The sequence below is a fragment of the Brachypodium distachyon genome, chromosome 1 (genome assembly GCF_000005505.3).
Source record: "Brachypodium distachyon strain Bd21 chromosome 1, Brachypodium_distachyon_v3.0, whole genome shotgun sequence".
Taxonomy (NCBI): Eukaryota; Viridiplantae; Streptophyta; class Magnoliopsida; order Poales; family Poaceae; genus Brachypodium; species Brachypodium distachyon.
The window spans coordinates 44,966,675-45,036,030 of NC_016131.3; the positions used below are offsets into that span (position 1 = coordinate 44,966,675).

The 69,356-nt window shown below is 45.6% G+C and overlaps 8 protein-coding genes and 1 non-coding gene across 12 annotated transcripts; 3 read left to right on the forward strand and 6 right to left on the reverse strand.

Annotated features, from left to right (window-relative positions):
- Window positions 1–1,334: 1,334 nt before the first annotated feature.
- Window positions 1,335–3,452, reverse strand: LOC104581615. Its single transcript, XM_010229573.3, has 3 exons — window positions 3,099–3,452; window positions 2,898–2,968; window positions 1,335–2,303 (listed from the first exon to the last, which is right to left on the reverse strand). Exons 1-3 carry the CDS (start codon window positions 3,345–3,347, stop codon window positions 1,829–1,831), a joined length of 795 nt encoding a protein of 264 aa, XP_010227875.1. The 5' UTR covers window positions 3,348–3,452; the 3' UTR covers window positions 1,335–1,828.
- A 4,656-nt stretch (window positions 3,453–8,108) lies between these two features.
- Window positions 8,109–11,575, reverse strand: LOC100832208 (protein trichome birefringence-like 1). 2 transcript variants are annotated; one of them, XM_024457540.1, is made up of 5 exons: window positions 9,795–11,575; window positions 9,502–9,694; window positions 9,213–9,406; window positions 8,924–9,082; window positions 8,109–8,858 (listed from the first exon to the last, which is right to left on the reverse strand). In XM_024457540.1, exons 1-5 carry the CDS (start codon window positions 11,393–11,395, stop codon window positions 8,483–8,485), a joined length of 2,523 nt encoding a protein of 840 aa, XP_024313308.1. In that variant the 5' UTR covers window positions 11,396–11,575; the 3' UTR covers window positions 8,109–8,482. The 2 variants fall into 2 exon arrangements, with proteins under 2 accessions (XP_024313308.1, XP_003560946.2); XM_003560898.4 differs by having other exon boundaries at window positions 8,109–8,825; window positions 9,795–11,570.
- An 8,806-nt stretch (window positions 11,576–20,381) lies between these two features.
- Window positions 20,382–21,100, reverse strand: LOC100832828. The gene has a single exon (XM_003560900.4). The coding sequence runs from the start codon at window positions 20,870–20,872 to the stop codon at window positions 20,594–20,596; it is 279 nt and encodes a 92-aa protein (XP_003560948.1). The 5' UTR covers window positions 20,873–21,100; the 3' UTR covers window positions 20,382–20,593.
- A 5,328-nt stretch (window positions 21,101–26,428) lies between these two features.
- TRNAS-GCU lies at window positions 26,429–26,510 on the forward strand. Its single transcript has one exon. It is a non-coding gene; the product is annotated as a tRNA-Ser (tRNA).
- Window positions 26,511–27,299: 789 nt separating this feature from the next.
- LOC100831219 (pantothenate kinase 1) lies at window positions 27,300–33,822 on the reverse strand. Of its 2 annotated transcripts, none has more exons than XM_003564077.4 (17): window positions 33,433–33,822; window positions 33,214–33,345; window positions 32,635–32,675; window positions 31,690–31,806; window positions 31,359–31,478; window positions 31,178–31,272; window positions 31,007–31,100; window positions 30,450–30,581; window positions 29,922–30,034; window positions 29,592–29,715; window positions 29,098–29,217; window positions 28,912–29,006; window positions 28,744–28,837; window positions 28,427–28,552; window positions 28,235–28,347; window positions 27,910–28,099; window positions 27,300–27,793 (listed from the first exon to the last, which is right to left on the reverse strand). In XM_003564077.4, the coding sequence occupies exons 1-17, from the start codon at window positions 33,554–33,556 to the stop codon at window positions 27,650–27,652; spliced, it is 1,974 nt and encodes a 657-aa protein (XP_003564125.1). In that variant the 5' UTR covers window positions 33,557–33,822; the 3' UTR covers window positions 27,300–27,649. The 2 variants fall into 2 exon arrangements, with proteins under 2 accessions (XP_003564125.1, XP_010227876.1); XM_010229574.3 differs by having other exon boundaries at window positions 29,098–29,247.
- Window positions 33,823–36,077: 2,255 nt separating this feature from the next.
- Window positions 36,078–37,141, reverse strand: LOC100833139. Its single transcript, XM_003560901.4, has one exon. It carries the CDS (start codon window positions 36,897–36,899, stop codon window positions 36,396–36,398), a length of 504 nt encoding a protein of 167 aa, XP_003560949.1. The 5' UTR covers window positions 36,900–37,141; the 3' UTR covers window positions 36,078–36,395.
- Window positions 37,142–42,031: 4,890 nt separating this feature from the next.
- On the forward strand, window positions 42,032–50,103 carry LOC100831519 (pyrophosphate-energized membrane proton pump 3). 2 transcript variants are annotated; one of them, XM_003564078.4, is made up of 15 exons: window positions 42,032–42,250; window positions 43,360–43,635; window positions 43,779–43,982; window positions 44,955–45,106; window positions 45,185–45,332; window positions 45,417–45,549; window positions 46,485–46,657; window positions 47,048–47,168; window positions 47,456–47,643; window positions 47,997–48,434; window positions 48,691–48,855; window positions 48,939–49,094; window positions 49,172–49,283; window positions 49,362–49,581; window positions 49,711–50,103. In XM_003564078.4, exons 2-15 carry the CDS (start codon window positions 43,546–43,548, stop codon window positions 49,808–49,810), a joined length of 2,400 nt encoding a protein of 799 aa, XP_003564126.1. In that variant the 5' UTR covers window positions 42,032–42,250; window positions 43,360–43,545; the 3' UTR covers window positions 49,811–50,103. The 2 variants fall into 2 exon arrangements, with proteins under 2 accessions (XP_003564126.1, XP_014752126.1); XM_014896640.2 differs by having other exon boundaries at window positions 43,462–43,635; window positions 49,711–50,028.
- A 1,767-nt stretch (window positions 50,104–51,870) lies between these two features.
- LOC104582218 (vegetative cell wall protein gp1-like) lies at window positions 51,871–52,461 on the forward strand. Its single transcript, XM_010231606.1, has one exon. It carries the CDS (start codon window positions 51,871–51,873, stop codon window positions 52,459–52,461), a length of 591 nt encoding a protein of 196 aa, XP_010229908.1.
- An 8,697-nt stretch (window positions 52,462–61,158) lies between these two features.
- LOC104582219 (zinc finger protein 8) lies at window positions 61,159–62,320 on the reverse strand. Its single transcript, XM_014896641.2, has one exon. It carries the CDS (start codon window positions 62,109–62,111, stop codon window positions 61,383–61,385), a length of 729 nt encoding a protein of 242 aa, XP_014752127.1. The 5' UTR covers window positions 62,112–62,320; the 3' UTR covers window positions 61,159–61,382.
- Window positions 62,321–69,356: the final 7,036 nt, after the last annotated feature.

The following is a 69,356-nucleotide window of genomic DNA, read 5'->3' on the forward strand; positions in this document are numbered from 1 at the left end:
TGAAATTTTTGCAAAAAAATATAACTTAATAACACAAATTGTGATTCCCACAAAAAAAAAGTACTCCTAATACATCATATGTAGTAATATCTATCTAGACCAATATAAAAAGAAAGAACGCATTCTTGAAAATATAAAAAGAAAGAATTAGATGGAGTAATTTACTTTTCTTAGCAGACGTCCAAAATCTCACAATTATACGTCAGACTGTTATAGACAAATGTTACACGTGGTCTATCCTGATCACCCATTCACTTTATACTTATAACCTCTTAATTATACTTATTACTCCTATCTTTTATTACTCCGTACCTTCTATTTTCATCTTGTATGTATGAGAACTTTGGCTTTATTTTACACACATATATAGGCTTCACAGTTCGTATAAGGAGTATTAGACATGTTTTTTTATATGGTGACGTATCCAGTAAAAACCTTCATTCGATACGTACTTTACATGTGGACCATCGAATCCCACGTTTTCTTAACATTGATTTCCGCCTCATATGGACCACATGTTTTAAATCAGATTGCATGCCCAGAATGAAAATTTGCATCAAATGAGTTGGATATGCATGTTTCCAAGTAAACATTGTGTTATAGATGTTTGATTAGCATATACTCCACATTTCTTAGAAGATGTCCTAACTTTGTATTAATAAAGTCAAATTTCTCAAAAATTTACCGGGTTTATGGAATCTACCTACATATTCGACTCCAAACAGCTTTGCTAAACCCGTCATGATATCTCTCTCCATAGTGTATTTATAGTTGACATTGTAGATATTAGTACATTTTTTTATAACCTTGATCAAATTTTCTTTAAAATAACTTAGTATATAAAGATAACACATCTTATCAATTTAAACGGAGGAAGTATTATTCCGAACAACCTGCTATAAGTTGGCACGGGAGAATTAGTATATAAATCACTACTGGATCCGCTTGCTATGGGTGTGTTTGTAATTAGCACCTTAAAGTAAGTTTGATCTGGGGTACAAATACTTTAAACCTAACACACTTGGAAGTCAACCAATTACCCACCCCGCGAAAACAATTCTCCAAATTCCAGTTATTTTTCCATGGTTGCTCAACTCTCAAGAGTTTCATGCGCTAGCCAACGCAACCAAAAGACCAATCTGATGAAAGGGGCTAGGCAATCCACTTATACTTAAACACTCCTCCTCACTTGTGGCTTCCGCAGGCCTAAACGTGGATCGAAAGTGGATTGCACTTTAATTACAGCAACCGGGTCTCGAACTCGAGACCTCTTGGCTCTGATACCATGAAGAACTTCATACAGTAGCGAACGCAATCAAAAGACCGATCTGATGGAAGGGGCTAGGCAATCCACTTATACTTAAACACTCCCCCTCACGTGTGGCTCCCTCAAAACGGGTTTCGAACTCAAGACCTCTTGGCTCTGATAGCATGAAGAGATTCATACGCTAGCCAACGCAACCAAAAGACCGATCTGATGGAAGGGGTTAGGAAATACACATATATTTCGACAAACTCTATCTTCCTCGGACGTTAAGGACAGAATGTATGTGCTTTTACCCTCAAAGTTGCACCAACCACAGGAACGAGATCTACAATGATGGTATACCGTTCTTACAGGCGCGTGTGCACAGTCGCGATACTCGGAAATCTGGGCGCAGATGATGCGCACAGATTGATTAATCACTTGCACCTGCATGCCACCGCCGACATTGATAGCGCCCCACAGAAAATGCAGCAAGAATTCACGTCTCCCCACCGAAAATGTACCCCAAAAGGCACGCGGAAGAAGTCCTTCGGCCCTGGCAGGCCGCTTGGATGCGCCTAGCTAGTAGCGCCGCAGGTCCGGCTCCTCGGCCTTGGCCACGACTGGCATCGCCGCTCTGTGCTCCGTGCGGCCGAGCTGGCCCACGCCTCCGCGTCCACCAGCGGCGCCAGCGCCGGCAGCGGACGCGCTCCGCGTCCGGCCCTTGCCGAGGTGATGCTCGCAGAGCGAGTAGCCGACGAGCGTCGGCTGGCTGCAGCGCCAACCACGGCCGTTTACGCGGCTGCACCGTGACCCTTCCAACAGCACGGCCGGGCCGCGCCGTTTCTTGGCCCCGCCGCCCGCACTGGCACCGGCACCACCGCCATTATTCTTTTCATCCTTCAGAGCCAACATCACAGCCACCGCCGTGCCATTATTCCTCACGGGTACTCCTCCGTCCCGGCCTTTCACCGCCCGCTCGGCGCCACTGACGCTGCCGGTCCACGTCACGTCGTCCTTCCGGTCTGCGCCGCGATGGCCGTTCATCACCTGCAGGCTGTGAGTGCAAAAAAAAAATTGCATCATATTTCCTTGCACAAATCAACCAAGAATACTGACACCGATCGATTAAAATGTGATAAAAGTAGGTAGGTGGCGAGGCATGGCAATGTGCATCGGTTCTGGGCCTGAGCCGAGCACTAGAGGCCAAGGCTAGATGTAGTAGATCGCACAAGAAAACAACAACCAAACGAACAGGCTGTTGACTACTGATCGATCAGCTAGAGACGAGATCAAACAAATCCGCCACGACAGGAGGGAGCTTAGCGCACACACAACTACACAAGGCAGGAAGAACTTAAGGTGGCATGGCAACAAGAAACGCCTATGTATGGAATTATGGGCGGATGGATGGGAGAACATGCCTACAGGGCCGTTTTGTCTGACAGGTAACGTATGCACTAAAATAATTGGATCCATCCGTCACCCCATGGGTCACGCTGGCAAGGCATCGTCCACTATGAAACAGTAGAACACAGAAGGCAAGATATTAACAGAAAATTAATCTATTCCCCAAGTCAGAATTCACAAAAGCTGGCACCACCATCTTCTCTACCAGTATCTTTTCTTGCACCTCTTTAATAATCCATACCTCCTCTGAAATTCATCAGCTCCGCGTTCTGCACCCTGCCTGCTCTCGACGGAACCGCCCGCATTGTCCTCCTGGAAGATCAGTCGAACCGAACAGAGGAAACAACGGGGATTCAGCTTAGATCTAGGCACCCGCGCGCGGCCCCACGGGTGCAAGAACGGGCATGCACGAACAGATCGAATCAAGAGGAAACACGCGTACCTGCGGCAATGCCAGGCGCCTCGCCACCGCGGATTTCTGCCCGAGATCCGCGCTTGCATGCAGATGCGGCGGCTTGCCGTAGTCCTCCCCTCCCTCGAGGCGTTCTTGGTTCGTCGCCGCCGGTGCTGCATTCCCTGGGGTTTGGGGCGCGGCGGAGGTGGACGGATCTGAGGGCTGCTGCTGCAAGAAGGAAGGGGATGGGGAAGGGGAGGGGGAGAAGGAGGGCTGAGGCCTCCTCCTGATCCTCATGGGTGACGAGAGAGAGAGGAGGGGAGGGGAGGGGAGGGGCGACGGAGGAGGAGATTTGGGGAGGGTGCAAATTAAAGAAGGGGGGGGCTTTTGGTTTTGGCTTGCTTTTTATGCCTCATCATGCCTGCATTTATTTATGGGGAAACCAGTGAATATAGATATAGAATAGTGGTAGACGGTGCAGTTTTCAGCACTGCCTGCTGTCTCGCTTTGGCTGGGCATGCAAAGCTGCACGTGCCTCCGATGGCGCTCCGGACGCGGAAGGGCCGTCGGATCCGGAGACTGACGGATCGGATCGACCGTTTGTCCAGGCATGGCCTGATCTGGTTTGATCCGTGGTGGATGGCCTATTGGCCTGGGTGGTGCAACTGGTTTGCAAATGGCACGCCTAGGAGGGCTGTATAAGGATTTGGGGCCGGTTTGCAAATGGGATGCCACGATGCCCAGCACGTCGATTTAATTTGACTACTGATGATGAATACTGTATTTTTATTTATTTATTTATTTATTTTGCCTCTCGGTATCTGTTTACAACCAGATGATGTGTTTACTTGCATGGGCTTACTTACATATGCATGAATTTCCCAAAAGATATTCAACCAAGTGTCTTTTGTAAAAACGCATGAATTTCAAAAAAAAATTGATGTGATTGTCGAACACCACTTGGTACACGGGGTACCTCAACCATGATGTTTATAGAACATAAAAGTAGGTGTGTATGCCAGTCTTATGGCGAAGGTCGTCGTACACCTGCGCATTGTCGACACAACAATGGTTTTAGAAGGTTCGGTCTACCTAAAGGGACGTGACCTAGTCCTACGTTATGAGAGTCACAAGAGAATAGTTAGCCGAGTGTTTTGGACCGAGCAGGTCTTCCCAAACACACTTGGCGAGAGAATTGCGAGCCGAGAATTTGAGCTCGAGCCGAACAAATCTTTCCGAGCAATGAGGTAAGGATACCCTCTGGACTCTAACCTAATTCCTTCGCTCGTTAGGCACAAGCAACTCGTCACTCGGTCCTTAGGACTCAGGACTAGAGCTCCTGGCCTCTCAAAGCTTTTAGGGCTCTCCCCTTGAGTTTATTCAAGTTAAGACTGCATTATACATGATCCTTGGAAAGATTATTTATAGGCCAGGGTTTCACGGCAAGCTCTAGACTTCCAGCCATTCCGACTCATAGCTTTATGGTGCACCAAGTGAGAGGGTGGATGATCCATGGACCATATGCCTTTTCTTTCGCACTCTTACTTCTAGCCCCCTCTTCTCTATTTCCTTCATCCTCCCGAGCTCTTTCACCATTTTGATCACAGCATGATGAGCTTGACTTGTTGATTTGGCTTGACTTTTGTTCACTGCAGCCTTATAGGCTTGGCTATGTCATGTAGGCACCTTGCCCGGTGTTAAATATTGTTGACTTTGGTCTTCCCCGTGTAGGATTCGTGGCCCGGTCCATATAAGGGATTTATTTTGACCACAACAGAATTCAACTAAGCATGTATCGGTGAATATGAATATCATAGAGACAAATAGGAGAGAAGAGAACTATTTTTTAATGAGAAGTCGGACTCTTAGCCAAGAGTTGACTAAGAGTCGATCGCTTTACTACTGTGCACCATCGAATTGTCTACAACGGTAATCATATCGACTTTTAAATGACTCTTAGTAAGCCAAGAGTCAACCCTTGTGAATACTCTTAAGACAACATGTAGATTTAATTTGATTACCAACGGAATGTTGTTACTCCCTTCGAAGTTTTGTTTAGATACGCATGTATCTAAACATGTTTCATTGTGTACGTGCATGCAAGTGGCCTCCCACTTCTAATTCATTTGGTATTTGATAGTTCAAAATCTTGGCTCAAAATTTGAACTAAAATTGAAAAATTGAACTAGAAGTGGGACTTAAGTGGGAGCCCACTTGCAACCCTAATATGGAGCGACAGGAGTATTTTTTTTTCTATTTTTGTGCCTCTCAAATATCACCGGGATGTATTTATTCCAAAGGACATGTTTAGAGATGTATGGATGAATTACACAAAAACAAGCCAACTCCCATGAATTTCATAGAAAACGATTCCATAGGCTATCGTCCCGGAGAAAAAAGACAACGTAAAGGCTGGATGACCACCCCGGATCTGGTCAGACAGATCCAAAGACCTAGCCTCACTAGCTCCGCGACTAATTAGCTGAAGCTGGTCGAGCCTCGCCGATCAGAGAAGTACCAAGACACAAAGATAGACCAAATTTCACTCTAGAAGAGCAGTGACCAGAAGATTTTTCGCCTTCCTCTACCCCACCAACAAGGTGGATCCGGAGTTGAGAAGACCTTATTCTTCTACTGCATTGCGTCGCCACATCCACCATAGCTCTCTTGACGAGGAACCAAACCCTAACTCTATTGTCGTGTCACAATGCAGTTTGTGGTCCCCACCTCCTCCCGCCACCGAAACAGCAGGCGGAGGAGGAGCAGACCCGTGATCTTGATGATGGGTTTGTGCTTTTTGAGAGAGACTGGAGACACAAGACGGCGGCTAGTTCTCGACTTCTAGTCTCTTCTCGTCTGAGGGCAGCTTAAATTCTGGCTTTCTTTGTAGGTGTTATTCGAGTCAATTTCTTGCTAACACATAACAGATGTAACTACCAAACTAGCCTTGCTCGATCAAATTTATAGTAAATTCATAGTTGTCTCCGATAAATCATAATTATTACTCCCAGGTAAAAACAAGAACAACTAATTTCCACATTCTGAAAAAATCAGAAAAAACATAGATGTGTAGATATTCAAAACACATGTGTAAAATCACTAGCTTAATCTTTTTTATGAAAAACTTTGCATTTTGTGGCTTGTGATGATTGGCGAAAGCAATTTTTGGGGGAGACGTGGCTACTTTAGCCATTCAATTTGTTTTCACTTTTGTACAGGCAACAAAGATCGAGGACATGAGCTCGGGGACCGTGTTGATGCTGACAGACACCCACCTCTGTTTAGACTTGTCACGCAGTTGCTTTCTTTCGCAACCCAATTTTGTTACCAAAGGCTGAACTTGTTATAGTGTGGTCGCCAGAGAGAACCAACACAAGGATTACCAGCTCTACGATATGCATCGTGCGTTAGTTGCCCTAGAGCTTGGCACACCTCCCTCTCGGCACCGGCACCGGCGCCGACGCTGGTAACAGCCTTATTAATCAGAAGGACGAAAGAAAGGAGGAGCAATTGCACTGTGTAGAAGGGGGGCAAGGGACGAGGTTGGACGAGAGGAAAGCTCCAAGACACAATGGCCGGTGCCCTGATTAGATATGGATCGTGCATGGGAACGAACAGTCAGATCAAGTGGGGGCAGTGATTAGTCAGATTTAGCAGTGGGGGAACCGGGAAACCAACAGGGATGTAAAGCGCAATCGGGTTTTGTCAGGGGGATCCGACATGTTGTGTCTAAGCGTCCAGCTTTTAGCTAGCATGGGGTGGGGGACTTCGTGACCGCCCCTGATTAAGCTGATATATAGGCGTCTCCATGCCAGGGTCGACCCTAGGCCTAATGCTTAATCAGGATGGTTTTCAGTTAAGGAGCTGCTGGATGCACTACAAAATCAGGACCAGCAATCAATGCGATCACCGCGGAGCTAGAGCTGCAGTACGGTTGCATTCCTCTGCACAAGTGCAAATGGACCAATGCAAATTAGCAGTAGTACTAGTTCTGATTTCTGTGGCAAATGTCGTATATGTGCGTCCTAAAAACTCCCAAGCTGGGAGAGTTCTCTCTCCTGTCAATAAAAAGAAGCTATCTCTCCTTCTCTGTAGATAACCTGTGAAGAAATCGAGAAATCAAAATAAATGGAGAAGAGGACAGAATGAGTAGACATTGGCCAGACACAAGGCTCTTCATGGGTTTCGAAACCAGAGAAGGCTGTATATCTTGTGCTCCGAGTTTCTGGCCCAGTAATCTTGCACTCCCAAGAACCTGGACTTGTTCCCCTAAAAAGACCTGGACTTCACTTGTCGATTACTTCCGCTGCTGTAGCGCAGTCTGATGCTCAAGCTTAGAATAGACATGTAAGAAAACAGAAGAGTTAGTTCATCTCTTCAGATTATGCCGATCATATTGATGAAGTCCTAATGTTGTGTGGTTTCTTGTTTATAAGCAAGTGTAGTTTGCTGCCAACAGAACCGACAACACAGGTTTCAAAAAGGAAGAGTTAGACCTGACAACACGAGCACAGTTGCTAGCTTAGGAACTCAGAAAATGACCTGCAGGTTTGCTACAAAAATGGGCTCCTGCCGCGGCCAGCAAACAGGCCACACAGCGGACGACGAGCCATGGCAACTTAATTTCAGGCCTCACCTCAGTGCCTCACAATCTACAGGTGCGAGCTGGACCACTTCCCTGCTGACTCGCACATGGATTCCATCACAGTGGAAAAACTGTCGGCAAGCTCACCCATTCGTTCACCAGTATCCAACCTCGTAAAGCCGGAGGATCAAACGGCCAGGCTCATTAACAGCAGCTGCAAATGCCAATGCGCCTAACTGTCTCCAGCGGGTGTATTCCAATTTTCAACACGCATCATGAAAATTCATGCAGGACAGATATATGTGCCCATGCGGGTACTTACGTACTACTCCACTGCTCCCTCCGTTCCTAAATACTTGTCGCTTTGCACTAAACAGCAACAATTATTTAGTAACGGAGGGAGTACAAGAGAAGACAATGCTCCAGTGTTCATTAGGTAAAAAAATGAGCAACCAAAATGCGAGGGCGTTGCATTTTCGGATTGGACAAAAATGCCATCTTACGTGAGATGGTCCAACTCAGGCGGTTAACCCAACCAATAAAACGCCCAACAAGAATATACCATGTAGTATTAGTGTATTACATTAGGCACAAGATAACGGCTAGAACCACGTAAGCACTTCTATAAATTAATATCATCTTATCTATACTACTGTTTATTTCTGATTAGCATTTTGGCATGAACTTTACAATATGAACTTGTCCTTGAAGCCTCTAACCAAAGAATGTATGAGTATTGAGAGATCTCACCAACCGGCAGCTTTACTATCTATGTGGATCATCTTGATGATTATTATCCTTGACTACATTTCATATACAACAGAAATGCTGATCACCGTACCAGCCTTTATTGTTGGAGCATCTGATGCTGCCTGATCAAAAGTTGAGCGTAAACCAGCTCGTTCCAGGAATCCGGTACTCCAGGAAGACACCAGTGGCTGCAGTCCTGGTATCTCTCAGGCGATCTCCGCTCCTCCTCAGTAAGGTGTTGCTTGCGATAGATTGAAGGGTGTGCATCTTTCCTATAGTCAGTCAATCTTGTTATGTTCAAGTAAACAACTGGAGTTTTCATCTTGTGGATTACATCCTCCAAAATGCTCATCTTTGGTGGGTAGGTTGAAAGGTATTGTTCATTTTTTATTGGCTCGGTCTCCTTGTCACAACTCCCACCTGAATTCCATTGCCCTCCACTGCATATGGAGATGCACAGCAATATATTGTATCTGTCAAGGGCTAGTCACATCAAACATAGCATGTAGTAATTCACAAAAAAAGAGTCAATACACACCTGAAATGAGATGCAGAGTAGCCTCTGAACATCACTGTGGTTTTCTTGGGATTCACATTGGCATCAATCCACTTGGACCAGGTGACAAGAGCTTTACGAAAGGCATCCACGACATTTAATTCGCTATATATGTGATTACCTTCCTGGTAATAGTCTTTCCTGTGGCACATGAGCATTGGCATATCTTCAGTGTTCAGGCAATTGGAATGTATCGTCAGTGCTTAAGCAATAAGAAGGAATGTAAATGATTGTCCAGAAAGAGAGCAGTACAAAACTAGGATTAAGTTACCCTAGAGCAGTTTTCTCATGTGTCCACCAATGTCCAGTATTGAAAATGATAAAATCCGCATCCTTGTACTTTGGCGATGATTGCTCGACAATGTCAAGCCTGAGAGTCTCTTTTTTATTTCCATTGCTGACTCGCATCTCCCATTCTTGGACTAGGAAAGGGGAGCGGAAGAACTCCACGCTGCAGTTATAATCCTGAAGATTCAACAAAAGAAATATTCTAATTACTGAAATGGGTGCAAAGCATATACAAAAATGAAGGGCCGATTCAAATTGGAGGACGTATATACCGTGAACAGAAAAGAGTATGAACCCTCGGTCTTAAATTCACGCCTGCCAGACGCCTCAAAAACCTTCCTCTTGTCCCTGACTGAATGCCTCAAGATACAAACTAGGGATTCCCACATGTTCCTATTCAGTGAATCTCCAACAAACACTAGTCTTTTCCCCCTCAGCCGCTCCAACATATCAGTTGGATTCAATCTAGTATAACAAATAAAAGAATTCAGCGCATGTTACACTCCAAACATGAAAGGAATTCACAGACACTTTTTATTAAGCTATTCTAATAATCTTTCCTCACCTTGGGATGCTGCATCCACTGGGCTGCCACCGGAGCTTCTGGTAACCTCGATCTGGCCGGCCATTGAGATGGCAGTCAAAGGGTTCATCAATATGAGGACACGATCCGCCGGGGTAGAGAGGGTATGAGTTGTCCTGTACCCAACTCCCATGGAACATATCACAACCGGCCATCTCCTTTATCCAGTCAACCTTCTTATTGACACTGGAGCCACCAGCTTGTTTAGTTGATGACCCATTCCCTTTGACCAGAACTTCGCTGTGGTTTGCAGCTTTTGAGGCGGTTGATTGAGATGGATTATCCTTCAATGAACCTGCACTACCCAGGGGAGCTGTTTCCTTCTTATTTGCCATACTGCCACTTCCACCAGAAGAAGCTTCACTAGTCTCGTTCTGTTTTCTCAAAATTGGTGATGCTACAAGGGTCTTGTTCTTGCTTAACGATCCACCTTCTTTCTCCCCGGGCATCGCCGGACTGCCACTCTGGTTACTAGTTGAAGCAACATCCCTACTCACTTTGTTGTGCTCAACGCCATCATCTTTTGTATTGTTCTTTGCTGGAACAGAACTGGCTGATGATTTATGGGATGCATCTCCGTTCCCACTCCCTGGCAGAGCATCAGCCTCATTGTTCAGATCAGCCTTTGCAACTGTTCCACTCTCTGCAGAACCATTGCTCGCTGCGCCAACTACACCTTTTCCATCAGCCTTTGCTGTAGTGTTGTTTCCAGCAGCAGAACCACCGCTCGGAGCTCTGCTTCCAGTCACTGATTGGTTATCAGACCCAATTGCAGAACTATTGCTGGAGACCTCAACTACATCCTTGGCGTCGGCCTTCACCATGCTGCCACTACCGGCAGCACCATTATTGGTCGGAGCTCTGCTCCCGGGCTGCTTTCTGGATCCATCACTCTTCTCGTCGTCCTTCGCCACGGTTCTGTCTATGGCAGGACTACTGGTTGGGGATCCACCAATTCCCCCTGCCTGACTACTAGAACTATGTACACTGTTTTCTTTGTTCTGATCTGCCGCACTAATCGGCGCACCGCCACTTGCGGCAGAATTACTCGCCGGAGCTTCCCCGCCGCTCTGCCCAGCTGCGGTGCCAGTTCCGGCTGAATTTCCAGCCGACGGTGCACTCACGCCACCGGCATTGCTGCTTGGCGCAACGCCACCGCTTCCTAACTGCTCAGTAGACTCATCTGTAGCTGAACTACGGCTTCCTACTCTGCTCCCCACTACCGTACTACTATCCCCATCACGACTCACCTCGCTGCTCGATCCGCTGGCCGGGCCACCACGGGGCTCCGGCGAGGGGGAAGAGGAGTTCTTGGGGTAGATGGACGAGAAGAAGGTCGAAATCTGCGAGCGGTAAGGCGCCGTGGAAGCGTAGACCCCGCCGAACCACGAGTCTCCCCCGCGGGCGACGGCGCCGGCGGGGGCCGAGGAGAAGGCGATGTAGGCCGTCAACGCGGCGAAGGCCACCGCGAATCCGTACACCACGAGCCTCGCGCGGCGCCGCGAGCGGCCCAGCGGGTTGAGGTGGCCGAAGTCGGCGCACGCCATCGCCGCCAGGCCGCTCTGCTTCCACAAGCCCTTCATCCCGCGCGGCCGCGGGCGCTGGGCTGGAGTTCAGCAAGTTTGTGGACTCCGGGAAGCGGTCCGAGTGGAGGTGGTCTGCAAACGATAGTGACACTGTGGATGGAGGAGAAGGAGATGGTGAGAGCAAGATTTGAGGAAGCTCCCTTTCGGGGGCAGTAGAGGTTGAGGGGGGAAGAGAGGGGCGGTTGTATATTGGGTACGCGGGTGGGTGGCTTTAGAATTTACTAACGGAATCCCTAATCTGTTTAGATTTTGTTAGCGTCTTTATAGTAACCTGCCTTTTACATGGTGTTTAGGAAGTGTAGCGAAGTGCTAGATTTATACTGTATTTATATTTTCTGCCGTGCAGTAGTTCATAGAATAAAAACAGTATAGTACTACTACAAATTATCGGTCGAGTATGCATTCATCTTGTTTACGATCATATGGTGCTTGATCAAATGATTCAGGTGCTCATCGTCAACTCGTCGTGCCGGCCCGGTCCGGGGCCTGCAGGCTTGAACCTAAAATTCCGGGAACCGAAGCACGGAACAACGCACTGCGGAAACCGCGTCCACGTTGCAAAGCCGTCGTGCGCCGTGCGCGTGCTCTGTGCCGACGATGATGGCGATAACCAAACCGATTGATTAAGAGTGAGTGAGTGGCGATGAAACATCATTAGTACTCCAGTAAAACATCATCAGTAGCACACATCATTGTTCAAATCCTGGTCGCGTCTGCCTTAATTAAGCGCACGTAAATACAGTCCGGCCGATCTATTTGCCAAAAGTTAGCAGGTGACATACGTACACAGTGGCGTTTCCTTAAATCGCCAAACAAGTGTCCGACTACTCCAAAAGCTAGCACTACTACAGCGCCTTTTCCCCTTTTGCATTAGATGAGTTTTCATTTAAGGCATTCCTTCACAGATTAGCAAAATCACTTTAACTCTCGGAAGGTGTACGTTAAGCACCGGTTTCAGACGATCTTTTCTCCATTCGGGTCAGAACTAAACTGTTTCAAGTAAAAAAAACATTCTTGCTATAAAATTGCATAAGGTTTCGTAGGGATTTTGTGACTTTAGAAAACGTGCACTCCCATTTGAAAGTGTTAATGCCTCCAAAATTCCTCTGAACACCCGGTGTCCCGAACGATGCCAGTGAGAACGATTTGATAGTTGCATCAGGTAAGAACTTACTTACATTCAGATGTTCTAGATACGGGAATACACTTGTTAAATCTCACATGTATTTTTAGCACATGTACTAAACAAATAATGGAGAGTACAAATTGGTTTCACATGTCTACTCCAATAAACCTTATTCTTCCAACTCTCATTCTCATTCCCCAATAGGCCAGTTAACAGTAATTCCTCCGATCCATAATAAGTTTCTCAAATTTTGTACTTCTTCTGATCCTAAATTGTTGTCGAAATATTACATGTATCTAGACGCTTTTTAAGAATAGATACATCCATATTTAGGCAAATTTGAGTCAAGAATTTAGAATCAGAGGGAGTATTAACTTAGTACAAAGTTGTGCTAACTTTGTGACACTTATTATGGATAGGAGGGAGTACATATATGGAGTAGATGGTTTTGCATGTTTGTACAGATGGTATTTTTGTAGAATATTTTTGAAATTTACAAATATGATTTTTATGGAATTTGCAGAATTTGCACGACGGGTATGGTTTTCACCTGACATTTAGCCATAAATAGATGATAGTACTGAAATACTCCCTCGGATCCTATTTGAACTAAAACAACGATAAGAGAATTTAGCATTGGAAGGAGTGCTAGATAATACTCCCTCGGATCCTAACTAAAACAGCGACAAGATGCTAGGTATCGGAGGGTCGATGCTTATAAAACTAATCAATTAATGTCTGAGCATGAGATTAGGATCTAAGGAGACATAATTATCAAGTATGACCACTCTTTTTGGCATACAATAAGTGGGAAACCTAGAGTCCTAGAGCATTCTTTCCAACGTGACATGCACCGCACAAACACAAACAATTCAGCTCGCTAGCGAACTAGCTGGCCAGCCATCGTCTTCCTAGTGAGGACCCATGCATGCATGTGTGCGTGTTACTATCATAAAGATGAAAGATTGTTATGTCTGGCATGCATATGGTTATATAATGTTCCGTTGTGGCCTTGGGCCGGGTTCCTTTCCAAATATTAGATCCAACCTCCTCATACAGGTGTCCAATTCTTATTTGTTTGGTGGCTATGTGCCATCACATTGTTATAATTTTGTTCTATCTCGTCAAATTTCTGCATGAACCCATTGGCAAAACCGCTTCAATTTACCATCGATCTGTGGCAGCTTTGTGTACAAACTGGTCGTAATTGATCGAGCCGTAATTCCAGCCGGAAGAAATGGTTCAGTGATCTCTAGAAACAAGAGAACCAAAAAGATATCAGTACGTGGAGTAGGATCGAAGCAAACAAAGGAGCGTGTAAGCGCTTTAACGGTGAGTCGCTTTGCAAGTGCGATAGCATTGTAAAGGGTGGTAAAGCAGGGGTGAGCGAAGTGATCAAAAACAAAGCAGGCCGGCCGGCCGGCCTATGCGTGGGCTACCGGCTATGAGCTCATGTGATCATGTATGCTTGCCTCCTCGAGGCCCCGTTGCACCACCGCATTGCTTCAGGCAAAGCTTGCCGATGGCTTTAAAGTGCTGATTCCCCCTCCCTCCCTTCCTCCACTATATCCAAGAAAAGACGGAGAATCTAAGATAAAATAGAAAGGGCCGCGAGCTCTCTATCCTGTTCCCAGATTAGAATTCAGTAATATTGTGCTTTCCTCCGTTCGTAATTTGGCATTGGCACAATGTCCAGACGATTACTTTTTCTTTTTTTTTAGGAAAAGATATCCGTCATTCGATTAAAGGGGTAGCATTGTACAGGATGGGAATCGGAGAGTGATTCCCAGGAAGGAGGGGGGAAGCAAAGAAAAGAAAAAACAGCGAGAGAGGAAGCCTATCCTCCCGGGTCTAGTGAACACGCCCTAACACGACCCTGGTACTCCTCCCACATGAGGAACGCCACCTGCAAAGCCAACGTTGCCACGCCTCTGAAGGTGCGGCGATTCCGCTCCTTCCAAATCCCCCATCAAGTGTAGATGAGCAAGCCGCTGAGCATCCTCTTTGCACGCTTTGGGCGCCCCTCAGTCAGCCCCTCCCAAAGGTCATTGACGGACCCGGAATCCGGCAGGGACGTCGTGGGGTCCGTCGCCTAGCCCTGAATGTGGGACCAGACTTCTCTGGTGAAGCAGCATTCTCCGCAGATGTGGATGATCGTTTCAGGGTAGATCCTGCAAAGTTGGCAAATCGGGTTGTGCGTCCATTGGCGAATCGCCAAGTTATCAGCGGTCAGGATCTTGCCATGAAGCACCGTCCAAGCGAAGAATTTGCACTTGGGCTCCGCCTGCGCTGTCCAGAGCTTGTCAGAAGAGAAGGGAGGTTGTTACCCGTTGAATTGCGCTTTCTGGGCCGAGGCTGCCGAGTAGGTCCCCGACGTCGACCATCGCCAGGCAATGGCGTCAGCCCGAGTAGAAAGCTGGACGTCGCAAATGCATGTCCAAAGTTCCACGAAATCCGCCATCTGCTCCGCGGTGTCAATCTTCAGAAGGGAACGCACCCAATTATGTGAAGTGAGCTCCTTCTGCACCATGCGCTGCTTCCTAGTAGAAATAGCCAGAAGCCTCGGCCAACGTTGGGCCGGCGAGGACCCATCCGGCAGCCAGGCATCATGCCAGAATTGCGCCGTGTCGCCGTTCCCCAAGGTGATCTTCGTCGCCGTCCTGAAGAGCGCCCGATCAGACGCGTCGCAAGGGGTAGGTAAGCCTACCCAAGGTCTGGCCCTGTCGGTCCAGTTGAACCAAAGCCAGCGCAGCCGGAGGGCCCTCCCAAAACGGCACAGGTCCGGCATTCCTGGGCCTCCGAGGGGCTTCGGCCGGCAAACCGTGCTCCAGTTCACTAGCGAGATGGAGGAATCTGCCTGGTCCGGCCCCCGGTTTTGCGTCCAGATAAACACGCGCATGAGCTTGTTAATTCTTTTGAGGACCCACGCGGGGAGGACGGACTTGGCAAGGGTGATTCTCCCCGCCCGAGTGAAATGGACGCCCTTCCAGCCCGCCAGACTCGCACCGACCTTGTCGATCAGAGGTTGGAAAGCAGCGCCTTTGAGTCTCGTCAGGGAAAGGGAAGACCTAGGTAGGAGCAAGGGAAAGAGTCCTGTTTAGCCGGAAAGGCAACAAGTGCGGCGACGGCTTCGGTGTCATCGCACCCGACCAAGAAGACCTCGGATTTCTCCAGATTGGTGCAGAGGCCGGAGGCGTCACCGAAGACACCCAACAACCGATTAATAATTGTGAGCTCCTCCGCTAGTGGTCTAGCAAAGATACCCGTGTCATTCGCGTAGAGGGATACACGCACACGCGCAGTAGCACCATGGAGAGGCCGCAGCACACCGCAGTCTTCTGCTCGTCGGAGCAAGTGGTGCAGAGGATCTGTCGCAATGATGAACAGCATTGGGGAGAGCGGGTCGCCTTGCCGAAGGCCCCTCGCGTGCTTGATCCGCGAGGCCGACACCCCGTTGAGGAGCACCTTGGAGGAAGCCGAGGAAAGCAGCGAGCAAACCCATTGCCGCCATCTTGGCCTGAAGTCGATCGCCGAAAGAACCTCCAGAAGATAGGGCCAAGAGATGGAGTCAAAAGCTTTGGAAATGTCGAGCTTCAGAAAGCACCCTTTTCCTTCCTTCTGTGCAGATCTCGGATAATCCCTTGCACAAGCACAAAGTTATCGTGGATGCATCGCTTCTTGACAAACGCAGACTGGTTGACGGAGACGATGTCCGGGAGTATGGGCGCAAGGCGAAGGGCCATCAGCTTGGAGAAGATTTTCGCGATACTATGGATGAGGCTAATAGGGCGGTAGTCGCGAATGGACAGGGCATCTCCTTTTTCAGGAAGGAGCACGATATTTGCCGAGTTCACGAGAGGGGACACACAGCTGCCGGCACCCGAGAGGAAGGCAATGGCTCCATGAAGATCGGCTTTGATAATATCCCAGCACGCCCGGAAGAACCTACCGGTGAATCCGTTCGGGCCCGGCGCCTTCTCCGTCGGGAGGCGGAAAACGGCAGCTTTGATCTCGTCCATCGTGAAAGGAGCCTCTAGGCATGAGAGATCCCTCCTAGCATAGCCGAGTTCCTCCCAGTTGAGGCAGGAGGAGCGAGCGGAGGCGGTGCCCAGGAAGGAAGAAAAATGGTCGCGGATGACCCACTCCTTCTCCTCATGGGTGACGGCGAGCCCAGCCCCCGACAACAGCGTCTGGATGAAGTTCTTCCTTCTCCGCCCGTTGGCCCTGATGTGGAAGAACCGAGTGTTGGCATCCCCGAGCTTAGTGGTGGACGAGCGAGCACGCTGCCCGATCTTAATCTTTGCAATGATCGCAAGGCCCGCGTACTTGCGCTTCATCGAAGCATGGAGGCGCCATTCCGCAGGGGAGAGGGCGCGGGACTCCTGGGCCACGTCCAGTTGTCCCACAACCTCCAAGGCAACGGCGATCGGCAGGCGCATGTCGGCGAAGTTGGATCTGTGCCAAGACGAGAGGGCTATGGCCGTGCGAGGAAGTTTGACATGGAGGCAACGGGCCTTGTCGGGGGAGGAGACGGGGGCGTCCCAGGCCGCGCACACCACATCCATGAAACCCTTCATGCGCGTCCAGAAGGCTTCGAAGCGGAAAGCCTGCGGTTTGGGAAAGAATTCGGCACCAAGCATTAGGAGGGGCGCGTGATCCGAGACCGCCGCGGGAAGGGCCTGAAGGGTAGCCGAAGGGAAGAGGAGATCCCAGTCCCCAGAGCAAAAGGCACGGTCGATCCTGGTAAGGGTCGGCACGCCTTGTTCGTTGGACCAGGTGAGTCTTCTCCCCAAGAGAGGGAGCTCCCTGAGCGCCATGGAATCAAGGGCACGCTTAAAACGCGCCATGAGCCGCCGGTTAAGGAGAAGATTGTTCTTATCCGTAGCCCTGTAGAAGAGACTGAAGTGACCAATGGCGAGCCACCTCGCCCCTGCGTTGTTGCCAAGTCTCGGAGTTCCTGAATGAAGGCAACTTTCTGTCCCTCACCTTGTGGGCCGTAAACACCCGAGAGGTTCCAAGAGGAGCCATCTGCCCGCCAAGTGACCGTCGCGGAGATCGTGTTCGTGGTGCAAGAGAAATTACTAAGCGAGAAGAGGCGTTGCGACGCCGCCAGCAGGATGCCACCGCGGGTGCCATCCGCAGGCAGGAAATCAAAATCGTCAACAAAGTCATCGCCCAAGATGTTGATCACGTCCATCCTAGAAACGGCTGGAGCTTTGTCTCCTGCAGGCAGACGATAGAGGCGCGAGCGTTGGCCACCAGAGCACGGACCGCCGCGCAGCGAACCAGGTTGTTCAACCCGCGCACATTCCAGCACAACAACCGCAAAGATCCACCCGCCGAGGATGGGGGAGGAACCGTTGTCGCCATTATAGGCAAAGAGGGAACCACACCAAGGCAAGACGGCGAGGGGAGAACATTAGCGACACAAAGGGCGCAAAAAGGAAGGCACGATGACAGCAACATGTAGTTCGATGACAGAAGTTCCGACCGAACACACACGAAGACGACGACCACATAACAGCAAGTTCTGAAAGTAAACGACAAGTTCTGAAAACGCGATGACATCTACCCGGGGCGCAGCCCGACCAAACCAGCAGCCGGAGTCGCCGCGACATCTTGATTCTGTGAAGCATCTAGTTGACGGCGATGCCACGCCCGCGGTCAGCACCACGTCCCATCCCCCAGCCAATGCCCGCAGCCCGGGGGGTCTTCTTGCACCTCCTAGCCTCCGCAACGAGGCTCTCGATGGCAGCAATCGCTTGCTCCGACAGCGGCTCCTTGAAGAGCTTGACGTAGGCCTCCTGTGCCTCGTCATCGAAAGGCGCCGCCGGCGGAAGAGAGCCGAGCCGACGTGCCACCAGCGTCTGGGCCGCCAGCGTTGAAGAGATGCCAGACAACGGGCGGGCGGCAAGCCTGGCTCTGCGGTGGACCGTGGTCGGAGGGAGCACAGCAGGCGTCGGGGAGACAATCTGCACAGCCGTCGCCGGAGTCGCAAGAACCGGCGCCGGCACGTCCGTGCATATGGCCGCGATGAAATCCTCCACGCGGGGCGATGATGGCAGCGACGGCGACGGCGGCGGGCCAGACATCGGGCCCGACGTCTCCAAGGCGTTGGGGACATGCACCTGAGCGAGGTCGCTGGGCGCCGGCTCTGGAAGGTGTGTCTGAGCAAGGAGGGGGGGCGGCGGGGACGGCGTAACCTGCAGAGAGAGCGAGGTGAGGGAGATGCCGAGGTCGTTGACGTCCGTGGCAGCCGTCGAGGGAGGCATGGCGGTGGTCGGCGGTGGAGGAGAGGGGCCGCGCGGCACTAGCGCATCCCTGCAGCCCGAGGAAGGCGGGCCACCCGGGGTCGCCATCTTGCGCGCAGGGGAACGCACCACCGAGCAGCGGCGAAGGCGCAGGGGGCCAGCGGCTGCCATCCGGCGACCACCGTAGCGCGAGGACGCGTCCGCGGGGACAGAGCTGCGCTGCGGGTAGGGCGCCGCCCTAGCAAGAGGCGAGAGATGAAGGAGGCGCCGCCCAGACGATTACTTTTTCGTGACATGCAGACTAAATATATGCTTAATTGTTTTCGATATGACACTCGATCGTCGGTGGTGGGTGTTTCGATATGACCTATGTCCGTGTGTGTTTGATTGCACATTTGCAAGCGATTTAGAGAGGAAATTGCATGCCAGATACTCAAACTTGGCAGGTATGTTCAGTTTCATCCATTAACTTGCAAACTTTAAAAACTTGACCTTAAACTTGGCAAATTGGTTTATTTTAGTCCAAATCAACGTATTCATGATTAACGTAGACATGGCTGGCATAAGGGGTTCTTTTTGCAAATTTTCAGGCGATGGAGTATTCCGTTTAAACCCATGAAGAGTTAGGTCTCGACCCGGTCCACAAAACCAAATCCTTCGAAGTCTTGAACCGATGGTTCAAAAGCGCCGCCAGCTGCTTCGTCGTATAGTAGTCAACACCACCGCCCCCATTGCCTCCCCCGTTCCCTTGGCCGCCACCGATCACGAGAACGTCGTCGATGTAGGGCCGAAGTGGGTTCACCAGCGAGGGAGCGATTCTATCATGTCTTGGCCCTAGAGGATGAGAGCATATCGTGGCCACAGGGAGGATAGTCAGAGGATGAGGAAGAGTATTTTGTGAAAATATCACAGTTGTCACCTCCTCCAAGCGAGAGCTAGATCACGGATTCGAGACCGAACTCTTCCAAAGGGTTAAAATGGAAGATTTCATCGTCCAAAATTTCGCGAAAAGAACCCGTCCGAGCCAACCATGTCCACATTAGCCGCCATCATGGCCGAATTTAGCCTGAATTCGTCGATTTGGACTAAAATGAATCGGCGTGTCAAGTTTAAGATCTCGTTTTTCAAGTTTGCAAGTTAATGGATGAAACTAAATATACCTGCCAAGTTTAAGGACCCGCCATGCAATTTCCTCCGATTTAGACCAACTTGGAAAAAGTGGGGTAAACACACTCGTGATTTCGTTTTTCTAACTAAACGAGTTCTTTTTTCTTCTGTTTTTTAGAGGATCTTTTTTCTTCTGTTGAGCATATATAGCGTTTGCATATCAGTGGACGCTGACGGGCCAAAGAAGACTACGAATCAATGCACGTTGCGAGCAATTTGGAACATCAAAATTAAGGCGGCTTCTATAAAGCTGTATGGGAAAGTTCCACTTGGTTTGGTGGGCCTGAACCAAAACACACCAAAGGTTGTCACTCTTGTTGGCATCATCTAGTGCGAGACAACACTGATTGCGCTGCCTTTTACACAATACATTATGACCATGAACACACGAGCACGAAGCAACATCCAATCTCGGCAAACAGAAACGAGACAGAATTCGTTAAGAAAAAAACAATAATCAAGCCAACCAATTCAGTTAAATCTACCATATGTACAAACACAACCTTTCTGGGTATCATACAATCTTTTTACCAGAATCCCTACTAATTAACTATTTTCTTTCGCAGGGAAATACTAATTAACTAATTAACCATAACTCAGAGAATCCACTACGTACTCGTATACATATCAGCTCAACATGAAGCACTTCAACTAGTCTGCACGGTCAGCAGCACCGCCATCGACGACGTCGGGAACGCCGACGGGGACATCAGAGAACGCGGCCAGAACGCCGCGGACGCTCATGCTCCGCATGGGTCGGAAGCTGAGCGACCTCTTCTTCCCCTTAGCCGTGGAGAAGACGTCCGACGAGTTCCGCAGGATGAGGTAGACCAGCCCCTGGACAAGCGCGAACACGGCCACCTTGGCCAGCGCGTCGCCCAGCTCCGGCGAGATCGCAGCCGCCGCCGCCTCCACGTGAACGTTGCCCATTGGCAAGAACTAACCAATTAGCCCAATTGTTTGATGTTTGTGATCACTCACTGACGAGACTAGCGAACATGTGTGCAGCTTAATTATAAAGTTATAATCGATTGAGTTCTTGATGGGTTGTTACTCGTTTATATAGCTAGCTAGAGCTGCCATGTGTATGAAGCTTGCTTTGAGTGGCTTCCGGTTGTGTGAGCCTTGTACGCAAGCGGTGAAGGAGGTGCAAGCCTGCACGCGTTTTGTTTCCACATCTGAACCTTAGCCAGCCTTCGTTGGCTCGTCGAGTACTCTGTCATATATGGAGAGTGCCACTTGAGCTGAAGCTAGTCCAGATATCTGATCCGGAAATGATTTTTGAGGTTGGCGTGCATGCACTACTACAAAACAGTATATATCTCACGGCTATCAGTAACGGGTCCTGAGCGACCGTAAGTGATGAACACCATCACTGTCGGTCGCGGTCCCGACCGCCACTGAAGAACAGACGGGGGTCTGCCCATCTCCGGCCAGCCAAACATCAGTGACGGTCGTGCGCGGCGACGGCCACTGATGTCCCATCATTCCTCGCGAACATCATCAGTGACGGTCGCTGCCTGGGCGACCGTTAGTGATGTGTCCGCGCGTATCACTAGCGCGCGCGTTCGGACGACCGTTAATGATGTACAACTCATCACTAACAGTCGCCCGAGCGCGCCCGCCACTGATGTTTGGCACATCACCCTCGGTCGCCCGCGAGCGACCGTTAGAGATATCCGGCTGATCATCACTAGCGGTCGCCTATTTCCCGACCGACACCGATGTTGTCGCGATTTAAATAGATCGAACAGAGCTGCAGCTGGTCGCGCTGCGCGTCTTCGCTGACCAGCTACGGCCACTTTCCCCTCCGGCGCCGGTGAAGCCCTGGCCAAAATCCATGACGGCGGCGCCCAGCAGCAGGTCCTCTCCCCTACTTCCTCTCTCCCCCGGCCCCATCTCTTCTCTTCAATCTAGCTTCTCGAGCTCCCCCAGCCGGCAGCGGCCATTTTTTGGCTAGCTCGGCCGCCGGCCGCCGCCCCCCATCAATTCCGGGCTCGCGAGCTCTCTCCTCTCTCTCCTCTGTTTCCCCACCCCAATCTCTCTCTCTCTCTCTCTCCGGCCTCTAGCTAGCTAAATCCGGCCGCCAACGCCGATGAAGCTCCATTTTTTTAGCTCTGGCCGCCGGCCAACTTGCGCCCTCCTCGTCGTCACCCTGAGCTTCTCTCTCCCTTGCGAGCTCTCTCTCCCTCCTGATCTTTCTTTCCGGCCTCCAATTTCTCCCCGAATGTCCCCAATTTCAAACTCCCTAGCTAGCTTCAAATTTCAAATTTTTAGTTAATTAACCCCTTAATCCCCTGGTTAATTATTAGACTTACTATTTTGCTTTGTGTTTTTCTTGTGAATTGTGTTGTAGATCGAAGGATCGTTCTTGGATGTACGCCACGGAAAGAATCAATGCTCGTTGGATAACCGAATGGATGGTCTTTTTTGAAGTCGCCAAAGGTGATATGGAAAGAAAAGGTCTTGTGATGATGTGTTGTCCATGTCGCAAATTTGAAAACACATCCATAATGAAGCCTGAATATGTTCAGATGTACGTGCTGGCATCGGGTTTTGTGGAAGGTTATTCACGCTGGACTTGTCACGGGAAGGATGCGGTTGATGTCGGTAGCGGCAGCGAAGATGATCATGGCCTGCAGTATGATCTGGCGAATGATTCTGATGAGGAAATAATGGTCGATGAGGAGGCTAATGTGGAAGGTGAAGGAGCTCCACGTGGCAGGATTGCCGAAATGCTAGATGACCCGTACCTACGGGAGCAGCTGGAGGACCCCGAAGATGAGGCAGAGTGTGCGAAGTTCAAAAAATTGTTGGAGGACGCAAACACACCCTTGTATGATGGAGCTAGCAAAGAAAACAATGTGCTCGAAGTAACGCTCGAACTTCTGAGGCTGAAGACAGCATCATGCTGGTCAGACAAGGGCTTCACGGACTTGTTGAATTACCTTGCTTCGATTTTTCCATAGCCACACAAGTTGCCCAAGAACACATACGAGGCGAAGAAGATTACATGCCCGCTTGGATTAGATTGCGTGAAACATCATTCATGTCCAAACGGCTGCATGGTATACATTAGAGAGTACGAGAACCATGAGAGTTGCCACATATGCGGTGCATCGAGATACAAGAAGAAAAACGTCGGAGCTGGCGAAGACGATGGGGGAGAAGTGATGAAGGGTAGGCCGGCAAAGACTGTCTAGTATCTTTCGGCAGGTGGCCGATTTGAGCGTTGGATGCAGAACATTAAGGACGCGAGGTATGTCATCCATCACGATCCGGCGCAGGCAACAATCGATCCTGACGGGCACTACCGTGTGGAGGAACCTAGGGTCCTAAGACACCCTGCCGATGGGACTCAGTGGAGGAACTTCGACACGGCATTTCCAGATTTCGGCGAGGAGCCTAGAAACCTGAGGCTCGGTCTCAGCACTGACGGGATAAATCCTTTCGGAAACATGAACAACAAGCACAGCATATGGCCAGTGATCAGACGGAGCACGGGACAACGCCGAAGGAGAAGTCTGGTCTGCAAATCTTAGAAATTGTGAATGATCTTGAAGTTGTCCCCGGAAAGATTGCTATGAAGAAATATAAGGAATCGAAGGCGTCGTGTGGAAAAGGAGGTTTGCCTACCAAATAAGGGAAATGCGGCGAATGGAGAGTAAAAAAGTAGCCATACTAGATCCAGCGGTGTTCAACTATGGTGACATCGGTCTAGAGCCAGAAAAGGAGCACTCAAGAGCTCCGGCGATCAAATACTTGCAGGACTGTCTGAATAAATACGCTGACCACGACTTTATCCTCTTTTTCCTTAATTTGGAGTAAGTTGAATTATACATATGGCACCGTTTGTTCTTTCTAATTCAGTTTTTCTTATACACCCTTAGGGATTTGCTCGCGGACGCGCCAGCGCGGGTCATTGTTGGGCAATGGGATTGACTATAGGCGAGTACTCACATCGCTGAGTGCCTCTTCAGTAATCCCAAGTGTCGCCTTGTTGCGGTCATCTGCTGACAAGAAGCTTGAAGAGAAATCACGAAACGCATTTGTTCTGTCTTCCTCGGGTAATTTATGGAAACGAGACCCGTGATGGGCATTTCGAAGAGGGGGAGCGCTTTTGCCCAAGGTGTCGGATGACTCCAGCCGAGCCTTTATGGACGCTTGAAGTGAAGCCCTCCCAAACAGGCCCTAAGTTTGTCAGCTTCGAACTTCTGTTGCTTAACAAACTCTTCTTTTTCTTTGACCAAGTTAAAGCGGTTCCTGGCCAAGGAGTTCGCATACAATTCCAACTCTGCAGGAGTTGGGTCATTCATGAGAACTCCCGAGTCAAGGGCTGCTTGAACCCGCGACTTCTCCGTTGCTGGATGACCACCTTGCGGATTTACAATCGTATCCGCAGTCGAAGGAGTTGAGGTGACAGGATTTGTCATGAAGACTTGGGCGATGGCGCACTCGGGCGCAGAATTGGTGATGTCATGACAGCCTTCTTGTTCCAGGAAGTCACCAGCGTCGCTTGGGACGGGGCTTTCTGCATGACAATGCGGGTTGGCTTCGATCCCGGAGGGAGTCTCGGGGGAGTCTTGCCCTCCGAGTGGTTCTGCCAGATCTGTCAGCGGGATCCTACCTAAAGGTGAAAGAAGAAGCGTCCTCTTCCGAGTTGGAGCAGTTAGATCTGGTAGTCAAAGGATGCCAGTTCGGTCGGCTCGGAGATGGAACTCCCCGAACACGAGATCCACGCCAGCATCAAGCGCGTTGAATACCGCACGGCTGGCAATGACAAAGTGAAAGGACCCGAAGGTAATTGACTCCGCCTGAGTCGACGACGGGTTTGAAGAATCTGAAACCGCCGAGGTCGTGTTTCCAACACACTTCTTTCCCACAGACGACGCCAATGACGAAGATGTAACTTCGACAATGTCCATATTGATGGACTTGTATCAAGGAAAGATGAGTGTGTGTCGGCGAACTCGTCGGCTAACAAGGACACAGGGGACACGATTTACCCAGGTTCAGGGCCCTCGATGAGGTAATACCCCTACGTCCTACTTGTCGGATCTGTATTGATGAGTCGATTACAATGGGGTGCCGCATAGTCTAGATGCACCGAGTCGTCGAGTGCGTCTAGGCGACTTGTATCTAAGTTGGGGGTGTCCTCTTGGCTCCCCCTCCTGGTCCTTTATATATGTAGAAACTCAGGTCTCGGGTAGAGTCCAAGTCGGTTACAATGAGGAAATATGCTCTAATTAACCTTCCTTGTCTTGAGTCACAAGATTTGGCATGTAAACTGCTGGAGTCGAGGTAGGCTTCCTTGTGGTCCCCCAGCTGGGCTGTACCGGGTATACTCGAGTCGAGTGCGTGGTTAGTCATAACCACGTCAATGGAATCATCACTAACGGGTGGGCAGTCCGCTAGTGATGATTGGACCATCACTAATGATCGCCCCGCTCGTTAGTGATAAGGTTTTCCGACCGTTACTGATAAACCTTTCTGTAGTAGTAGTGATGCCATGGATCATCGCTGGTGAGTACGTACGTAGTAGTCTCCTCATTTGCTTGCCCACTAATTAAACTCCCGATTGATGTGGGACACAATGATTTCATCGATTTTTGCACAGTAAATAAGGCATAATAATTTCATCGATTTTTGCACAGTAAATAAGGCATAATAATTTCATCGATTTTTGCGCCCAAATGATGGGTGGCCGTTTCTGTTTTCACCGCTTCACTTCCTGATTGATGTGGGACACGTGTCCAAGATAAAAATCTTGTGGCCCGGATTTTTCGGCCGGGTTTAGCCTATAAAAGGAGGAAAGTGAAAAGAAAATGCCTTTTACCCGCCCGTTAGTGATGAGATTTTCTGACCGTTACTGATAATTCTTTCTGTAGCAGTAGTGATGAATCATCGCTGGTGAGTACGTACTTAGTAGTCTCCCCATTTGATTGCGGCTAACCCACTAATTAAACTCGAAAGCTAAGTAAACCAGCTGAATCGGCTGCAGGGAACACGTATATACGTGGTCCATTTTCGAGAGCTTCCTTACTTTTACTTGCCTTGCCGGGCCTAGAGTTAACAGGGTACGTATCAGCGATAGGTTAACGTTAGTTCACGTGGCTGCCATGCTTTCCGGCCGGACGCGGTGGCCAGCTCTTGCAAGCCAAACAAAATGCGTGCTCGGGTGGTTTGAAACGTCCGCTCCATGCGCGCTTGCTTAACCCTCAAGTCCATTGCTAGCTGCGCCTAGCTTTGCTTGCGGAAACAAGGCAGCTGGTGGTTCTTGCATTTTGTTGCGGTTACTAGTGAGTCACCACTCACCAAGAGTCAAGAGACTTCCCCGCAAAAACAAGACTTGGTTATGTGAGATGTGACTTATGCAAAGTACGTGATCGGCTGACGGTTGTCATGTACTAGTAGTTAAACCATGTAACTTTGCCTAAGCAATCCAATTAAGATGAGAAAAATAATGGTGTGAAATAGTACATAAAAGACGCTTTGGCCGAGTGGTTAAGGCGTGTGCCTGCTAAGTACATGGGGTTTCCCCGCGAGAGTTCGAATCTCTCAGGCGTCGTTTCTCTTTTTTTCTTATCCTTTTTCCTTTTGAAGAAATCATGTGATATCTGACATGTTTTTTTTTTGCCCAAGAGCTTTATTAACTGATTGCACCACTGGTATTACACGTTCGTGGTCGCTCAATCCACATACAATTTTGGTTGTCCGATAACATGTAAAGTCCAACCAGTTCTTATTCAAAATAAATTTAGTTCAAACATTCGTTGCCGTCTTTTTCTTCTCCTTTTAACATTGCTCTTTAGAACAAAAGCGAAAAGATACTACTGACAACTCAAAGGGCCTTACTTTGGCTGACTGGATAATGAGGTCGGAGCGACATTCTAATTAGAGCTGCAACTTTGTGACTCTCAGGGTACCCTTTGACCCTTCTTAGTTCAACCAAATGAACTAAAGTTTTAAAATTACACAACTTTTTGAAAAACTAGTTCATTTGTTTGAACTAAGTAGGGTCAAAGGGTACCCTCAGGATCACCGTGTTGCACCTCTAATTCTGATGCATTATATATGGGGAATTTTGTTCGAACATGGTAGTACTGTAGTACACTGGAACTAACATCACTGCTCAATAGGTATCAGTCACACCCAAGCTCAGTTTGTGATTGCTAACCTGTGTTGCGTTGAATATATTTTATAGTTATAAAAGACATAGAAAAGCAGAAAATAATTAATTAACCAGATAATGACAAAAACCACGTACCTGTACCGGGTGAGAACTGAGGACTCTTCACTCTGTATATTGTTTTCCTTCATCCGGAAAGAAGTCCAAATCCAGTTGTGAACGTTTGCATACTTTTAAAATATATTTACAAGACCATGTCTTATTAATTAATTTAAGCATACTGCTTCTGTATTTACAACACAAACAGTAAAGGTTACACCATAAAAATGGAAATAGACACAAACTCTCTTGTATAAAAATTACAAATAAATTATACAACATGGGCTCACTATAAGAGTGATGCTACTTTGGGGCAACTACATGTGTGAATTCTTTCTGTGCAAACGACCCTTGAACCATTGCCAAAACTACTACAGGTTACAACAAGTTGAGGCTGTTTGTGCCCCACGTATCACCATGTTGTTCTTTGTACCATGGATGGATTCACTCTTAACCACTGTGACCTTACTTTTATTACTTTACAAGTTAGACGCTTCACCACATTTTACTAACCTATCTTTCAGCTCTGCATTCTCCCTTTGTAGACGTTCAAGCTCAGCCTTCAGAACAGCATTGTCATGCCGCAGCCTCTCCATCTCCACTTCAGAGGTTGTATCTTCTCCCTAAACGAAGCATATACAATATCAAATGCCAATAAAAAGGAGAAGGTCCTGACATTGGCATTGAACTTTGAAGAAAAAGTTGTCATTTCATTAGATTGCTAATGCATGTCACCTACATCGTCCTGCTCTTGAGTCAGTGGTACAGATGGGAACTGCCCGGTGTACGGAGCACCAAGCAAGACCTCCCTAATGACTTCATGTGATGCCAAACCGTCAATTCCCATGTTCTCGTAACTCCAAAATGCACCTAGGGTTCCCAAGAACCCTTCATGACACAGAAATGTCGTTTGAACTTCACCTTTGGACCTGGGAGCAAAAGTAGTAAGCAATTATGAACTGCCTGGTCACAGTGGAACAATTGTTCCCATGTTGCTGGATAGCAAGAATTTAAGTACAGCTGCTAAGATATTTGTCACTATATCTGAATAGTAAGTTCCTTACCAATACTTGAGGGAACGAGAAATCTTGTCCATGGTCTTCTCATGACCACAAACATAAGCACCTCGAAAGAAGATTCTCTTTAGGCCTGACAGATTAGCCACAAAGTAGGCTATCTAGAAGATAAAATAAAAACAAGGTTTAGATGGTTCTTCATGAATGACACCTGATAGCTCCAATATCTGGAGAAAATACCTGTCCAATGTTGTAGGTGAAAGAGTTGAGTAGAGCTGCTGCAAGATCTTCTACTTTGTAATCTGAAAGTTTGCTTGAGTTCACTTTTCCAAAGCTTGCCGCAGTAGTGGATGCTGGAAGACCAATCTGGTGTAAATAGAGACGAGAACGAATGACATAAAATTAATCTTTATATCAAACATGTCAAAGACCTAAAATTAATCCTTATAACTGTACAAGAGCTGGTAAGGCGGCTACCCATTTTGTAATAAATATTAATATTACTCTAGCAGAAATTTCACAGAACAAAGCTTCTTTACATAGTATAGATAAAATACCTTTGGATAACCATGCTCCCCGTATATGTCTCCAACGGTCAAATCAACGGCTAAATTATTGCCCCTCTGGCTCAGATCCAAGAATTCCTCATAACTAATACCAAATATTTAATCATGTATCAAGAAAAATCCTGCATTTCATAAGCATACAAGTTATATTAGTAGTACCTGGAACAGCCAGTTAAAAGCCTTGCAAGACCAAGGATAGTACCACCACCCAGATGGGATCCAATGATTCGCTCAAACTTCCCCTTACCAATTACCTGTCATGTATTTTATTTTTATTTTTGTGCTGAGAACAACTTACGAGTAAAGAATATAAGAAAATGAATGAGAAGTAGTGCACTGGCAAACCTCTATCATGCTGACACCAGATCCGATATTAACAAGGAGATAAGGAAATATGTTGCTGTCATTATGTTCATCTGCTGAAGTCACGTCAGCAGGAGGAGCTGCTGATTCTTGAGTGTTTTCCTTCGGCAATGGGAGAAACCCAAAATTAAGCTGGGAAAGATAAAGCAGCATAACAATAATAATTTTTGGCATATGTTCTTATTTGCAACTGCATGTAGAACTATCTGTTAGTATATTACATTCAACCATATGAGCCCAAGATGCTTCTATGACCAGTAAAGACCCAGAAGACCCAGGAAACAATTAACAATAAGTCACATGTATTACAAAAATGGACTGGTATAGATCAGTCTTTCACTTCTGATTTATTTAAAACATATGCAATTTGTATCCAATGGTGCACAGTGACAAGCACTGAATTTATATAAAACATGGTACTCAAGCGTATCTTTGTTTCTTGTGGAGTCAATGGAGTGCAGGAAAAAGATACTCACCTTCTCTTGAGAATCCTCGAGGGTCAAGTTTTCATCTCTGGGACCCCCGTAACTCATCAAGGCACCAAGAGCACCTAAATACCCTTCATGTTGCAAGAATACAGCTTGGTTTTGACTCTGTGACCTGAATGACATACCTAAATGTTAAGATTCTATCCAAGGTAAATACAATGATATTCTAAAATATTGAATGAGAAACCCCAATGAGCTTTCTGTAGAATCCTCTTGAGGTCCACAAACTGAAATTCTAATATAGGCATATAAAATTCTCTATATTTTTTGTGGACAATTTCTCATCAGAGAATTACACTTGGGACATTAAATGCATACCAGAAGTCAAGTGCATAAGAAATATTTTCCATTGTGCTTTTGTGTCCACGTATATATGATCCACCAAAAAAGACCCTTCTGAGGCCCAAGAGTGATGCAACAAGGAAAGAAATCTGCAGGACACATACGATGCGTGTTATATCAAACTAATATATGAAAATACAACAAACAGAGCAATACCTATAGGTGAGACTCCATAAAGTGTAATATCTTATATGCAATTAGTTTAAGCTGAAATAATTTGTCGTTACATGAAAGCACTTTATGTAACATAGAGTAACCTCATTTATGTCTCTTTTTCTAGTAGAACTGTAGAAGGCACTATGCCATTAAGCTTTCTTCTTCAAATCAACAAGTGCATCTGCTTAAGTTTTCTTTTATTCCAGTAAAGCGATGTTGAATACCATATGTAGACAGCCATGTAGTAGCTGAGAGAACATATTAACTTTGTTCGGTTTCAATATTTTTTCAGTTCCAAGATAATAAGCATAATTTAGTAATATGAAGAAATACACAACATAAACTCACTTGTGCAATGTTATAGGTAAAGGCGCTCAACAATGTAGATGCAAGATCTTCAGATCTATAATCTGTTAGCTTTTTCATGGACGTAATAACTTTTCCAAAGCTAGAAGCAAGAGTTGATGTTGATAGTCCTTGCTGGAACAGAGAAGGAAAAGATAAATTAATCATCCATAAGGATTAACGCTCATTGATGACATGAGGATCAATTAATTTATAACAAAATAAAGTTTGTCGAGATAAGTATTTGATGTGTTTTGTCCATTATCCTATTGATAGTGTTCCCACTTCCCAGCAGTCATATTACTTTCTAGGCAATCGTAAGAAATAAGCTGACTCACAAGTGCTAATACCACTACGTTGTTACAGAATCATAAGCAAAGCAATTGATGGAACAGTCAATATTCTCCTAGCAAATGTTCAAGTTTGACATAATTGGTTACACACTAAAGCACTACTGGCCCACCAAAACTAAAGCAAAAGAAAAGGCCAAGTACATATCATTGCAAGAACAGAGGAAAGACTTTGATAATCAAAGGTGTGAGGAGAGGATGGAGATAAACCTTCTGGCAAACAAGCTCCCCACATATATCCTTCACAATTAGATCAAGTACAAAATTGTCCCCTTTCTGGCTTAATTGCAAGAATTCATCATAACTAGGAGAGAATGGTAATACATTAGTGAAGAAACTATGTAAGCCAAGACATTTATGACACTAAAGGATGTGCTTTACCTCTTACAGCCTGTTAAAAGTTTTGCTAAACCAAACATAGTACCTCCACCAATATGTGTCCCAGTAACCCTTTCAAATTTTCTATTTCCATTCACCTGCATTATACTTGATAACACATGGTTATATGAGCTGCATTCTGCTGCATTTCCATATGAGTATCATGACGATGAAGAAGTCCAACCTTTAATATGCTAACCCCTGAGCCAATGTTGACAAGAAGGTAAGGAAACAAGTTATCTGGGGAAATATCAACTGAATTCCTCTTTCCATTCATGTGAGTGAAGGCTGCCCCAGGAACATTCTGCAAGGAAGCATCAGCTAAATGGAAAACAGGGTATAAATGAGAACTAAATATCTGAACTTGTGGAACACAAGTTGCCTATGTGATCAAGAATGCAGTGATCCTTTACAGAATATCAACTGAGAAAATAACCTACGTGAAGGAGATTTACAATATGTGATAGGGCTTTTAAAAGTTCACATAGGTATTATGAGATTTGCTTGCGACTCACCTGTAACAAAAAGTTTGCTCCAGAAACAACGCTATCCATTTCATCAAGCTTGTCAAGAGAAACACCTAATTTCTCCCGGAAATCATCACCAAATTTATATGCTCCACCACCTGTAGCCTGCAAATGATCTCCATTAGACTTGATTCTTTCAAGCTATATTATGGTCCACCTCAGATAAAGGATACTGCTAAAGGACAAATATAAAATGATGGCAGTATGTATTAACCATTTTATAAGGCTGTAAGAAAAATGCAAGCCAGCAATTTTATGCTCCACATTCTTCAGTTAAATTGTTGTGCATATGTATTCATAGTGGCAGTCATAATTCACAAGTGCACATTATTCAGCATGTTTGTGTTTGCAACTATTGATACTTGGGGCAGCGGAATGCCAAGGTCTTGCCTCAGCTACAAGCAAGTATGTTAGTGCACCCAAAAAATGGAAACAGGGGGTTAGGCCCCCTATCGCTCTAAAAAAAAATTACAATCTGTCGCTTGGCGACAAAATTTTATTTCTGTAACTCTATGCAAGTAACTAATGATGGTGCGAGCAGGTGAGAATCAAATTCAATAATTATTTGTAACAATCAAATGTAACTAGCAAGAATTATTTTGGTGGATGTTGACAGAAGCACCTACTAATATTAATATATGGCAATTGACTCAACCCCATGAAACCATCCAAGGCTACGGTGCGCAATTAATGCACCATTGGAAGTATGAACATTTTGTGTACGAGAAGAGGTAAAGCACGCGACACGTGTTACTGCAAATAAATACAGAAGCACTTCCAAGTGCCAACTGCCAAAATGATATACTTTTGCATTAAACCTTTTTCAGGTCTCCTCCATTTGCATTAATGTATTTATCTTTTGGGTCATAACCCAATAAGGTCGTTAGTTCGGTACTACTCCAGTGACATAGATAACACAAGAAAAAAACATACCTTCAGTATCATATTTTCTTTGCTTGACCCTGTCTTTGTCCCTGACATGAAAATGTTACAGTTTAACACACAATAAAAATAATACTCCATCACATGACTAGTCATCCAACACCAGAAAAAAGCTGAAATTCTGACATGGTAACTAAAATAGCAATCTGTCACGCAGGTAAACATTGCTGTCATAGAATAGAAAGCTTGCAAATGAAATTAGCTGTTCTCAACAGCTAATTTGTAATTTCTAGAGTCATCCGTTTCAATAGTTAAAGGAAGCTATAATTAACGAGTCGGCACCCAAAACATTTAGGGTTTGTTGTCCTCCCTGGCGGAAAAAAAAAAAGGAAGCTGTAGGCCTGTAGTTCCTAGAGGTGATCATCAGCTACAGTACACCACAAACTTTTGAATTCCTGAGAAATTAACGGCTGCGACACAGCTGTACTCTCTTACCATCATATCCTGCTTATTTCTCAGGCCACCGAATTCTTCAGTATTCACCATTGACAGTTTCAGATATGAAGACCACGAAACCAAGAGCCGGAGAGAAATCAGCCAATTCAGCGCCCCAACCAGAGGGATACGTACCATTGCAGCCGAGGAGCCCCTCGGCCCGGACGAACTCGAAGCACTCATCCAGCCTCCGCCTCTCGAACTTGGCGAACCGCAGCTCCGCCTCGCCGCCGCAACTCGCCGTGTACACCAGCTTTATCAGGGTGCCTGCGACCAGACTCCAAAATCTTCATAACCGCCCGAACCCAACCGTAATTCAGCAAAAGGGGGAGCGGAAGGAGCTAATTATGCTACCTCCGATGTCGAGGGCGAGGAGGGGGGAGGCGGCGGGCTGGCGCGGGAGGAAGATGGGCGGGCCCCCGTCTTCCGCCGGGTCCCCGCGGATCTCCGCGCCGGAGAGGTCGATCCGCCGGCCCATTGCCGCGCGCCGTCGGTGGGTCGGGGGCCACCTCACGCGCGCATTTGCTGCCTCCCTCGTCGGCTCGTCCTCTTCCTTGGTTGCCTCGGGTTTGACTGCCGGCGCGATGTGTGCCTGCGTCGCGTTGCGCGGTTGGACTTTCGGGCTTTGCGTCACACAGCGGGAGGATTGAGGAATCGGCTGGTGGCTGCGTGGTGCGATCGCAGCTGTGCGTGGCTGGGTGGTGGCCGGCCGGTGGGTGAGGTGGGATTCTGAATTCTGAGTTGGGAACAGGACTGCAGTCTACAGAAGCCGGGATACAAGTACGGCCAGGTCGGATCGGGTTTGGATTTGGATACGACTGCCAGCTGGGTCCGCGCATGACTGTGGGCCCTGGTTAATTGTGTTCCTAAAAGAGAGTTTCCTTTGATTTTTAATTCACTCACGCAACATGCATGGGCAATTGCGGACCATTGATATCTCTCCATCAACGGACATACGCGGTAGTACCACTTAACCCGGGTTTGACACCGTACTACGTGCAATCAGTCACCTCCTCACCCATGCGCTGTCGGCTGGACCGAGAGAGATTAATTGAGCTACGTAGTGCAACTTCTACTGCCCATCATCCCCATTCCTCGCTACCCATGCACGAAGCAAATGCTTTTTGCTTGGGTGCACGGCTAAAACGGATCAGTGCACATGCCAAGCACGGCAAAATCGATAGCTGCATGGGTCGCGGCTACGGTCGTAGTCTGCCAATGCCGTGATTAATAATGATCAGACGTTCGGCCGCCCAAGGGAAGAGGGGTCGTTGGAAGCAGTCAAGTGCGGACGTGTTTCGGTAATGGTTTTGTTGGCAGGTGGCAGCAAGCAGTAGGTACCAGACTAACAGGTAACCAACAACTACACGTACGGTCGCGTAAAAAAAAGAAACTACACGTACGGTCCACGTTTTGTTTTTCTTGGCACACGCTGGCCACTGTGAAGTGAAACCCGTGCGAAAGCCGTGGCGGCCATGGGATGGCCGATGGGTTGCCTTCGGCATGCCAATTATCAACAGGCCGTCTGCTAGCTACTACTGGGCCAGCTGGGTCATTTTGGGCTGGTTTAGCCCGATCTTACACGGATCTAATTGGTCTGCCGATATTTCTGGACATGCTGGGCCTTGTGTTTCCAAACAAATCTTTAAAATATACAAATAAAAATCATATAACAGAGGTCTGAGTTGAGCCCCACACACGGATAACTATCACAGAAAGCTACTTTAGTCATCTGCAGAACGTAGCCGAAAGAGAAGCTAGAGAGATGGCACAAAATTCTCGACGAAAGGTGCTCCAAGATTCTTCCTTAGTTTGTTCTCGCCATGCACCTTCCACTTTCGGGCAAATCAGACGACAGCACAAAGTAATTATTTTGTATATCCCGTTTGATTAATCCGATTTGACATTCCTAGCAAGTAAGTCGCATGAGAAATCATGAACCCCGAAAGAAACAGCTTCCCTAACGAAGCATAAAGACAGAAAAAGATGTGTATAATTGCACACATCAAAGGACATTATAAATCCTTGCGGTATAAACCAGCCGAAAATACAAATCCTTACCTCTGCCCGCAAGCTACCTTGCGGGCGAAACCGACCGGGCCACTTACCTCATTCCGTCGTGCGGCTTCGAGTCTTTCTGTAGCCAACTTTCTACAAATGCACTAAAAAAACCTTTCTAGAAATGCTAACCCACACTCAAAAGTTCAGAGATGATCAGCTTTTGGTTTTCTAGGTACGGTACATATTGATGGTTTTCCAACTCCCGGAATTTTTAGACGGTCTTTCAAAAAAAATTAAAGAATGAAGTTTCTCAGAGAGACAGGTAAACTTCCCTTTTCATAAACCTTCAGATTTTCAGGAACAAACTTTGTGTTGTTCTTCACAAACTTTCATCCATGGGATAGATATTTATTTTTTTGGAAAATGGTTCAAGGATGAAACTTTTATTTATTTTCTTAGAAAATAATATTCAGTTGGACTTCTATTTTTAACTTTCAATTTTTCAGAACCAAAACTTCCAAAATCACCGGATGGACTGAGCTGGGCTACAAGAAGATAGGCTGCCAGACTTCCTTTTTCTTACCTCATTTTTTCTCCTTCTTTGCTGCAGAGCTCGCCAACAGTCAAAAAAAAAAAGAGCTCGCCAACAACACGCGCCCACGCTTCTTTTTGAACAAGTTGTTATTTACCCTTCTGCATGATTGGGTATGTCTTTCACAGTGGTTTTTTCTCATGCATGCGAGCACAAAAATTAATCGATCTACTTGACATGAAATTATTGAGTCCCGACCAACTACCACTAAATTGGATTATGGAAACACAAAATATCTAAATTCAGGGATTTACACGGCATAAAAGGGTGTGTCGGTCTTGCTTGTTGTAGTTAACACATTCCTTCTCTTTCGAAACATCTGCTTGAGGGTTCTGTTTGATGACCAGGAGAGTGTCGATATAGCTCCGCAAAAAGCAGGCAGAGGCAGGGGCCGGGCTGGTGGTGCGGGCTTGTAATCGGTGATCTCATTATAAACATGCCAAATGATTACAGTTATTCACCCTTCTGCATGATTATTGACTGGAGATGTCCTTTCACAAAAGGCTTTTCTCGTGCATGTGAGTGTGCATAAATTAGTCTAGCTACTTGACATGAAATTCTTAAGTCCCGATCAACTACAACTACAAACTGGATTACGGAAACACGAAACATCTAAATTCAGGGATTTACACGGCATAAAAAAGGGCCATCCTGATAATACCAACAAGGCGCTTCGCATCGCCTAATCAGAGTGGCCGATCCCACTACCTTACGCACGTAGCTTTCACCGCCGGCGCAACAGCGGGGATCGCCAGTCCGGGAACGACGACTGGCACGAGACCAGCAGCAGCACGAGCGCCAGTGCCACCGCCACGCCCCATGGCGACGACGACGCGCCGCCGTCCCACCGCCCGTCGTAGCACGGCTGCTGGTCGTCCCCCGCCGCCATCTGCCAGAGGAGGTACGCGAAGCCGCCCCGCCGATCGCCGCCGGCGCTCGCCACCCAGAGCTGCACGGCGACGATGAGCAGCAACGGGGACAGGACGAGCAATGGCCGGAGCTGGCCGAGCAGGCTCTCCACCGCCGCCTCAAACCACGCGTACAGCGTGCCGGCGGCCAGGAGGAGCAGCGTCGCGAGGAGGAGGAAGAGGGGGACGGACGACGGGCGAGGGCCGCCGCCGGGGAATCCTCTTCTGGCCGGTTGGTGTACGTAGCTGTAGTAGTAGGGGGTGGCTGCAGGGGGTGGCTGGTAGTAGGAGTAGGGGGAGCCGTAGCCGCCGCTCGCCATGCTCGTGTATTCGGCAAAGTTATCAGTTAATCCTAGCGAAAAGACCGAAGTTTGAAGTTTCTTCTCTGGATGTGATCAACTATATATTCCTTGTTGCTTGTATGCTCTGCTTAGCTAATGCTACATGTTTGTGTTCATAGAGAAGGGGTTCGTATTTATAGTTGGAAAAGAGAAGGTAAAGAAGACGGTAGGGGCGCAACTCGCAAGGAGTATACTGGAGCATACAGCTTTACTTGGGATGAGGGGATTCCTTCCGGTGAGTAATAATGCTGACATGCCCGGTATATATCGCCCATATTATGCGAAAGCGCGGCAACCTTGGATAAATAAATTGTTTGAGACAGTTTCGCTTTATTGATTCACGAAAAAGTGCAATAGATCGATTCCTGAATTTCAAGTCTATGCTAGATTCTACGATCCAACCAGGGCATGACGGTTCTTGATATTGGGGCGGGGCGGCACGCGGGCCCTCATCCAGCCGGAAGCTGGTTTGACCGGGGGAAATACTGGAGTACAATATCTTGACATACAAGAAAATACACATGTTTGCAAATCAGTCTTTCACAAGGTTTGACATCACCACAACACGGGAAAAAAAAAGTTTGGGATCACCGCAAAAAGAAAAACGTGACAGATATCTGAAATAATCGTTTATTTGTGCAGTGATACTGACACGACGTCGACGGCCGATGCGAGCGTGCAAAGCCCATATATGCATCCGTTGACACAGTTTGAGTAGGGGAAAGTGTGGCGCCGTCCACTACCTGCCCTCTAACTGTCGCCGGTAGTGCCCAGTTTGTGTCAAAGGCGCCGCTAGTACTTTAGCCGACGGCAAAAGTTGTGGATCTTGGTCATCAGATGGGGCTTAATTTGGTTATTTCTTTGGGTCATTGATTGTGCACTTTGGTACATCGTTCATTATAGGCACGCTCATTATCGTACTCGAAAGGCCGGTCGTTATGATTCCCAACTTTCCGTTGATACTTCAGGGAGTATTATTGTTGCATGGTGCACAGATACATACGGTCCATTTGCACAATCATTTGGTGTCCGGTGGCCGATCAGGTCTTCAAGCTAGGCACATGGATGCAACGATGTTTGGTGCCGCGCGCCCACCAACTTTGCAGGATGATTATGTGTAAAGCCTGCAGGCAACAGTACAAAAAGAAATTTAGTACTAGCATGGCTGAAGTAACTGCCGTGGTTTCATGCTAGCTCTTTTCATCTGCCGTGGGTTGAAAAACGGAGCCCGGCGGCGACCTGCGTTGCGTGCTCGATCGCCAGTCACTTCTGCCCCGGATGTTACAAGACAAGGAATGAAACGAGGCAGAAGCTTAATGCGTCACATGGCCCACATATCTGTAGCGGCGTCAACGACAGAGGCACGTAAAGCCAGATAAAAGAGAGACTTTTGTCAAGAACTCCAGATAAAAGAGAGCGGCTGCCCGGTGCCTGCAGAAAATAGAGAAAGGGATGACCCCGGGTAAGGTCACGACGACACATATTAGTCGAGATGACGAAGACAAAGCCGACATGCCGGCATCCTTAAGCCAAACTAATACCGATTTGACTATATTGTCTTATGTGATTGCAGGATAAGAACGAGTATCCTGATCTCGGCCACTGCCGAGATTACTCAACGGTCTTATCCTTATCTCATGGCGCAAAGTAAAGCAAGCGTTCTCTTTATCACGGGAAAGCAATCGCCGCTTACGTCGCGGTGCCAGGCGACTACACAACGAAGCACCGAAAGAAAATCAGTGACGGAAGCCGGCAGGCAAACGCTGTACTTGTTGCAGGGCGCTAGAAAAAGTAAAATTGTCTTGTCCCCTGCGGCACCACCCGGAGGGAACCAAGGCGCGTGCCCGGCGGGGCTCTTAGAAGATAACGTTAGTCCCTGACCCACATGTCAGTGTGACATGGGCGGTCCATAAATAGGAGCGCTACCCTTTTCTGGAGGGGGAGATCGGTTCACTTCGACATTTAGGGTTTTTTCCTTCTTCTTCCTCAAGAATACAGCTCAAGGAGCGCCATTATAGATCTCTGTATCTCGGCTTATACATTAAGGCAGGAGTAGGAATGTTACCTCGACAAGAGGGCTCCGAACCTGGATAAATCTGCGTCTGCTTGTGTGTTTGTGCGTGTTTCTCATCACGTCCTTCCTTCTCCGGATCCACCTTCGTCCATCAGCCCCAACATAAGGCATCTTATGAAATCTGCTGTGACAACACCACGACATGTGCTCTGTGATCTGACATTGATGAGAAGTGATCGCTACGAATGGCTGCAGCGTCAAATCAGCCGACGACCGGGGAAAAATGGCACCGTGCCCATACAACACAAAGCCAGAAACTTTTTCTAGCGTTACTTATGCAAGGTTTTAAGCCAAGGTTTAATGGCTCCAGAGAGACGCTTCGAGCGGCCGGAGTTGTGGCGTCAGTCGCAGGAGACGGCGGCGCGTGGGTTGCAGAAACTGCCCGCTCGTGGGAGAAGGCAGGCGAGCGAGCGGGCGTGCAGGGACGAGCAGGCTTGCTGGGCTGGCTACTGGCCAGATGGGCCATGGGAGGTGTGGCCCAGGAAACAAACGAAAGGAGAAGAAAAAGGTAGGAGAGGGAAGGTGGCTTTGAGAGGAGATGGGTCTTCGGGCTGGCTGAGGTGTGTGGGGCTTTGGCCCAGGAGGAAACAAAAGCGAGAGGATCGGTTAAGGAGAACATGGGCTGTACCAGGATTTCGGTCCAAATCGGTTAAGGAGAAACGAAAAGGCTTTTCTTAATTTTTGCTCAAAATAAAATAAAATAAGTAAAGGCTTTTCTTAATTGATACACCTTGAGTCAACCGCTTATGGAAAAGTTGATGCCGTCTACATCCTCTATGCTTGGGGCCTCGAAAGATTGTAATTCAACAATAAACTTCCGCCATTCGAAACAATCATTTCTTTGATGATTGCTAGAGAGATCAAATGAGCAAACATCGAGCATTTTTCCGGCACCGTTACCGAGTAGGCGAATGCTCGTATAGTAATTTTTGTACATCTTGCAAACTCTTTCTTTCAAGTTTTATATTTTATTTTCTAATGTCACTTTAATATATTTTTCTCTAAGTTATGTAATTATTAAAAGTACAAAAATTGCAGTACTTTACTTTGTTGCATTTCTATATTCAAGCATAAAAAACTCTTTGTAGATTGTTCTTCATCAATTCTTTTTTCGGTTATTCAACGAAGATGAATAACTTTGAGATTGATATTGGGAGAGGGGAGTTTCTTTGGCTATAAAAATCTGGATCATTTAACAGCATATCTTGCAAAACACAACACTCCGCTCAAACACAATATTTGGAAAGAAATACTCTATTTGATCCATAATAAGTGTCATTGATTTTGTTGTTGTTCTAGAAAACAACAGGAGTACAGGGTGCCAATACTCGATGGCTCAAGTGTGAGAATAGTATGTAGGGTGTGTACGCTGGTCTTATAGCGAAGGTCGCCGTATATTTGGACAAATTTGACACATCGATATTTTTTGAATAGGTCCAGTCGATCCTGCGGGTACGACTTAGTCCTATGTTAGGAGAGGTTTTGAGGGGGTCGTTAGCTGGGTGTTTGGGCCGAAATCGTCTTCCCAAATCACCTATGGCGAGAGATTTGTAGGGGCCGCTTCGGACTTGGGCCGAACTTGTCTTCCCAAGTAGCGAGGTTGAGATACCCTCAAGACTCTACTTCGATTCGAGGTCGTACTGGACGGCCCGGAACCTCGAAACTAGGATTCCTAAGCCGCGTCCTCGAGGTCGAGTCGAGGCTAGGCTCGACCCAAGCACTCGAGAGCAGGCTCCTTAGGTTGCTCTAGCCCTCTCCCCTTTGATCTTATTCCAATGGAGAGTGAATGATACATGCCCCCATTGGAGGTGGGGTATTTATAGCTTAGGGGTCCATGACAAAAGACAATTGCTACCCTTGAGGGAGGTGGAAAGTGAGGGCAAAGTGGTAAACTCATCCCTACACCTTTATTGGCCCCTACTCTAACTCATCTTCTCCTTTGACCATGGTATGGGAGGCTTGACCCGTTGACTCCTTTGACCGGCGCCTAGTTGGCATGGCTACGTCTTGTTGGCGATTTGACCGGTCTTTGGAATTGGTTGACTTCGTCGTCGCCACGTAGGAATTACGGCCCGGCCAATGTAAGGATTTTATTGTATTACAACAGTAGCCCCCTTGAGCCGGTGGCATTGAGAATGCTTCCGGGTCAACTTCAACGTTGATGGCGTGCTGAGATTCTTCTTCCGATACCTGGAGCGTAACTCTCCTCAGGGCGAGCCACCGGCTAGGTAGGTTTCACGAGGAAACCGGGCCTAGGTGGGCTGCCTTGTGAGATACTCGTACTTTCGGGAGTGACCTTCGAGGCGTTGCGTTGGGGGAGCCACCGGCTAGGTAGTCTTCCTCGAGGAGGAAGATAGACCTAGATGGTCTTGTTACACAAAACTTGTGGTTTTGTGAGCTTTTGGCGCGTCCAAGGGCTCCTGGTAATTTTCCTGCGGAAAATGAGGGCCTTAGAATCTTCGGTGCAGAGAAGAGATCATCTCTTAACTAAGAGAAGGCTAAGGGCTAAAATCTGACATGAAAGAGAGAGAAATGGTGTATAATGGGGTGACGTCAGACTTTTTCTTAGCGATGCCACATAGGATAAAATATGACATGAAAGAGAGAGAAATGAAGAAAAAAGGCACAAGCCTTCTATTGAGTAAGAGATAATCTCTTCACAAAAATGATAATGCAAAGATAAGGCAAATTCATCATTGTACTAGATTTCACTTTTTCTTAGCATTTATTTGGTTAATTTTATTCATCTAAGTATTAATTCTAAGATATAACATTAAGAGATAATTCATTGTACAACATGTTTTGTTACTTTTTCTAATTGACGTGGAATGCCTAAGATAAGACAGCCTTATCAATCATTGTACATGCCATAATTCCTCTCTTCATTCATCTCTTCTCCACGTCAGCAATTATCCTAGGTGGTAAGAAAAAGCCGACGTCCCACGTAGATAGCCTGATATGGAATGGAGGAGAATGTTTTGTTGGAAACTGCGAGTCAATTTCTTAAAAGAAAGAAAAGAAAATGCCCTGACGAGGTGACGAGCCACCCCGAACTCAAAAAAAACCTCACCTCCTCTTTCTGTTCGCTCTCACATTCCTCCCCAGTCAGCCCCCTCCCTCTCTGTTCGTATCTGCCTCTCCCTCGATCTCTCTCCCTGGTGGCGGCTGGAAGACGGCGGCCGCGAGGGGACCTGCTGCCGACCGCTGCTCCTCCTCAACCCTTCAACCCGGCTGATTTTCCCCAAGAGAAACTGAGGTACGAACGCTAGAGCACCATAGATCTGATTAGGTAGTTGCTTGATTCGGTTGATTGCGTTGGAAAACGGCTAGCGTTCCGAGAGAATACGGGGTACTCCATTGCAGCGTTGGAAATCGTGGGGTTGTGATTTCCCCCGCCTCCGGGTAGCGCGCAGCCTCCCGCTTCCTCGCCGCTGCCGCCGCCGACAGCCAGCCGTCCGACGGCGACGGCAGGCCCCCGTGTTGCAGCCTGTTAGGCCCGTGCCGCCCCGTCCCTCTAGCACCCTCCCTTGTCAGATCTGAGCTCTCGAGTCTCGTCTTCGCCGTCCTCTGCACATCGTAACTGGCGTTCATGTTCTAACAGTGTGATAATACTACTAGCTGTTCATGGTTACTAGTTTTTGGGGTTGCACACTTGATGTAGATGGTTGATTCATTGTTACCCCTCATGTTTACTAGCTGTTCATGGTTACTAGTTTCCTGGGGATGAACATGTGAACTTGTGAAGTACTTGTGGAGTTGTGGTCATGGTTACTGGCCAATGGCCCCTATCTGTTATTACCTCACATTGGCAGTGTTTCCATGTAAAGCAAAATTTACCGCTTGTTACATGCGGATCAAAATGAAATAAAATGTGATGACCCAACTGTGCAACAAACATGTAAATGCTGAGGTATTTTATTCTTAGTATTCAAAGCTTCACATTGAACAACGACGAGTGCTTTTGCTTTATTTGTTATAAAACCCTCAGTGTTTGACCATCATTCATCATTTCCTCTTTGCTATGTTTGGAAGGTCACATTGCTCTAATATAGTAGTAAATTCATACTCTGTTTCTCTCTGTGTAATTATTCTATGATTTACGTATAGCATATCAATTTTCCCAAAACACATGCTGTCAGCTGAAAATACTCTTATGGTGTGTCCATTGATTTTTTTTAATTGTCCACATACAATGTCACCCCTGTATTCTGTATTTTGATTTTCACATCATAACTGGAGTGCATGTCCTAACGTAGGAACAAAACCAGGCAATGATTATATACATATGGCGGCTCATTTTTTAAGTGCTTCCATATTGCATTGGCTACTTCTATTTGTAAATTGATGGTCTATATCATTTCGTAGAATTGTGAGGGAAAAAGGTTCAGCACCAAGGAACTGGATGCGCTTGACCTTTTGGACTTGCTGCTTGTGAAAGTTGTTTGATTTAGACCTTCCAAAATTCAGCACCAAGGATCGGGGGGCGACCTACCCCAAGGTGGGGAGTTCGCTCCTTTTCTGGTAACAAGGAGGGCAAACTCTTATTCCATCATGATGGAAAGTGACATGGAAAATGGAAGACCATATCAGGAGAGACCAAGAACTTTTTCCACTGTACGGAGTAAATCATCTATACCACTGGTATGGCCTATATGCACGTTTTTTAATTTGCAAACTTTGATGAATAATTTATTTCTTGAAATGCCAAAACATCTGTGCTTTTCAATTGGTCAGATTTTATTTACAGCGTTATTCGCAATTTATTTGCTATTCTTCTGCTGCAGGTCTTCCGATTGTTGATGAAGATAAATCCCCGTGCCCTGATTGTTCTTCTTCTTTTGGTCGTCAGTGGTGTCTTCTTTTTAGGAGCAAGTACATCGCCAATTATAGTCTTCGTGTTCTGTATATGTACTCTCAGTTTATTCTTCTCTCTCTACCTCACCAAGTGGGTTCTTGCCAAGGATGAAGGACCCCCAGAAATGTCCGAGGTATTAAAAATGTTTGCGTTCAGCTCGTGGTGGATATACCATTATCTTCATTTTTCTATATGTCCACTGCAACATATTGTTCTTCCATGTTCCTATAACTTGCCTTTCACTTGTCTGAAAAAAATGCTGTATAACGCCTTTTCTACACATCTCGTAAGCTCATGGTGGATATACCATTGACTTCATTTTCTACATTTCGCTGCAAAACATTGTTCTTTTTCCTGTAACTTGCGTTTCACATGTCTGCAAAATGCCGTATAACGCCTTTTCTATACATCTCATTTTTATGCAGTTAACCATACCAACCTAGGAGACTAAAACTGGCCCGTTTTATCTTGCAGCTTTAGGCTTAAGATTTACTTGTTTGGTTTTAGGTGTCATGTTGATATTTGATAAGAGATGGTGGATTGTTGGTAGGACTAACAGTGGAAATGCTATTTGTATGTGTTGGACTGGGTCGCAGAATGCTCTTTTGATGCACATGCATGACCATGTGGAAGCTGCACAGTTCAATGCAAATTAAGAACATAGCCTTTGTGGATTATGGATTAGCTGCACATGCATCACACCATCTAGCTGATCCTTTCAGGAGAGTATATTATGGATTAGCTCATGAAGACTTCAAAAACAAACTATCTGCAATATTATATAATGTGATAAGTGCACTGTAGAAAATATCGGCTCGTTGCGCATTGGCTTTATTTTCTACTTTATTGACATTTTGTCATGCTTGATGCATCAAGTGTATGATTTTATACTATTACTATGACTACTGATGTTGGTAATAAGTAAATTTCAGCTCTTTAAATATTTGCATTTAGACCAATATTGGAGTATCATTTCTAGCCTACATCCATGTTGCCCCTTTTGGAAGTCCTTGTTTCCAATATTGTATTCATGCATCTACCTTGTTTTTAGTTCAACATATAATGTTATCAAGTTCTTGATCTGTCCTATTTTTTCTACTGTCAGATATCTGATGCCATAAGAGATGGTGCTGAAGGATTTTTTAGGACACAATATGGAGCAATTTCTAAAATGGCTGGCATCCTGGCACTTGTCATCCTTTGCATCTATCTCTTTCGCACTACCACCCCACAGCAGGAGGCATCAGGCCTAGGAAGGTGATTATTTCATACCAGTATTCTTAAACCTTAGTTGTATCCATTTATTGTTGTCTCATTAATCTCATCACTACACAGGACAACATCTGCATATATTACAGTTATTGCCTTCCTTCTTGGAGCTTTGTGCTCTGGACTAGCTGGATTTGTTGGGATGTGGGTCTCCGTACGTGCAAATGTTAGAGTTTCAAGTGCTGCTCGGCGGTCTGCGAGGGAAGCATTGCAGGTTTTGTTTTGCATCCTGGATGTATTATCTTTCATATGTTTTCCGTCTAGATAGATTGAAATCATGCCTAATTTGTCGGAACAGATTGCTGTCCGTGCAGGTGGTTTCTCAGCAATTGTAGTTGTTGGCATGGCTGTATTTGGTGTGGCATTACTCTATGCAACATTTTATGTTTGGCTTGAAGTAGATTCACCTGGTTCAATGAAGGTTACAGACTGTAAGTTTTCTTTCAAACATGATATTTCAAAACCTGCGTAGAGCTATATAGTCTAGTGTACAAGGTCAAAGATCGTTAAATTAGTCTACGCACCATTTTTTCTTGTTAAACTGGTGAATTGATGGTAAGTTGATAACTCACAGTTCTAGTGGCGCAACTTTGAGACGCTAAAAATATTTTGCTTCAAAGATTGTTAAAATGGGCCGCATATCATTTTTATTTCATGTTTACCTTTTACACTCTGCAAGATGTGAATTTGATCATTACTTTTACAACTTGTTATAAGTAAATGGGAATATAACAGTACCACAAAAACTTTTATCAATAATAACTCTAGTTCTTAAGTCTTCTCATGGCCTATCTATATGGTTTTAACTTTCAAGCATATGATGGACAAATATATAAATGTTGGACCACACACATTCTAAAACATCAAAGAAAAAATGAAGTAATTCTTTGTTGGAAGTACCACAATGAGACTAACATTGGAAGTTTGAGAGGATAATCTAGTTATTTAGTCGTCACATGGCCAATCTATATCATAAGTTTTGAACATATTGATGGTGAAATTTCTATAAATGGACCACAGTCTAAAACATCGAATAAAAAGTTGGGAATACTGATTTATTGGGAAGTACCACAACAGGGCCAATACTGAAAGTTTGAGTGGATAAAATAAGCCAGTCAAGAAAAGGTAAGTGCTCCCTCCAAAAAAGGAAGTATGTGTAGGTCCTAAATGGACATGAGTTGAAACTTAGGACCTGGCTAAGAGAGTGCTGTACAATACAGATTTATTACAGTAATTGATCAACTGGTGATATGCTTGCAGTTGCAAACCTGTGAAAGTATTTTTTTAATGCGAAAGCGACATCACTTTTTCTTTGACACAAAAAGCAACATCACTACTGTTGCTAATTTCATATGGTTTTGTGTAGTGCCTCTTCTCCTTGTGGGTTACGGATTTGGTGCGTCGTTTGTTGCACTTTTTGCTCAGTTGGGTGGTGGGATATACACCAAAGCTGCTGATGTCGGAGCTGATCTTGTTGGAAAAGTTGAGCAGGGAATACCGGAAGATGATCCTCGTAATCCTGCTGTCATTGCTGACTTGGTAATGGTGTTATTGATACAGTTTTTGAATGCATTTTCTTCATGGTTTTAAATGAAAATGGCTGATATTCATTGAATATACCTAGATATAAAGGCATGATATTCAGTTTTTATGAGGTTGATAAGTTTTCCCAGGTATAATGTGACCTTAACCCAACTTGCATTCATCTTGAAACCCAAACATAGTATGGATGGACTAGCATTACTGGCAAAGGCTTTTAAAATTTTAAAGTTCAGCATATACATTTTCAATGATTAAATATTTGTAGCCCGCTTTGGAATAAAAAAAAAATCTGGTTTTCCCGACAACTAATTACCTGATGATAGCTGTTAGCCTATATTTCATCTCTAGTTGCTACTATATATGAATTTAACAAAAATAGGTACTCAGGTTGGTGATAATGTTGGAGATTGTGCTGCCCGAGGTGCTGATCTTTTTGAGAGCATAGCAGCAGAAATTATCAGTGCAATGATACTTGGTGCCACAATGGCGCAACGCTGCAAAATCGAAGGCAAGCCTCTTCTGCTTTTCATGCTGGATTTCTGATTGGAATGTCGAGTGAAATGGTTTTTATTTCTCACCATTGGACAATAGGAACACTGGGCACAGATAGTCGCTAATATAGATGATATATTAAATTTCCTTTAATATAATTCATGTTATGAAATTGACGTCTTAATGATATTATGTGCCTCGGAGTTGGTTTATTTGAATAAAATTGAGAATCACCTTTTCTTGTGGGTCATAACATTCCTTGTAGTTGCACTTGATTATAATCAGCATTGCTTACTGTTGCAGACCCCTCTGGCTTTATTCTGTTTCCTCTTGTTGTCCATTCTTTTGACCTGGTGGTGTCATCGGTTGGAATACTCTCAATTAGGGGGACACGTGACTCTGGATTAATATCCCCTATTGAAGATCCCATGGCAATTATGCAGAAAGGCTATTCTATTACTATACTGCTTGCTGTTCTTACCTTTGGAGTGGTAAGTTCTGTTGTTTGGTGAATGGCTTTCTTGGTTGACTATTTTCTTATCTCTATGGATGTGTTCTGTTTACGCTTAAAATGATTGTTCATGGTTAAATGCTCTCAGGGAGAAAACATTATAGTTCTAAAAATGGGAAACATCTAGGCTCTTGTGATTATGATGAATGTATATTGGATGCCAAACAATAATATTTCAACTAATAAAAGAAGATATAACAGTAGAACATAAAAACAATTTGCCCACCACAGAGAGCACATGCTATGTTTGTGGTGTCATGGTTGTAACTCGAGCATTATATTGTTCTTTTCCTGAAGTTGTCTTTTGATAATTTACCTGTGCTATGTTTCCAGTCTACTCGTTGGCTCCTGTACACTGAACAAGCGCCTACTGCATGGCTCAATTTCGCCTTGTGTGGCTTGGTGGGCATCATCACAGCATATGCTTTTGTTTGGATTTCCAAGTATTATACAGATTATAAACACGAACCTGTCCGCCTTTTGGCTCTTTCAAGTTCCACAGGACATGGAACTAATATTATTGCTGGAGTAAGTTTGGGAATGGAATCAACAGCCTTACCAGTTCTAGTGATAAGTGTAGCCATTATATCAGCATTTTGGTTGGGACGTACCTCTGGCTTGGTAGATGAGTCTGGTAACCCAACTGGTGGTCTTTTTGGGACAGCTGTAGCTACAATGGGGATGCTAAGCACAGCAGCATATGTTCTCACCATGGACATGTTTGGTCCTATAGCTGACAATGCTGGTGGTATTGTGGAGATGAGCCAGCAGGTATTACACTAACATATTTCTTTGTGCATATATAATTTCAAACAAATATTTCATGTTTGCTGCAGGTCTAGCAAACAATCAATGCTAATAGCCTAATACTGTTTATGTATTTCAACTGTACAGATCGAAGCAGTCTTAAATTTATTCCTGTATAGCGCTCTAAAATAAATTTTACATTTAGTCGTTAATGCTTACATATGGGTCTTGACTATTTATGTTGTCAATCATCGTAACACTGCTTGAGTAAATTCTGCAGCCTGAAAGTGTTAGGGAAATCACAGACATTCTAGATGCTGTGGGTAACACAACGAAAGCTACCACAAAGGGGTTTGCTATAGGGTCAGCGGCACTGGCTTCCTTTCTCCTGTTCAGTGCGTATATGGATGAAGTAGCTGCTTTTGCACAATTACCGTTCAAAGAGGTATTTTTTTTATTACATAGATTCATTGGAATACTAAATTAGGAGCTTATAACACGTGGAACGGTGTCACACTATCAATGCAGGTTGACATAGCAATTCCAGAGGTTTTTGTTGGTGGTTTACTAGGCTCAATGCTTATATTTCTATTTAGTGGATGGGCTTGTTCAGCTGTTGGCAGAACTGCACAGGAAGTTGTTACTGAGGTCAGGAGACAGTTTATTGAGAGGCCTGGCATTATGGTGAGTACCTGTCTGTTATTAAGTACTCCAGCTTTTAGTTTTGGAAAGCTAAATGCTAAGAAGATAATATCATACAGGACTACAAAGAGAAGCCTGATTATGGTCGTTGTGTTGCAATTGTGGCATCTGCATCCTTGAGAGAAATGATAAAGCCAGGGGCTTTAGCAATTTTGTCACCCATGGCTGTTGGTGAGTTCTATGATGGGAATAGTGGTTTTCTTGTTCTGATTTTTGGTGATTTTCGAAATTAATTTACATGGTTTGCAGGCATTATCTTCCGGATTTTGGGACATGCTACTGGCCAGCCTCTTCTTGGAGCTAAAGTTGTCGCCTCTATGCTCATGTTTGCGACCGTTACTGGTATCCTGATGGCACTCTTCTTGAACACTTCTGGTGGTGCCTGGGACAATGCTAAGAAGTACATTGAGACTGGTGCACTTGGTGGTAAAGGCAGTGAGTCTCACAAGGCTGCAATTACTGGTGATACGTAAGTTTTTCGCTTCTCTGCTGCTTGTGCTTTCGGTTTCTTGAACTTAGTTTCTAGGATTGCTCAACACGAAATAAATATGTTCTGAGTGGTCATGCGATCTATATTTATGAGCATGTCATACTGCAGGGTTGGAGATCCGTTTAAAGATACGGCCGGGCCTTCAATTCATGTTCTTATTAAGATGCTAGCCACAATCACATTAGTCATGGCGCCAATATTTTTGTGATTAACCATACATGAAGCTTGCTATTAACCCTGCGGAGACGTGTCTATGGCTATTGTAGATGAGGTATTTACGTGAGTGCCTGAGTGGGATGTAATGATTGGGCTTTTAGTATTTTACCATATTGAGAAAGAGAATCAGTGCTATCCATTTTGATGGTGCCCGTGTTTCACTGTTGCTATTGGACGAAGGGGACAAACATTGGAGAATCTATTGTGACAGAGATTAGAGGACTTGAAATTGCCCGTCTTGTCCACACAATCTCTTAGTTATCTATCCTTGCCATTTACATTTTACTTTTACTGCAAATATCTCTAATCATATAAAGGCTCCTTGGGGGTAGGGTGGTGGTCTGTCTCATTCACACGGCGTGTCATTTTTTATTTTTATTTTTTTTTGATTGTTGATTTTGCACCAATGGTCGTGATAAGAACAAATATGGATCAGATGATCAAAACAATCGATAATAGTCCAACGCTATCTTTAAACTTTGTGGAGCGGCATCATGGCTTAGAAGTGTAGCTAAGGCAGGTTGTGCGAGGTGCTGGAACTTGGCGCGGGTGTGGCGTTACGGGCTTACTGCTTAGGAGCATAGCGTCGGCACGTCGTGGCTCCAAAGCTTGGCTGGACGTCTGGGCGTCTCCAATTATGGTCAGATGGTGCCGTCGAGTTCCTCATGCTGACGCATAGGCAGAAAAATTGCTGCAAGGGGGTCGCGAATCATCGTCCCCTCCGGCCTCGACTTCTCCTTCCACCGTGTAGCCTTGATGCCCTTGCTTTGTTCTTATTTAACTGTGGATTTTGCTGCGTTACGAGCAAAGACTTGCACGATGTGGGTTTCTTCAGAGACATGGCTTCAAGCGCACCATGGGTTCCCCACAAACGACGTCACTATTTTTGTTGAAGGAGAGCACCAGAATTAAATTAAGATGTATCGATGCTTGATGGGTCGAGTGTGAGCGAGTTGTTAGTTTTTTTAAAGAGACACGGACTATTTTACTTTGTTGGGAGAGCGTATGTACAATTTCATCTGCTAGGAACTTTTTGTTGTTGAAAGAACGCTAAAATTTTAAAGCAATTCAAATATTATTATTCGATAATTTATTACTCCTTCCATCTAGTATAAAGCGTTGCAATTTTATGTAGATATATACACACATCTATTAAAATGCATCTATCTAGACAAACTTGCGACACTTAAGAAGAAATTAGACGATAATATACTGTTTTTTCAATATCTCTCAATAACCTGTAATCGTGCAGAGTTAAGAAAGCTGACTTCTCGATCACCGATCGCCGCACCGAACGAACGGCTCCGACCCGCTCCTTTCGTAAACGACCGGACCAGTAATACGTTGTACTACTACTTGCAAATCAGTGTGTTCTTCATCCAGGCTTCACATATGACAATTAACGATAACAGCTGCGCCATCATGTGCGCACGGCTGGCGCCCCGTGATTTTGTTCAGCTAGCAGCTTTCTTTCGCCAATGTACGTGGCGATGTTCGGCGAGCAACCGTCAGCTAGCCGTCGCGCGCGCATGCCGGCATGCATGCACGGCGAACCGGACGCGCCCACGGCCCCAACCGCAGCCGTGCGCGCGAAAGACGCGCTTTTCCCGATACGTCGTGGTTCACGGACGCTCGCGTTGAGAATAATATATGGTAAATTAGTTTAATTATTAGTTAATTAAATAGACAGTTATTTGTAACCGTTCGTGTTCCAAGTTTTGAAAAACTTGGGACGCGAAGGCAAATATTTGGGACACCAATGCATGTATTAGTGTCTCTTCAACCTGTATAAATATCATCATCAATCAATGGAATCAACACAGAGATTCATTCTCATTTCATTTCATAACACGTTATCAGCCACGTTTGCTATACAAACACAAAAGTTAGGATCATGGCAATCCAAGATCTACCCCTAGTTTTTCTTACCGTTCTTGAGTTCCCTGGCCATCAAGGAAGCAACCACCGGAGTGCCCCTCGCCGCCATCTGGCCCCACGCCGCGGTGGGCCTTGCCCCGTCAGTGGGCGCCTCGCTGCCCGCACCGCCCCAGCATGCGGTGTGCCCATGTGCGCCGCCCGCGCACTGTGCCCCTGGCCGTCGTGCTCCCGGCCCCTGCGCCCCTGGCCGGCGTGTCCCCGGCCCCCACAGCCCTGGCCGCCGCGCCCCCGGCCTCAACCTTGCCGGCCATCGCACCGCTATCCTTCACGCTGCCAGACCGCGCGTCGCCGGCCTCCCCAGAGTACACACCCTCCATGGAGTGGTTGTTGTCGGGGCCGGCGCCGCCCATGCTTGGCGAGGAGGCTGATTTCCTGGTCGCACTTGCGCCTCCACCACCGCCCCTCTACTGCCCTATCCATGGCCATGGACCATGCCCTACGCGCGACGGCACGGCACCACGACTTCCGTCTCCAACTCCGCCGGCGACTCCTCCGGGCGTCGACGTCAACACCTCCGCCGGCGACGACCTTGAAGATAGACGAGACGAGGACGGGGGGCTCGAAGCCGTGCCCCAGGAAGCGCGGAGGATCCTCCGCCGGTACGCGGCCGCCATGGCCGCCCATTGCACGGGGACGGGTGCCGGCGGGTGGAACCCGGCCGCCCTTGGTCTCTCCTCCGTTGAGGGGGGGCCATCCCCCAAATGAGCATGCGCGGAGGAGGAGCGGCGGCGGACGTGCAGCGGCGGCGGACGGGCTACGGCAGCGGACGGGCGACGGCAGGGGCCGTGACGGGCGGCGGCGGCGTGATGGGTTCAACCCTAACCGCCCACGCCCCCACCCCTGTTACGCCCGCCCCTCCTGTCCTTAACGGGCCGGCCGAAAGGCCTGGGCCCATGAATGCCCGAGGCCCAAAATCGCGCGCGCCCTTCTCCACTGTCTAGGCCATTTTGCAGAAAAGTCCAGAAGTTTCGGCTATTTGCGATTTGGTCCTTGTATCTATCTAAATAGTTGTATTTTACATACCTATAGATTCCTGCACTTATGTTTATTTAGATTCCAGTGGTTTTTAGGATATATTCCTACTAAAGACATATTCCTATGTAAATGTCAATGTAAATATTGTCGTGTTCAATGTGTTTGTATGATATACATCCCCTATTACATGTGATATTTACACTTTGCAATTGAGATTTTTTATTTCTTGCATTTTGGAGAGTTTTGCTTCAACAATTAAGTCCCAAAAAGGCACCAAAAATGCCCCAAATTGACTTGATTCAAGAAAAATCTCCATTTATGATAAACAAAATTATCATCACGTGATTACCTCAATTTAATATATGCGAATCACAATGTACTATAGACTTTCAATAACGGTAAAACGATATAATTGCGTTGAATGTTCCGTGGGAACATACACCTTATTGAAAGCAGCGAATTATTTCGCGTAGCACTGAGGGGTCTACATTGTGTAAAAACGCACAATGACTACCTTCACCGTGCTCTTCCAATATTAAATAACACAAGGTGCTACAGCCTTTCAATAACGGCAAAACGATATAATTGCGTTGAATGTTCCGTGGGAAGATACACCTTATTGAAAGCAGCGAATTATTTCGCGTAGAACTGAGAGATCTACACCAATAAATTGGTGATTATTTTCAAAGTGTTATTTAGAGGTCTACACTATATGAGTTTAACATTGATTAAATTTCATGCATTTTATTGCAATTTACTTACAACAATGACCACAATATTTTGACTTTATCTACTAGTAGTTGACAAAATCAATGGTTTTTCAATCCCGTGTAGGACAAAATGACCGGGAAAGAGTTTGATGAACTCGCCCTCGACGGTCGAAACTATCCAACTTGGGCAATGGACGTAAAAGGGAGCCTTGCGTCACGCGGACTTTCAACAGCCATACAACCTCCTATAGAGGGACAAGAGCCCATCACAGATCTGCACAAATATAATGCCTTATACATTATAAGGAACCACATCCATGTTGATCTCAATTAGAGTATCTCATGGAAGAAAATCCATACACCCTATGGCTTGCCCTTCAAACTAGATATGAACAGCAGAAAGCCATAATTTTGCCTGAAGCCACACATGAATGGACCCAATTACGCCTACAAGATTTTAAATCTATAGGAGAGTTCAATCATGCCGTTCATAAAATTTGTTCAAAGATGCAATTTTGCGATAAGGAACCTTCTGAAGCGGAAAAGATCGAAAAGACCTTATCCACTATGCTTCCGGCCGATAGGATCCTTCAGCAACAATATCATGCACGCCAATTTAATAGATATTCTGATCTTATCCATGTTTTACTTCAGGCCGAAAAGCATGATGAACTTCTAATGAGAAATTATTATCAGCGTCCGGTAGGCGTTGCACCTTTACCTGAAGTACATGCTAATTTTCAGAAGAACAACAAGTTCAATGGATCGAATAATCGACCAAACAACTTCAAAGGCAAGCAAAATGGCAACAACAAGAAAAACAAGCCACGTGTACAGGATAAGGGAAAAGGCAATTTCAAACCACAATACGACAAATCTAAAGTTTGTCAAAAATGTGGATGCTACAAGCACATTACAAAGAAATGCCGTACTCCTCGACATTTGGTAGGTCTGTACCTACAATCCGTAGGACGCAAGCGACCTGCTCATCAAGGACCAAGATTTGAATCACACTTCAATTTCCAAACCGACAATTCCAAGGAAGCCGGTTGTTCGCATGCTGTCAAAGAAGAACCAAGCAAGAACCCGACGCTCCGATCGTCCGGGGATCCAATGAGCACGGAGAACATGATCATTGAATTCACTTCAAATAATGTGTTTGGAGACCTAGAATAGTTCACCTATCTCCGAAATAGATATTATCTATATTTACGTTCATAAGCATTATTGTAAATAAATTATAATAATCGTTGTCATCTATATTGTAATTTTACATTATTGTATCAGCACTTTAATACCAACATATTTGACATATGTATTGTAAATTACGATTGTATTATCAATTTAATACATAAATAAATTTGTATGTATTCTATATATCTATTAAGAATGATGTTAAAATTCTTCCTTTTCCATATATAGTTCTCTACGGGAGTCAATCCAAAATGGACGAAGAACTTTGCCTTGTGGATAGCGCCACCACAAACACTATACTTAGGGAAACAAAATATTTTCAAACCCTTACTAAAACGCAAGGGAATATTTTGACAATCGCTGGACGCGATACATTAATTGTTGGTTCTAGACGAGCCATCATCACACTTCCTATGGGTACACAAGTAATAATCGAGGACGCTTTATTGTATCTTGATTCAACTCGTACTCTAATAAGTTATAGGGATATCCGTCAAAATGGGATTCATATAGAAACCCACGATGACAACAATGAGGAATTTCTCCTATTTACAAAAAGAAACGGATATGGCAAACAAATTCTTTAAAAAATTCCTTCTTTATCGTCCGGATTGTACTATACATACATAAAACCTATAGCCCATGTTGCGTATAAAATAATTTTTCAGAATGTCAATACATTCCAGACTTGGCATGATCGCCTTGGTCACCCCGGTATCGGGATGATACGGAAAATTAATAATAATTCTGTTGTTCATAAGTCCTAATAAAGAAAACTTCCCAGAATCTCAGGATTTTGTATGCACAGCATGTGCACAAGACAAGCTCATTTTAAGACCTTCTTATCTTAAAATACAAGCGGAACCAATACAGTTCCTTGAACGAATTCAAGGAGACATTTGTGGCCCTATTCAACCATTGTCTGGTTCATTTAGATATTTCATGGTATTAATTGACGCATCTACGAGATGGTCTAATGTGTGTCTACTTTCCACACGTAACAATGCATTCGCAAAGATAATGAGCCAAATAATTAAATTAAAAGCTCATTATCCAGAGCATCGAATTAAAACAAATGCTGCTGAATTCTCCTCACGCGCCTTCAATGATTATTGCATGGCATTAGGAACGAAGTTCAGCACTCAGTCCCATACATCCACACACAAAATGGTTTGGCTGAATCCTTTATTAAGAGAATTAAGTTTATTGCAAAACTTTTATTACAGAATTGTAATCTACCAACAACTTGTTGGGGTCATGCAGTTATACATGCCGCTGATTTAATTCAATTGCGACCAACTGCATATCACACTACTTCTCCTCTTCAATTAGTACATGGAAATCCACCAAGTATTTTCCATCTGCGAAAATTCGGTTGTGCTACATACGTACCGATCTCACCACCACAACGTACATCAATGGGACCACATAGAAAATTGGGGATCTATGTGGGGTACAAATCACGGTCAATTATCAAGTACCTAGAACCTCTCATAGGGGATCTATTCACTGCCCGGTACGCTGATTGTATTTTCAATGAGGACCATTTCCCGGCATTAGGGGGAGATTTAAAGTACCAAAAACAAGAATGTCAGGAAATCAATTGGAATGTCCAAGGCATTTCCGTCTCTGATCCACGTACTCAAGAAACTGAACAGCAAGTTCAGAAAATTATAAATTTGCAACATATTGGAGACAATTTACCAGACGAATTTGTTGATTACAAAGGTGTAACTAAATCCTATAATCCTGCACAGAACGTACCAGAAAGAGTGGAGGTACCTATAAAAACCACTCAACCTCCTGCACCTACCGTTCAAAGGAAGAGGGGGAGAAGTACGACAACTAAAAAGGATCTAGCTTCCAGCAAGCAACAAAAGGAACAAACGAAGGAGCCGCGGAAAAGAAAACAGAAGGATAAACCTTCTGGACCTCCTTCAACAACAACAACAAATGTGAGTCAACATTTGATTGACCGAGATCAATTGGGTAATATACACCCTGTGGATAACCAACATCCACAACCCAGCTCAATAATGCACTCAATTACTGATGCTGGGATATCGGAAAACCTAGACTTAACCACAACGGGAAATCGCGAACAGTCACCAAAGGTAAACGAAATTTCACAAATTATTTAGATACTGAAGAAACATATAATAGAAAGACTACATTCGTCGACACATATTTCTCAACTAAGATTGCAGACAACCTTCTAAATGATCATGATCCAAAGACCATAGCTGAGTGTGAAAAATGCTCCGACTAGCTCGAATGGAAGGATGCAATTCAAGCAGAAATAGCCTCGCTCAATAAAAGAAAGATATTTACAGAAGTAATAGCTACACCTCTAAATGTTTTCCCAGTGGGATTCAAATGGGTTTTTGTTCAGAAATGGAACGAAAACAATGAGGTGGTGAGATGTAAAGCAAGGCTCGTAGCACAAGGGTTTACGCAGAGACCCGGCATTGATTTTAATGAAACATACTCTCCGGTTATGAGTGGAATTACTTTCCAATATTTAATCTCATTATCTGTTCAAAATCGTCTATGTATGCAGTTGATGGACGTCATGACTGCATATCTTTATAGGTCATTAGATTCGGATATATACATGAAAGTTCCAGATGGAATCCAAATTCCGAATGCTAATGCAAGACGCAACATGTACTGTGTAAAGTTGAATAAATCTTTATACGGTCTAAAACAGTCGGGTAGAATGTGGTACAACCGACTAAGTGAGTTTCTCATTAAAAGGGGTTACTCTAACAATGATGACTGCCCATGCGTATTCATCAAGAAATTCAAAACAGGATTTTGTATTATCTTTGTATATGTTGATGATTTAAACATCATTGGCAACAAACAAGATATTGATGAGACTCGTAATCATCTAATGACGGAATTTGAAATGAAAGATTTGGGTAAAACCAAGTTCTGCTTAGGTTTATAACTTGAGCACCTTCCTTCGGGAATATTGGTTCACCAAGCTACATATATCCAGAAAATCTTGGAGAAATTTAACATGGACAAATCCTATCCATGCAAAACACCTATGGTAGTTCGATCTCTAGACGTAGAGAAAGATCCATTCAGACCAAAAAGTGATGGAGAGGAAATTTTGGGATCTGAATTCCCATATCTTAGTGCCATTGGAGCATTAATGTACTTAGCAAATTGCACCCGACCGGATATTACATTTGCGGTAAATTTACTAGCTAGACATAGCGCAGATCCAACAAAACGCCATTGGGTAAGAGTCAAGCAAATTTTTCGCTACCTACAAGGCACTAAAGATCTAGGTCTATATTTTCAAAAGGAAAACCAAGACTCTGAATTAATCGGATACACTGAGGCTGGCTATTTATCTGATCCCCACAATGCCAGATCCCAGACCGGTTTCGTGTTCCTACACGGTGGGACAGTCATATCATGGAAGTCTTCTAAACAGATTCTGGTGGCTACATCCACAAATCATTCAGAAATAATAGCCTTATACGAAGCATCTCGTGAAAGTGTATGGCTACGAAGAATGATTAAGCACATACAACATTCATGTGGTATTGGTTCAATTGAATCACCAACGATTATCTATGAGGATAATTCAGCTTGTGTTACTCAGATGCAATCAGGTTATAAAAAGAGCAATATAACTAAACATATTGCACCTAAACTATTCTATCCTCATGAATTACAACAAAATGGGGAGATAAATATCTTGCAAACCAAATCATGTGATAATCTCGCGGATTTGTTTACTAAGTCCTTACCTAACTCCACATTTCAGAAATGTGTATATGGGATTGGTATGCGACAACTTAAAAATTTGCAAGCATCAGGGGGAGTGTTCACCTGAGTTTAACCTGTTCACAACATCATATTGTACTCTTTTCCTATTATGAGTTTTACTCACTAGTTTCTCATAAAAGATTTTTAATGAGACAATATTAACATAAGATTATATGTCATATTTTCTATTTTTCCCACCAGAGTTTTTGTAGATAATATACAAGGCATATTTATTGTCCACATAATTCAATATGAATTACCAAAAGACAATATTCAAAATATGTTATATCATTTTCTTCTTAATTTTTCCCATTGGGTTTTTAAAGGAATTTTCATAACATATCAATATTATTATTATTTCCTTAATATTTTTCGCACAGGGTTTTTGAAGGAAATTACAACATTACAAGATTCCATGATGATTCAAGAATATACAAGTTAAGGAAGCAAATTGATCAAGGGGGAGTGTTGAGAAATAATATATGATCAATTAGTTTAATTATTAGTTAATTAAATAGACAGTTATTTGTAACCGCTCGTGTCCCAAGTTTTAGAAAACTTGGGACGCGAAGGCAAATATTTGGGACACCAATGCATGTATTGGTGCCTCTTCACCTGTATAAATATCATCATCAATCAATGGAATCAACACAGAAATTCATTCTCATTTCATTTCATAACAATTTTGTCCAGCTAGCAGCTTTCTTTCGCCAATGTACGTGGCGACGTTCGGCGAGCAACCGTCAGCTAGCCGTCGCGCGCGCATGCCGGCATGCATGCACGGCGAACCGGACGCGCCCACGGCCCCCACCGCAGCCGTGCGCGCGAAAGACGCGCTTTTCCCGATGCGTCGTGGTTCACGGACCTGGCACACATGCTTCCCTCCTACCATACGACCACCAGACGCACGAATTGATGAGCGATGCACCCAATTAATCGTGCTGCACAAACTCCGGCCGGTAGGTTAACGAAATAACGACGCAATGCATTTTGCATCTAGCGTGCCGGCCCAAGTACGTACGAACGTCCTGGCCGCGCAGCACGCAGCACGTACATACTGACCACTCACTGCACCTAGCTAGCTAGACCAGCATCTCTGCATGCATGCATTCAAGCAAGCATATGAACCGCTTAGTACCTTTGTCTGCTGGATGTACACGCATGACACAGCAGCATGGTAGTACTGCGGTACTGGCAGCTCACTTTGTCAGCGTCGCTCCTGTATACGGCCGCTGGGGATCTGGCTGGGTGGTCGTACTAGTAAGCTAGCTTTCCACGGAAGCTCACGTCAGCACTGCAAGTACACGTACTCCAGTAGCGCCGCGCAGTACGTACGTGCTGAGTGAGCGTGGTACGCCGGTACTTCATCTGTACCAGTTGGCTAGCTGTGCAAATGTTGTAGTTAGGGGCAGATCGGAGCCACGTTAAAAGCTGTAGGGTCAGCGGGATCAAGTGCTCCATTTATCTCGTTTTGCAAAAATGGAAGAAATCCGACGGAGGTGAGAATTAGTCAGCGGAAACCTTTCCCTTGTCATCGTACGTTGGACGTGGCTCCCGTGTCGCTCTTGGGCGAGTGGGCGACACCGGGGACCTCGTTTACCAAGAGCAGGGTGCCAGGCGCAGGCAGTTCCTCTGCAACTTAGTCAGCACTTCAATTATGATTGGAGCATCTTGTTTTGGCACATCCACTACATCAAATATATTTCTATTTTTTATTTTCTTACAGGAAACGCCTACAGGTTATTTTTTCTATCGACCTTCCAACAGCTTATACATGGATATATGATGGCCTACTGAGGCATTGATCTGAGATTCGTGTTTAAGCTGCTTCGGGGTGTTTTTTTTACGGATTCTAAGGTGAAACCAAGCCGAAAGCAAGGCAATATATAGGCTAAGAGGAGTTTTGTTTCCCTAGGTTGTTGTCGTTTTGAGTTGTAATATCTGAGATATGCTCGCTTTGTGTGACCTCAATAATATAAAGATTGTTTGCATCGATTGATGCAGAGGCTAGAAAAACGTACTTCTTTTCGACAAAAGCGTGCAATTCATCAAAACAAGTCATTGTACACTTACATCATACGTACATAGCCTTGCGAGTGCACATCTCATAATCATCCGATGCAATTCTAAATGCCAGATGTATAAATCTGAATCTTATATTATTATTTTTCTCTTTATTTTAAAAAAAGGGGGTCTACCCTGGCAAGCCTCTATAAAACTTTTGCTGCGTGCAAAAAAACTGTGTATAAATGTGAGCTCCAAAATTCTGCCCTACAACTACTTCACCACCCCCATCAAGAGGTATTTAATTATGAAGGAATGATGAATTAATGTGGAATAATTTCATATTTTTGAAAAACTTTTGCAAAGATCAAACTTTTTTTGTTCCGAAAAGGTGGATAACCTCCAGCCCCAATGCAAAGATCAAACTAAAGCTACAATGAGCAATTGTATCTTTTTATCTTGTTGGATTCCATAGGTAGATACATTTTTCTCGGTGGATTGTATCATGGACTTGGGTGTTGTATCTAAATATTTGCGCGATAAAAGCCATATCTTGGTTAAGATACTGCATCCATCTCTTTGCTCATTAATTATATGTATACGTGCTAAATTTTGAATGAAGGGTGTATATATGTAAGTTCTTTATGCCCTTAGATACGGCTGAAGTAGAGCACCCAAGAAGTCTCATCTCGTTCTGAACTTCGCCATCGACTGTTAATTAAGTCCGAAATAGCTCAAGAAACTTGTTGCCTAAATAGATAAAAGGTAGGATTACATACAAATTATTCATAACCCACGCCGATCGGAGCTGTGCAATCTGACTCAAGAAACGAAGAAAACCCCTGATCGATTACAAAAAGAAGAATGAAAAACATAGTGACCTCCTGAAGTCCTTAACAAGGTGATAATACGGAGTAGCACACAACCTAGAGAAACGTAATTAACGAAAACGAACTACAAGCAGAGGTCCAAGCTAACCGCCTCCTTCTGCTGTCCCATATCAGACGACCTGCCTATCTCCGTCGGCGACCGGCCGGAGAGGCAGGACGGGAACGACGTCGTCACCACGCTCATCACCATCTCTCCCGACCCCGCCGCCGCTTCATCGTTCTTCCCGGCCACCACTGGCGACGGTCTCCATAACCCCGGCATGGGCATGCCGCCGCCGTACGGCCCCGCCGAGCGCGCCGCCACGCCGCCGTACATCCCGGGGGGCACGGAGCCTGCCCACAGCGGGTACTGCGGCGGCGGCGGCGGCGGCTGGGGGGACATGGCGCCGAAGAGGGCGCCGTAGAGGTGGTGGTGGGCGGCAGGGAGGAAGTGGGCGGCGGCGAGGGAGGCCTCGAGGTGGGCGCGGCGCGCGTGCTGGCGCTCCCGCTTGTGCGCGTTCTGGTGTCCCCCCAGCGCCTGCGACGTCGGGAAGTTGCGGCAGCAGTAGTGGCACTCGAACTGCTTCCTTGCCTCCGTCTCCCCTCCTGCCGCCGCCCCCAGCTCGAGGATGCCGTCTGCAGCAGCGGCCTCGTTGTCGTCCTCTTCCTTGGGTGGCTGCTGGGCGCCGCCGTCGTTGGAGAAGTCGCGGCCGAAGAGGCGGAACGTGGCGTCGGACAATGCCGCTGGTTGGTCGGGTGGCCCGCGGACGAAGGACGGCGGCAGCGGCGAGATGGTGCCATGCGGCGCGGCCATGGCGTAGAGTAGACAGACAGACTTCCGGAATCCGGCCTAAACTGTGTAAACAAAACTGATATGGCTGTGGCTGAGTTTGCATCAACTGGGCAATGGGCGGCGTGGTTTTATGCACGCATGCTGAGTACAATGGAGAGACGGCCGGCCGGGCATTTGCAGGCCAGGCCGGGAGGAGGGGACAGGGGAACCCAAGTACGAAAGGAGTCGGGGCGTTAAGCTAACCATGTCATCTCGACATCTCGTCATCACTCCTCAAGTACACAAAAACCAGCAGTGTACGGCGCTCTGCCTGCCTGTCCCTGTGCCCGTACCGACACCGTGCATGTCTTGATTGCTCCGTCGACGACACTTGTTTTTATTTTTTGACGCACTTGCTCTAGCTAGGCACGTGCATGCGTTCGTAATGTAGGAGAGAAATTTGGTGGGGTGCATGCATTAGGTGCAATATGCGTCACCGAAAGTCATAAGAATCATGAATAATAGAAATGTACATAAGCTTGTAATTAATTAGTCTCTTACGCTCACTATGTGTTAAATTACTGCGTTCAGACAAGGTGTGCATGACTCCAGTAGATAGGGATGCATGCATATACACTGGCCTTCAAGGGTTGATCACCTAGTCTAATTTTACTTGCCCTTGTCGTAACCCACAAGGCTAGAGTCAACATAGGTGTACACACGCTCATCCATTGCCAGCCCGTACGCATATGGTCATGTACTGTATGCTATTGTCTGGCCTCGCCAGCTACATGATTAATATGCACTTAAAAAGAGATCAAGGTACGTAGAAAGCCAAGAGTAGAGTTAAATCTTTGCCTCTGTAAGAAATTGGACTGCCCAAATAAGAAGGGGTATTTTATCAAATATCCCCCGTTGTTTCAACGGTCTCAATAGCTAGTCCGAAATTAGACTAACGTCCTTTTAGCGAGCTCCACGCATATTTAAGAAATATACCGTCCGCTCCATGGTCTTACGGCCCGGCGGGTAAAATTGTCATCCGCACATAACTAAAGTTGTCACTCTCACAGATTAAAGTTGACAGCCCCACAAAACTAAAATTGTCACCCTACCGAATTAAACATTCACTCCTTAGTTTTCTGGCTCAATAGAGTAAAGTTGACATCCTCATGAACCAAAGTTGTAATCCCTACAGAAGTAAAATTGTCACCCCCACAAGACACGTGACGCGATCTCAGTCATAGTCTTCTCAATGGATGACCAGCAGATCGTTCGCTCTGAGAGACTAAAGAGCGAACATTCGCTCAATATAAATTCCGTACAATAAAATGTACCAAGCTGAGGGATTGCTTAACCATTGAATTGAAAATAAATGGCATCCAAGAGGGGTAAGGCAGCAGCTGTCTTTGCTTCACAAAGGTAGAGAGTCCGCGTCCTCTTGGAGCTAAACATTTTCCCCAATTTTTCTAATTTTGGTGTATATTTAAATGCTTACAATCCTTAACCCTCTAAGTTAATATCCTGGGTACTCACTCCGTCCACAAATAAGTGTACATCTATTTTCGTCTTAAGTCAAACTTTTCAAAGTTTGATCATCTTTGTCGAAAAAATTAACAATACATATGACATCAAATTGGTATATTATGAAACTATATTTTTAAACGGATCTAATGATACTAGTTTGGTGTCATATGTATTGCTACGTTAAAATCGGTCAAACTTTAATATTTTTGATTTAGAATAAACTTAGAAGTACACTTATTTGCGGAGGAATTACGTCATGCGTCCGGGGCAGACGCCCTTGTGCCTGCCTGCTGTTGTGTCGTTAGCACTCGCCGCTGCATGATTATCACGCAGCGAAAGTCTCAGACCTTTAATTACATCGATCGATCGATCGATCGCTCTCTAAATCCCGCGGTAGGTTCTCAATTATAGCCTGTCCTTTGGACATGATTCCCAATTTTCAATGGTTCTGTAGCGCGAGGAATCCACACGCTGCATGCTTGTGCATCTTTTTGTAACGAGCATCCAGTTGATGTTCTTGCTTTTCCAGCATGTCGCCCTTAATAATTCCACGACTTTTAATTCTCAGACTTAACCCGGCCAGGGACTCTAGGGAGAAGCTACGATGCGGCCACACCGCCGTACGTGCCGTCGTGAGTGTTCTGACTTGTTCTGAGGGTCGTCATTGCACGCTACTCTGTCATCAGGCCACGGAGAATGCTGACAAGGTAAAGTACGTACTACCTGCAGTCAGGAAAAAAGGAAGAAGCTGAATTCATGAACAAGAAGAACCAATCTACTGCTCTAAAAGCTGCTCCGACTATACATACCACCCGGCCGCCGGTCTGTGCGAGCCACGGCCATCGGTGGTCGTTTGTGACTAGCTTGCATGCTAGCCTGCACGTACGTCGGTACGTGCCAGGCTGCCCGCTAGCCCGAGCTGCTAGTATAGCGATTTAGCGAGCACGTACCAGGCAACGGATACACACGTACAGTTCCAAGCACCATACAGTTCTGTACTAATTGTGCTAGTGTTTGCTTACTGCCTTTTCTAAAAAAAATGTGTTTGATACTAGTTCAATTGACGGGGGAAACCGTGTTTAATTTGAACATTTACGTTACATACATTTCCTTGACCGTAAATTCTGAACTTCTGAGGTTTTGCTTCGTCTCCATGAGAGGTTCCTATAGCTAGGAGGAACATGAAAAGGAATTTACGGTAAAAGATTGAAATGACATGGATGATGTTGCCTTGAAGGGGGGTGGGTAGGTGTTTTCAAATCTTTTACATTTTTTTTTTCAGAATGCAACCAAACGGTTACATCATCGATTACAGAAGAAGAGGCCAGAAGGCCACTATAACGCCGCAAAACGGCTACAACGCCACAAGTGGCTCAAGAAGAATGTTACACTCTACGTCACTACAGGCAACCCACTCACCCTAAGGGCCGCCAAGGAAAAGATCTTTTACATTTTGTGCCGCCAATTCTAATTTCTGAAAATAATATCGTCATGAACGACTTCTTCATCGACTGCCACCGTAGCTTCGAAGACCCTGACCATCGAGGTATTCAGTTCCCTCATGTGGATGGGTGAGAAGTGCCTCTAGCGTCCATGCTCGCCTCCAATAATAGATTCGTGCGAGGATCACTTGAATACAAGTTGTCCTTCATCCCTACAACATTGTGCGATACACTCGTGTTTGTTTTCCCGTTATCTTTACTGTCTTATATGTCTACCCTAAGCTCATGTATCTTGTCATGGGAATTACTTGGTGTCTTTCTTTCTTTCTTTCTTTCTTTCCGTGCCCATGTAATTGACAACTATTCCATGAATCTTGTCATGTTAAAAATGGATAATATTGTTGTCCAATGAGTTTTTTTTGTTTGTCATCCATATTAAGTATGTAATTATCTCTTCTTGATTCAGTTTCTTGCCTATTTTGTGTGTGAAAACATGCATAAATGAGTCGACAGTTGTTCACAAATGCTTGCCAGATATTCCATGTGTAGGAGAAACATGCAAGGAATTAATGATAAAAGATTTAAAGGACCTGAATGTTTCCTACAAGGATGGTGAAACGAGACCATTATGATTATTCCAAAGAGTTGGGTATAAAACAACGCTTTCCTCTTCCCTTTTCCTCACATCAAACAAAAGTTAGTGTCCATCTTCCTTTCTACAAATCTCGTGTGGGTTTACAACATAATGCCTCGTGTGAGGGTGAAGCTCCAGTGCATCATGAATAGCAACAAGCGTAGGATGATGTTCAAGAGACGTGTCGCTGGTCTGCTTAAGAAGATCGGCGAGCTAGCCACTCTCTGTGACATCCCTGCTTGTCTTGTGGTGTACCGAGCAACAACCGTTGTTGTGACCGTCGTTGGGTGAGGCCACCGACATTGCAAAACAGTAAAATGTGTTGCCTGAGTCAAACAACAAGAAAAGGAAGTTGGATGCAAGGGGTTTCCTCGAGCAGCAAGTCCACAAGGAGAAAGTGAAGTTATCCCATGCCAGCAAACAACAACTGTGATCGAGAGATCGATCTCATCCTAAACGAATTTTTCGCCAGCCGTCACCATAGCGTTGACGACTCGCCTAGGTCTTCATTGCCCTCAAGTTTAAGGTGGAGAAGCGCCTCCAGGTCATCAATGCTCGCCTGCAGGAGATCTATTCTGGGAGCAGATGGATACAAGTTATGGTTCATTCCTAGACACATGGTTTGAAGACTCTTTTTCTTCCCTTTTTCATTGTTATCCCCCCCCCCCCTCTCTCTCTCTCTCTCTCTCTCTCTCTCTCTCTCCTGGAAGCTCCTATATCTTGACAAAGGAATTATTTGGTGCGTTTCTTTCTTTCCATGCACATGAAGTAGACAAGGATTCCATTAATTTTGCCATGTTATAGATGGAGAATATTGTTGTCCAACGAGTGTTTTTCTAATCCTTTCTAAGTAATTATCTCCTTTTGATTCACTTTCTTGCATATTTTGTGTGTGAAAACATGCATATAAATGAGTCATTTTTTTTTAAAAGTTATTCCAGGAGCAAGAGAAACGAGCAATCAATTACTCTCTTCGATCCATAATAAGTGTCTCAGATTTTGCACTAACTTAGTACAAAAGTTGTATTAAACGTGAGACACTTATTATGAATCGGAGAGAGTAACTACGAAAGAATGGAAGGGAACTAGCTGTTGCCTACAAAGAGGATGAAACGATACCATTATGATTAAATGGTCCCCTTCTCTCTCCTTTTTCCTCACACCCAACAAAAGTCTATGTTTTTATTTAAGTTTTTTGAACGGCAAAGACCTCTATTCATTATCGAAGAGCACACCGAGCAGAAGCTAGCCAGTAATCTTTTCCTTCCTCCAAATCTCTTGAGGGTTTAGTGCAATTAATATTTTTTTTGAAACACAGTACAAACGCAAACGCTCAAACCGGCAGTTCTTGAGAGATTGACGAAGTCACCGCAGGTGCCTCGTTGTTGACGGGTACGCCACCTACCATTGAAAGAATAGCGCCGGTTAAATCCTAGAATAAATCCAGGTAAATGTGAGCCCCACGTCAAGTCTAGGACTTGAACCTGGGTGGGCTGGTTCCACCACAAAGAACCACACCACCTGAGCTAGGCTCACTTGACTTAGTGCAATTAATATTGTCTCGTGTAATGGTGAAGATCCAATAGACCATGATTAGCAACAATCGTAGAACGAGACAGTGACCTGTAATAATGTACTCCCTCCGTCCTGAAATAAGTGACGTGGAAGGAGGAGTAATAGTAATGCAATTAGGACACTGCTAACGCGCGACCGATCGCGCGATGGCTCGGCAGCACGTACGCTATATATTGTTAGCCATCGGTATGCATATGCCTAATGCATGCATGCACCATGTATGGCTTTTTCGCAAACTGATACTTTAAAATGTCGTAACTCTACAACCATACACCCAATCAACGATCCGTCTTCACAATTAGCATTTTGTCGACGAGATCTTTAAAACTAGATCTCATATTGATATGTTTCAGCAAAAAAAAATCAACTTAAAAGTTACCATCCAATAATATGTAAAGCTGCCATCCTGTTAGCAACAAGTTACCATGTGGTAAGGTCATACAAATAGGGTGGTTATTTGTGCACTAAAGATACCGGCCCATAATGTATAAATTTGTCATTTTATTAGAAACAAGTTACCATGTGCTAAGTTCATAGATATGGAGCTGTAATTTGTGCATTAAATTTACAACCAATAATATACCATCCAGTTAGTAAGAATTTTGTCATGCGGTAAGCTCAACAAATAGGATGGTAATTTGTGCATTAGAGTTACCACAAAGTAATATTTAAGTTGCCATCCTATTAGCAACGAGTGACCAATGTGGTAAATTCATACAAATAGGATGATAAATTGTGCACTAAAATTACGACACATATATAATGTTGCCATCTTGTTATCAACAAGTTACCAATGTGGCAAGTTCATACAATAGGGTGATAACTTGCGCACTAAATTACCAACCAATAATTTATAAAGTTGTCATCTTATTAGCAACAAGTTACCGCATGGTATCACATTACAACTTCTTTCAAAGTAAGATGGTAAGTTGTACATTATAGTTTGGTAAGAAGGATTCGAAAAAAGTTTGTCAAAATGTGTCAAAATGGGATCTAAATTCGAAGCACTCGTCGGCACGAATTCAACTGTGAAAACGGATTTTGAATCCGACAGACGGTTTGAGTTATAAAACATTTTGAATTCAGAAATCGATTAGTACAAATTCCTTGGTGCATGCAGCCCCACACTCACCAGCCGCACACGCGCAATAGAATTTAGATGCATTTAATGACACACGAATCAAGGCTCCTACTCTGCTAGCACCTCTATGAGCTGATGCTATTACTGCTTGAGCCAGTAAAAATCGGTCGCGCGGGAGAACGAAATAACGAACGTCAGTTCGTTAAGATTTAGGATTATGTATTTTCTCTTACTGTACCTTGGGATGTTTTTTTTTTAGTGCTATGGTCTTATATACTCCAGTGTACCTTTGATCTTATATACTCCAGAGTCTCGTGACAATTTGGTGCTATGGTCGAATATGCGAAACCACTACCGAAGCAGCCCAACTCCCAAAGTAAAGCCCACGAAGAAACGCAACGCGAAACAGACCAGCCCATTAGCCGAAACGGTATACCCGATCAAAACACCCGCTCACCGATCTCGTGCGTGGAGTCCGGAGTTCTCCCGAAAGACCCGAACGGATCTTCAAAAAAAAGAAAAGAAAAAAAAACCCGAACGGAGCCTGGCTTCGAAGTTCGAACGGAAAGACAAAATTAGAACCCAACCGAGCGACCCCGATAACAATAAGAAAAGAACCGTAGCCGGTCGGTGATCCGTCCGGCCCGCATCCCACCTGAGGAAACCCACCGACATACACGGCGATCGACCCCCCCTATATACGGACTCCATAATACGGACTCCATATAGCCGGCGCTCGCGATCGAGCAACCGACCCACCACCCATGGCTCGCGTCTCCTCCAACGACGACGATCTGTACTACTCTGACGACGACCTGAGCGATCACGACGCCGCCGGACGACAGGAAGCGGCGGAGGAGCGGCCGCCGCAGCAGCCGTGGGGGAGGCTGCTCGTGATGCCGCCTGACGCGAGGGGGAAGCAGGCCCTGGCCGGCCCCATGGCGTTGCGGCCGCGGCCGGTCAGGCGGCGCGCGCCGCTGCGGCCGGGCCGCGGCGCCGCGATGTGGGGCGGCGGCAGGCAGGCGAGGAAG

Bases quoted from the DNA above. Each gene is read 5' to 3' on its own strand.
- LOC100832208 (XM_024457540.1), bottom strand. From the start codon at position 11,395: ATGAAGGGCTTGTGGAAGCAGAGCGGCCTGGCGGCGATGGCGTGCGCC. The intron at 9,407-9,501 runs GTATATACGTCC...TTGAATCTTCAG, and splicing joins CATACTCTTTTCTGTTCACG to GATTATAACTGCAGCGTGGA. The intron at 9,083-9,212 runs GTAACTTAATCC...CATGTGCCACAG, and splicing joins CATGAGAAAACTGCTCTAGG to GAAAGACTATTACCAGGAAG.
- LOC100831519 (XM_003564078.4), top strand. From the start codon at position 43,546: ATGATGGAAAGTGACATGGAAAATGGAAGACCATATCAGGAGAGACCA. The intron at 43,636-43,778 runs GTATGGCCTATA...CTTCTGCTGCAG, and splicing joins GTAAATCATCTATACCACTG to GTCTTCCGATTGTTGATGAA. The intron at 45,333-45,416 runs GTTTTGTTTTGC...TTGTCGGAACAG, and splicing joins CTGCGAGGGAAGCATTGCAG to ATTGCTGTCCGTGCAGGTGG.
- LOC100832828 (XM_003560900.4), bottom strand. From the start codon at position 20,872: ATGGGCAACGTTCACGTGGAGGCGGCGGCGGCTGCGATCTCGCCGGAG.
- LOC104582218 (XM_010231606.1), top strand. From the start codon at position 51,871: ATGCGGTGTGCCCATGTGCGCCGCCCGCGCACTGTGCCCCTGGCCGTC.
- LOC104582219 (XM_014896641.2), bottom strand. From the start codon at position 62,111: ATGGCCGCGCCGCATGGCACCATCTCGCCGCTGCCGCCGTCCTTCGTC.
- LOC100833139 (XM_003560901.4), bottom strand. From the start codon at position 36,899: ATGGCGAGCGGCGGCTACGGCTCCCCCTACTCCTACTACCAGCCACCC.
- LOC100831219 (XM_010229574.3), bottom strand. From the start codon at position 33,556: ATGGGCCGGCGGATCGACCTCTCCGGCGCGGAGATCCGCGGGGACCCG. The intron at 31,273-31,358 runs GTTGGACTTCTT...AGTATAATGCAG, and splicing joins CAGGGGTTAGCATATTAAAG to GTGAATGGAAATAGAAAATT. The intron at 29,007-29,097 runs GTTTGCCAGTGC...AATACATGACAG, and splicing joins CTGGTGTCAGCATGATAGAG to GTAATTGGTAAGGGGAAGTT.
- LOC104581615 (XM_010229573.3), bottom strand. From the start codon at position 3,347: ATGAGGATCAGGAGGAGGCCTCAGCCCTCCTTCTCCCCCTCCCCTTCC. The intron at 2,969-3,098 runs GTACGCGTGTTT...CTGATCTTCCAG, and splicing joins GGCGCCTGGCATTGCCGCAG to GAGGACAATGCGGGCGGTTC. The intron at 2,304-2,897 runs GTATGGATTATT...TTGCACTCACAG, and splicing joins GCTGATGAATTTCAGAGGAG to CCTGCAGGTGATGAACGGCC.